Below are 69,402 nucleotides of genomic sequence, written 5' to 3'. Positions count from 1 at the left end.
TGGTTTAGTAGGGCCATCGATAGAGTCCGAGGCGGCCAGACCGAGCTGTTGCACAACATTAGTGTCATTTGGCATGATATCAGTTCTGAAATCGCTTTCTGGCATTACAGAAGCGCTGTTCGTCGGGCTATGTTAATATCAATAGAATTTCGTAGATATTGGAGTTTGAACTGGGGCACGCTGCTTCAACGTTGCAGGTAAAATTGGTGACGGTTGATAGCTGCTCTGTGTATAGACAACGGTACTACAACAGACTGCGAACGGAGATCAGTGATAGACTGAATGGCGTTTAATGGGTGCTGAGACAACGAGGAACGCTAGAGCTCACCAAGTGAAGGTGTTCTGGGGATGTATGGGCCCGTATATGCTGTAGCTCCCTGTTCCTGTATCACCCTAAGCTATGTATGTCTTATCTGGCTTGTTTTGCCGCTGTGCTAATTTCTTCAGTTCGCCGTACCTGCTCTGATCCTCGTTCACGCACGTTCGGGCCAAAGTCCCCGCTGTCGGCCGAGATAGAGAAGGCCCCGCCTGAACGTTCGAAGCTGGCAATATCGATGGCGAAGTGTATGTCGGGCAATACAGGAAATGAAAAGATAAAGGCCTGGTCGCGATTCCCCGCAGTCCAGCAAGCCCCAAAGCAACTCTTCTTGCACTGAGCTGGCATCGGCTCGTCCGGGCTGTCATTTCCGATACTTTCCTTATTCAGCCATATCTACCCGGTTCCACAGTCATGTGCTCACTCCCGTGCCGGAAAACATCCCGACCCGCATGGAGTTGGTGACAACCTCACTATAACCAAGGTTTGAACATTTCAGTCAGTCTACTTGTAAACGGAGTCGGTAAGCTCGTCCCCAGTCGTTCTTGAGTGAAATTTTGAGTATTGTGTATTTCATGTGACCTGTTGCCGCAAAAAAATCACAAAACTTGAAGGTCCCTCAAAAGAAATGAGCATATCTTGCCGAGGATTTATTGTAGCAAGAAACCACTGTTATTTTTGTGATGCATGAGGCATTCTGCAGTATGTGTTATACATCCAATGCAAAGGATAACAGGGTTTGGCAATTGCATTTTGGTAGACCCTTTATTGCTGAGTAATTGTGCATGGGAATGGAAAGAATGATTAGTGGTGAGTTTGCTGAACATTGCACTTGAACATTAATCTCAACATCCTTTCCAGCAATGCCTGCAGGCTGTCAAGTGTCTATGGAGATCCAATGGATTGTCATCTGCTTCCTAACAATGTCACAGCTGAGTGAGGATGAAGTGGCAGATTGTATAGGAGTCTCAGTTTGCACAGTAGAACACATTATGAAATATTTCACACAATATGGCATACTAGAGTCTCCAGAATCACAGAACCTGTACTAACCAATAGTTTTTACCACACCTAGGACTGTATTCTCTGATCTTGACATTCAGGTAAGGTCACTGTTGTCAGGCAACTGATATGAAGCTATATAACAAAACCAATATCAGGTCAGGTTCTTGTTGATTAGATAATGAAGCTGAGTATGGCTTTGAGGAGTATCAATATGAGCTTGAATCCAAATTAATATTGAACTAAGGAATAATATATGAAGTATCTACTCCTTATAACTCCTTATATAGTGAACAACAAGGGTCAGACCAATCAGGGGAAAGAATAAGAAAGTGGTCTGACTAAGTGCCTAACCAATAAGAAAAAGAAAAAAGTGGTGTAATCTATCATAATTACTAATTGTGTGGAAAGGTCCTTAGCAAGGGATGTACAATTGGCTAGATCAGTAACCCCATGCCTTCATCAACTGTATAGTACACATGTACAAATAGTCTGTAGTAGTATAAATACCCCAATAGATCAAGGAGACTCCTCAGCGAGTCCTCCTGTTATTTACCCATCACAAACTTGGTCCTACCATAAGGAAGATTATCCTCTCCTCCACTCACCACTCTCTGCCTATCTTATTGTGTGCCAGAGTATACAAACTTTGGTTGTTACAGTGAGAGCCTAACTTTTATGTTGAGTTAACAGAAAGTCAAGTAGTTTAATTGCAAGCAGTGACTTGCGCTGACTGAGCAACATACGTAAAGCATGAAGCAATTGGTAAGTGTCTAATGTATGTCATTTGTCACGTGATTTGTAATGTGAATAATGATAAGATAAGGTTGGGAGAGATTATAGATATAGTAGATTTATTATTATTATTGGTTTTAGATAGGGTAGAAGTAAGAGATTGTGACAAACAACTAGCCAGAGTATGGAGCTGATTGTCTGGTTGTTCATTTTCTAATTGGCACACCTGGTGCCCCATTTTGATGGTCTATGTGTCCCTCTTGACCACAACTATAGCAGTTCCCTCAAATCTGTGCATTTGTCCACCCTGGACTGCACCAATATCCATAGGGGCCCCCTGCCCTGGTTGCAGCTCAAATGGCCTAAACCCGTGAGAATAATTTTGATTTTGATTTTGATTTGATGACCCAGGACACCTCTGAGAAGTGTTGTTATTTTTGTAGGTGGGCACACTGCCAAATTGCATTTAGTGGAGCTCCTGAGCTTTGCCAATGTCTTGGACTGCTTCTGCTGCTTCTGACAGGTTGTCCTCCCTTCTGCCCTGTATGTAGAGCTGTTGGGCGATGGCTGGTGCCATATTTTGTTCCAACAACTCTACTGTGTGTTCATTTCCAAGGCTCCTTTGGATTAAGAGGGCCAGGAACCGAGTAACAAAGTTGTCTGTCCTTATGTGTCCTTGTCTGAAGGAACAGATTTGCTGGTGTGCCCAGTCACGCTCAGTTTGTGGCTTGAAATATTTTTCAACCTTTGCCTTGAGGTTGTCCCAGCTTGGCCAGAAACCAGAAGTATAGCACCCCTGTAATTGTACTTGGGCATATCAACCTGCCACAGGTCCTTTGAGTCACAACAAGACAGCAGTTCACCCAAATCTGGAGCTTAATCCACCATTCAGCAAATTTAGCCTGGTCTTTGTCAAAAGTGCTGGGGTTAGCAACAATATCAACCTTTTTGTTGAATTTTTGCAAGGGGTTAGCCTGAAGCCTGCCGCTCTGAGTGGTTAACACCACAAATTTTTGTTCCATCCTGTGAAGGAGATGTAACAACCAAGAGTTAGTTACTCTGGCGCACAACTCAGACAAGCAAAAGGGAATACCAATCAACAGTATGTACCGTTGACTGGTCAGAGAGTAATAAAAGGGATCACCCCTTAGGTTTCAACAAGTTAGTTGTGAGGATACAACAAGAGGACTCACTGAGGAGTCTCCTTGATCCATTGGGGTTTATATACTGTTACAGGTTTGTTTGTATGTATGTACTATACAGTTGTTAGAGGCAGTGGCTGATGATGTCATAGAGCCTAGCCCGTATACACTCCACTGCGTGAGAGAGTTGTATCTAAGATAAGAAGAAAGGTAGTGCAGTGCAAGAAAGTGGAGTTTGAACAAAGGGAAAGTGCTGCATGGCACAGAGTGTGAAAACTATAGTAAAGGTTAAAGCGGAGAATGAAAATAAAAGGAAAGGTCCAAAAATGTGTTATCGTAACAGGAGAGCATTGACATCCACTTGTTGCTTTGGTTGCACCAATATAACAACTTGTTTAATGTGTAAAAGTAAAAAAATGCAATTGGGGGTCCCCACTTGCTGTTACAACTGACATACCAGCGCCTGTGTACTTATGCTTCACTTTTGCACTTTTACTTTTCATTTTCCAAGTCACATGACTGATTATGTGACCATTGACTTTACTTTACATTTTGGACTTTTCATAGTCACATGCTAGACATTAGACTTTGAACTTTATTCCCAACTGTACAGTACCACATATATTTTAGTATATATACATATATACTGGAGCAATACATGGGGAGGGACTCAGTGAGTCCTCTTCTAGTGTCTACCAACATTAGTAGTATTGCCGCAGTTTGTAGCTCAAACCAGTTAAAACCGGTGGGAAATTATGTGACCAACTAAACCAAGGTTTGGCTTACTAATGGTTATTTATAGTTTGATTTTTAAAAAATTGTGATTTAAAATAGTTTGTAACTGGTGGAAACCATTTATGCCCATTACGCTCCTCTGTCCACTTATCAACATTCTTATATGTGCTAAACGCAAATGATACTCTCTTCCCTGCAGTTTATACTACCTCCTAAATAAACAACAGCTATATCTCCAAGGCTCCAACATGCAGTGGGCTCCTGTGTGTATGCTAACATTGCAACAGTAGGAGATGCTAAATCCTAACCCTACCCTCTGTGCACATCTGCGCACAGAAACCCTAACCCCAATAAAATGCAGCGAGAGCATGGAGACCACAGCCAGTAGACTCCTTGACTTTAGCAGAGAACAGATTGTAGACACTGATAGTGGATGAGTTTATTGGTAATCAAAATATCAGAATGAGATACTTGCTAATTCCATGAGAGTGACCAATGGCATTGTCAACCTGACTGATGAGATAAGTGGGATGACTAAAGAAAGTGCCATCTCAGTTTGGAGTCAGTTATAAATTGAAACTAAACTGAAACTATGGTTTGTAATTAAATTGATTTCTATAAACCAAATTAGGCATTAACTAATAATAACTGAATCAAAACCAATCATAACCAAACTGCAGCAACACTAAATATTAGTATAGCAAGTTCCCTCCTTTGATAGGTTGTATGCTTCCTTTCCTCCATTGAGTTGTTGTTGTTGTTGTGCTCCAGTGCCCCAAGACTGTGTCTTGTTGGCGTTGTCACAGATGAAGCAGTGCAGCGCAAGAAAGTAAAGTTGGGAAGGAAAGTGCCATATAGCACAAAAGTCTAAAAGAAAGTTGAAACAGAGGCTAAAGGTTTGAAATTCTGAGAATTGTGTATTGTAACACCAGAGACATTGTGTTATCCTTTAATTTAGCCTGCTGTCAACAATGGCAATATCAGCAATGTGTCCAATAATGACTCCATTGAAAACATAGTCTTCAAGGATAGTAGCTCAGGCCTCCCTACAAGGATCACATGGGCCTCATCATATCATCATATACTGATTGATTGCTGGACCAAAATGCTAAAGAATAACACTTCATTTTCTCGGACAACCCCAGCCAAGACCCTACAGAATATGTATACAATCTACTATTTCTGAGGAAGAGGAAGTCATGCCAAAGCCATGCTGAGCAGCAGTCTGGCATTCAAGGACACCACCCTACTGGCAGTGCTCATGAGTCCATGGTGCCTGATTGCTCACAAATTTTCAATCTTAATGTGAGTATTTTCTACAATTTCTATGTGGCTGTACTAATACTATTACAAAAGTATGCTGAAGGGCGGCCCTGGATAAAGGATCCCCCCATAGCTGTGAGATAAAACTGGTCTCAGACACTGTCAAACTGGGCTCTGTTGTTGTCAAACAAGCTTCCATGGGGCTAACAAGGATTGAATCTGCTGCAACAGACTACACATGGGAACTCCTTCTATATTGGATCACTGCTCTCACCTGTATTTGGTGCATCTGGCGATCAAGACACTCTCCCTCATCCTTTCTCCCCACCTAATGTTGCTTCATTGGCTCCATCTCTTAAAATGGAGCAAGCAGCCAATATAGCAGTAAACTCCCTTTTCAGTGACACTTATAATGGCCTGTTACGATAACACAATTTTCGGACCTTTCCTTCATTTTCATTCTCCGCTTTAACCTTGTATACTTTAGCTTTCACACATGGTGCCACGCGGCACTTCCCCTTTTGTTCAAACTCCTCTTTCTCGCGCTTCATTGCCTTCTTCTTATTTTAGATACAACTCTCTCACACAGTGGAGCTGGTCATGTGGGCTAGGCCCCATGACATCATCAGCCACTGACTTTATCAACTGTACAGTACATAAGTACAAACACTCTGTATTAGTATATATACCCCAATAGATCCAGGAGACTCCTTGTTAACCAACAAACTCTCTGCAGCCTAAGGGGTAACCACTCCCCATTCACTACCTTTATAGTGTGTTCCTGTGTGCGCCAGAGTAGCTAACTCTTGGTTGTTACATGGCCTGCTTTTGTCTTTTTTTTCAGGGAAATCACTCATTCTCCTCTCTCAACTCTGCATTTTCCAACTTTCAAATCGACATATCGGCCAAGCAGCAGAAACAACCTCAGCCCACTCAGTCTCCTATCAGTGTCTCACCTACCACAAGTATCTGTGGGGGTTCTCAGCACCTAGCATCCATGGTGGTTATTGTGCTGCAAGTATCTTTGTTGGGGATACATTACACACATAGTTAGCAGCATCAGGGAAAAAGCTGGTGGAAAAACAGAAGATAACCAATGATAGAAGCACTCTTTAGGCCAACAACAATGAAGGTGGCAAGGGAAAGGATAAAGATGATGAGAAGTTTTATGAAAAACCTTGTAAACACTAATGTTCTCACCTTGAAGGTAGCATACTGATTGTGCAGAAGATGATGGAACCTGTTGTACAGGCATCAGAAGAAAAGAACAAAACTGCAAAGGACAAAATAGCAGCCAAATTAGCATCCAAGTCTGATGATATTGTGCTCAGAAATGCCTAATATCAAGCTGTGATTGAAAAGGTCTAATATAAGAAAGTGGAAAAGGAGCAGGCAACAATTGTTCTGAAGTATAAGCACTATAAGGAGAATTTTGATTTGCATACCAAGGCCAAAACAGTTCACCGGCATGAAGATCAGCAGCACCAGAATGATATGCTCCAGATGACACTTGATTTTATTCAGGTTGTTAAGGACATTCCTAGTATCAATAATGGAGCTGTCTCCACTCTCCTTGCTAATATGTTGGCTGCTGGCCTTGTCAATCACTTATCTTTATCTATGTCATCCATAATAATGAGGATCTGTCCTTCAATTACAATAATGTGTAGCTTTGAGTCATTTTGAATAGCTGTAGTCAGACATATTTTTTATTCAAGAACATATGCTTTCATGCTGTGTTGCTTTACTATCTGAGTTGGTGTGCTATAGTATTTTGAGCATTGTAACACATTTCAGAGTCGCAAACTGTGAATAAATTGCATCATAAGAAACAGCCTATTTATTTAACTACATGTACAAGTGGCTACTGATTAAATCAAGCATTAAATGATGGCAGAAAATTTGGCCATGGGTGGGTAGTTTTTGAGCTGGAGAAGGTTCATCCCCTTGCGTTGCCTATGTACATTGCTGTCCCATTCACTTGGGTACACTTATCTTTTGTCCATCTACAGCTACACCTACCACACACTGCCTGGGACTCACTTGTTCCAAATTGGAACTACTCCCCTCCCTCCCTCGTTTGACTAGGTGGTCCAATACAACCAGTCCATTGGTAAGGCCATGAAACCATCAGATTTGGACTAGGTGGTGGACCAGTGGCTCCAGTTTCTTTTTTTTTTTAGCAGAACATTCATTTACAGTGCAATTAATTTTGATTTTTGAATCATTTTTATGGACACATATTTTTTTAGAATTCCTGACTGACAATAAAGGAACTGTGTTGATACTGATAGTGTTTTGCCTTGCCCTTTTTTTACTGCATCTTCCCATGACACCATGATTTTCCTGCTCTCTTTTTGCTATTGGACTTTACTTTATGGCTGTACAAACCTGTGATATTACTCACAGCATTTATTGTTCTATCCCTTTTTTTCCCTTTTTTTTGACGATCTTATCCTGTACTACCTACACAGGATTTGTCGGCGTACATTCCTTCCTTCATGTTCTTTCTCATTCTTTTTGCACAGCTATACTGTGCATAGCCTACTTTTCTTTTACTATATAAACCCCTGTATTTTACCTTGTAAAAAAACAACAAGAACTCCAATCCAGACTTTTTCTCTAATCTCAAGTTCGCTACTCTGCTACTTGTGATCTGGTGTGGTCACAACACTTCACACTGCACTGTTAACTGCTGTCATCATCACTTGTCACTTTTGAAAGTCATTGCCATCCCTTTCAATTAGAGTCCCTCCGAGCACTACAGTTTGTGTGTCAGGAGCCTGCTATCACTGGGAACCTCGTCATCTTGTCGTTCTCAAACCTACCTTGTGCTACGATTAGCAAGGTAGTGCTCGTCTATACTCGCCACAAAGCCCCTATCTTTCTATAAATTCAACTATCCCTCCTCCTCAAAACCCACACTCATACACCTCTGGGTTTTACTTTGAAGGATCTTTATACGTACCACCCCACGAACAACCAGACCACTCCACTGTTCTAGGAGGCAAAGCCCATAAACAAGTTCCGTGGAATCTGGGAGGATTGTGTGTTAGTTTGTTTTGTGTGTGGTTTTCTAACAACAGTTCTCATCATCGACAATTGGAGCCCACCGCGAGGGGTGGTTTCCTTCAAGCTGAATACCAACCATTTCATCGCCATCACTGTCTAATTTATCATCTACACCTTCTATCTCACCCACCGCTTTATCTGTCCCATCCCTCTCTTCCAGTAACTCAATTTCTGTACCAGCTTCTACTCAGCAAGCTTCGCGTTTACCCCCTATACTTTTCACTATGAATCAACCTACTACTCTCTCAGTCATCACTATGCCAATTCCTGGCACTCGTTATGCTCCTAAGAAGTTCAAGGGAGACTATACTCGTGTCAGGGATTTTGTTCTCCACTATGAGCGCATCTGTCATGCAAACAATGTCACTGCTGACGATGAAAAATGCTCAAGCATTCTCCAATACTGCTCCACATATGTTCGCGAAATTATTGAAGGAATGAAGCACTTCATTACGCCCTCATGGAACAGTCTCAAAGACAAAATTCTCCAGTACTTTGATGCTGCAAAAGCAGAGGCCAAATTTAAAGAGCATCATCTTAAACAGCTGGTCGATGCTTCGCACAAGAAGAAAATGGGCTCTCTGGACGATTTCAAGAGCTACATGAGGAAGTATGTTCGTGTTGGAGGATGGCTTCTTGCCAAATCCAAAATCACTCAGGACGTATTCAATCGCTTCTTCTGGAAAGGACTACCCAAAACCCTTCGTCATCGCGTTGAAAATAGACTTCTACAGAGAGATCCTACCCTTGATCTCTCCCAGCCTTTTGTCTTTGATGATGTTGTCAAGGCTGTAGAGCATGTCCTTCGCAGAGATCGCTTTGATGATGAAGATTTTGACTCTGATGATTCGGATTCAGACTCGGATTCAGAGAACTCTTCCAGTTCTCCGGACGATTCTTCTGACTCTGACAAAGAGGAAGAACCACCTCGTTATATCAGGAAAACCACCAAGCAGAAGAAAGAGAAAAAGCGCACCTCTGAGACAGAGAAAGAGAGAAAGTTGTTGAGTCCTTCCAAGTCGAAGAAAACCCTTCACTCTTTAGACGAAGAAGAGCACACTGCTGTCAAACAGGATGAAGTAGAAACCCTTATCAAGAAGTTGGGTTCTATGACAATTGAAGATCCTAACTATCCTCTGCTCTACTATCGTGCTATCAAGCTTGACACTGATGCTCGACTTATACTTCGCCCTCCCACTTTCATGAACCAGTCAGCCAGACCATCTCGATCCTCTCAAGGAAGCAGCAACTTACCCACTCAGCCTACTGCTCCACCCACTGCCACTCTGCCTACAGCACCTCATGTTCCCTTCCTTTGCTATGGATGCGGAAAAACTGGTCATGGAGTCAATGAATGTGCAGATATGCTTGACTTACTGTCAAAGGGAATTGTCAAGAAGGATGACACTGGTCGCTTTGTCATGTCTGATGGGTCTAGAATCATGCGATCAAGAGAAGAACCTATAGCAACTGCTGTACATCGCACTATCCCCAAGTCTAACCTCCTCACTACGACTTCTTTTATGTCCATTGCTGAAGTAGCTGACTCTGATTCTGATTCAGATGAAGAGCCTGTCTATGCAGTGGATCGTCCAGACAGAGTGTCTAAGGAGAAGCGCAAGCAAGTCTTTGATGGTGTCTACATTCCTCCTAAACCAGATTGGGCCAAAGCTGTAAAAGGAAAGAAGAAAGAAGAAGAGAAGCCTGCCGTTCCAACCATAGCACCTGCCCCATCAAAGCCACACATCTTTGATATTGCACAGCCTATCTTTGATCCCACCAATGACGATGTAATCATGGAAGATGCTTCCCAAAACACCAAAAAGAATCCCCCTGCCGATAAACAGAAAAAACAGCTCAAGACTTCATCTACTCTTTCACAGAATCTTGACTCCAAAGCCATCATTGATCAAATTCTCAGCACCCCTATCCCACTATCTATTGGTAATGTCATTGGTCTATCAAAAGAAGTTTCCCAGAATCTCCAAGAAATGATGAAACCCAAGCGCGTTAATTTTGGACTAGACAACAAGCCCCAAAGCTTGACAGCTGAATCACTTCTTGCCATCACTCATGCCGACCTCATTCGTGTCCCTGTTACCTCTAATGGCGAAACTATTTCAGCAATTGTTGATTCAGGGTCTGCTCTCAATATAGTCAGTCGCACTATTTGGGAAAATCTCATTCGCCTTCCCATGGATACTAGTATTCGACCTGTAGTCAAAGATGCCAATGGAGGATTTGGTAGACTTGATGGTCTAGTCAACAATGTGGCTTTATACTGCGGAGAAGTCAAAACTTATGCCAATATCTTTGTTGGGAAAGACACTGGATATGATCTACTTCTTGGACGACCATGGACACATGGGAACTATGTCAGCATTGAAGAGAGACTTAATGGCACTTATCTCGTCTTCAGGAAGGATGGCAAAATCGAAAACCCTGCTCTGGAAGTCAAGGTATCATCAGATCATCGTCCTATTCACTATGTCAAACCAGTATCTGGAGTATCCGATACAGTATCCAGCTTCTTAGTCACGGACTATGACTTCAATGGAGAAGATCTAGATGGAAATACCGGTGAATCGGAAACTGCTGCTGAAAGTGTCACCCCAGAAGAAGAAACTGTGCCTGTTCCAGATCATTCCCCAATTGGTTCAATCGAAAATTCTAGTACTCTCAGAGCACTGGAAGACCTGGAGACTCGTCTAGAAGAAACTATTGAAGCCTCCATCCCTATCCCCAATGCCAGTACCTTCGAAACATTCTTTGACCATATTCGCTCAATCAGGGAAGATGAAAGGTCTGCTATTTTTGGTCTACTGAACAACCTTCAATATCGTCACAACATGAGCTCACTCTCAATAACTTCAGACTATGTCATGAGAGGACACCATGGCTTCGATGAAAACCACAACCTTTATGCGGATTATGTCCTGCTCCATGCTCATTTGCGATTTGACCAGAATCATGGACCTGGAAGAGCACAATCTATTATCAGTCGCTCAGGAACTGCACATATTCACTTCTTTCCTCAAACAGAGTCATTTCCAATTCCCACTGATGAAGATATAAATGGACCTCCATCACGTGATATGAATGGTCAAGTCAATGTGACGGTGGAGGTAATACAAGAATCCGATTCGGAGCTGATACACAATCATATAAATGGATTAATTAATGATGACTCATCCACTGATTCTGAATCACCACCCCCATATTCGCGTCAACAGTTACCATCAAATATCAGTGACTCACCCCCATCACCATCCTCTACCAATGCTACTATTGCTTCGTCAATTTCTCCTGATAATCGCACACTCATGCACCATAATCGCACACTCATGCATACTATTTGCAATGATAGTCAAGAGGATGAAAGGGAGATTGAATCCTCACCGCCCCTTCACTTATCCTTCTCCACAACAATAGGAGTGGAGCATCAACCTTCCATCAATATATCATCCGATATTACTCCTTATCTTCGAACTTCCATGCATCACTATCATCATTTTCCCACGTCACCATCAGCTCAGCCATTATCAATTATTCACACCAGTGCCAGAAATTCTACTCCGATTCTAACACATCTTCACTCCATCCTAAACGCTTACATCGAGCATTACAAGCACCTAACATGTCCTGGCTCGAAGGGTTTCATATTACTAAAGAAGCTCTCATCATCGAGATTGTGGTGGGAGTGTTACTTGTCCTCGCCCTTTTCTACGGTTTTGTCTTCCCTCGTATTCGCGCTTATTGTTGATGAGAACGTGTTGAGGTTATTCACCTCCACAACAGGACAACTCATCCATCCAGTGCATCCACATTCACCACCAGCACTGAGGTACTTGCTAGTGCCACAGTTGAAGTTTGAGGTAGATGCTGGTGATACATTTCTATATTCCTTTCTTACTTAACACTCCATTCAGCGCTCTTGGACCATATGCCACCTTTTCCCTTTTTCTTCTTTCTTGTTATATATCTATTACTTGTACAAAACGGCCTCTTAGATTTCTATGTTATCCGGTTTTTCCTTCCTTTACTCTTGTACCAACTTCTTTTTCTATTGTCTATGTTCCCCTTTCGTTCTTATCTGATCTTTTTCCTTCCCCCCTTGTAAAACTTCCGACCTCATCCCTATCCTATTCGGTCCGAGATGACGCAAAACTACCACGGCACTTTCCTTCTTTGAACACTTTTTGTTTTAGCCCTAGTTACATGATAGACATTGTGGACCCTATACCTGTACCAGCACCCGATTGGTCGAGTTTTGGAGCTTACAAACGTGTTGATCGCAAAGTCAAACCTGTTCCTGGAGTATTCCCAGAAGACGCACGTGTCACTCGGTCATTTCCAGAAGACCCACTCCTTTCGCTCCCACCCCTTCCTGTCCTTCCCCCAGAATTCATTCCCACGCCGAAGCTCACCAAGGAGCGCCTTTATGACGAAATGAAGCTAAACTCTGATGGATTCTTATGGCCAGAAGAGGAAAAGCTTTTCGCTCACATCATGATACTCAATCAGCGCAGTCTTGCCTTCGAGGAAACTGACAGAGGAACGTTCAGAGAAGACTACTTCTCTCCCTACGTCATACCTGTTCTCCCACATGTCCCTTGGGAATACAAGAACATTCCTATTCCTCCTGGAATCAAGAATGAAGTCATAGAATTGCTCAGAGACAAAATCAAAGCTGGAGTCTATGAGCCTAGCCAGTCGTCTTATCGCTCTAAGTGGTTTTGCGTTCAAAAGAAGAATGGCAAGATTCGCATTGTCCATGATCTTCAGCCACTAAATGCAGTCACTATCAAAGACTCAGGAGTACCACCTATCCTTGACGACTTTGTGGAGCCATTTGCTGGTTCTCAATGTTATACTGTGTTTGATCTTTTTTGGGGATTTGATGCTCGGAAAGTGCACCCTGACAGTCGTGACCTTACCTCTTTTCTATCGCCACTAGGACTTCTGAGGATTACTTCTATGCCTATGGGATTCACCAATTCCGTTCCAGAATTCCAGAATTGCATGACTTTCATCTTGCAAGACGAAATTCCGCATATTGCCAATATCTTTGTTGATGACCTCCCAATCAAAGGACCTACTTCTCGTTATGAAGATGCAGATGGCAACCCAGAGACCATTCCTGGAAACCCTGGCATTCGTAGATTTATATGGGAACATGCCATTGACGTTCATCGCATTATGCATAGAGTTGGTCATGCTGGCGGAACTTTCTCTGGAAAGAAGACTCAGTTATGTCGTCCTCAAGTTGTGATTGTCGGACAAGTATGCTGCCCAGAAGGTCGTCTCCCTGACAGTACCAAGGTGGACAAGATTCTTAAATGGCCAATTCTCCAGACTCCCAAAGACGTTCGCAGTTTTCTTGGTCTATGTGGCACAGTTCGCATTTGGATCCGCAATTACTCTGCTCTTGCACGCCCCTTGACAGAATTGTATCGCAAAGGAGCTGAATTTCAATGGGATGAACGCAGACAAGAAGCATTTGATGCTCTGAAGCATGCAGTATCTTCTGCACCAGCACTTCACCCTATAAATTATTCGTCACACAACCCAGTCGTTCTTTCAGTTGATACCAGCAAGATTGCTGTTGGTTTTATCCTCTCCCAGCTTGATGAAAATGGAAGGAAGCGTCCAGCTCGCTATGGCTCTATTCCCATGAATGATAGAGAGGCAAATTACAGTCAACCCAAGCTAGAATTATATGGTTTGTTCAGAGCACTTCGTCATTTTCGCCTTTACATTGCAGGAGTAAAACACTTGCATGTGGAGGTGGATGCCAAGTATATCAAAGGCATGCTCAACGATCCAGATCTTCAGCCTAATGCCACTATCAATCGTTGGATTCATCCTTCTCTTTGATTTCAAGCTCATTCACATACCTGCTGATCGTCATCGTGGTCCTGATGCATTATCTCGTCGTCAACCAACAGAGGAAGACTTTGAAGATGCTCAAGAATCAGATGATTGGCTTGATGATATCACTCTTCTTGTTGATCTTGCCAGACCTCTCCCATATCACCCTATGTCACTCCCTTCGTTCCTTACCAATGATTCTTCTCAGTATGATACCCTTCGTCGAATCTTCCACTTTCTTCAAACTATGGAGCTGCCTATATTTTCCTCTCTTCAAGCTCAAAAGTGTTTTGTCAAGCGATCACTTCAATTCTTCTTGAAAGGAGACAGCATGTTCAAGCGTCGTCACTCTGCTCCTCCTCTCAAAGTTATCTTCAATCCTGACCTTCGACTTCACATCCTTACTGAAGCACATGAAAGGCTTGGTCACAGAGGAGTCAATGGTGTATTCTCTACAGTCAGAGAGCGCTTTTACTGGCCCCATATGTTACAGGATGTCAAGCATCATATTCGCACCTGCCATGAATGCCAGATCCGAAGTGTACGCAAAAGTGAAGTCCCACTTACCATCTCATCACCTCCTACAATCTTCACCAAAGTCTATGTCGACATTATGCTCATGCCCAAGGCCAGAGGATATCGATATCTTGTTGCTGCAAGAGATGATCTGTCACTTGCTGCAGAAGGAAGAGCATTGAAGAAAGCATCTGCACATAATCTTGCTCGCTTTTTCTGGGAAGAAATCATCTGTCGCTATGGAGCTATAGGAGAAGTTGTCACAGATAATGGAAGCGAAGTCAAAGGAGCATTTGAAGAGCTTGTGGAACGTTACCAGATCCCTCATATTCGCATTTCTCCCTACAATTCCAAGGCAAATGGTGTTGTTGAGCGTGGACACTTCGTCATAAGAGAAGCACTTGTCAAGTCCTGTGAAGGGAATGTCGATTTATGGCCAACCAAGGTCCATCATGCCTTCTTTGCAGACAAGGTCACTACTCGTCGTTCTACTGGATTCAGCCCTTTTTATCTGTTGCACGGAGTTGACCCAGTCCTACCATTTGATCTGACAGAAGCAACTTTCCTTGTTCATGGATTCCATACTACAATGTCAACAGAAGACCTCATTGCTCTGCGCATTCGTCAACTAGAAAAGAGACAGGATGATTTGCAACAAGCTGCACTCACTATACGCAAAACTCGTCTCAGATCTAAAGCGCAGTTTGAGAAACTCTATGCACGAAGGATGTTCAAGAACGAATACCAGCCTGGAGAGCTTGTTCTAGTGCGGAATACTCAGGTTGAGAAAGAGCTGGATCGTAAAGCAAAGCCTCGTTACAATGGCCCTTATGAAGTTGTGCGACGTACTAAAGGAGGATCGTATGTTCTAAAAGAAATGGATGGATCAGTATCATGAAGAGGAATTGCAGCATTTCGCCTACTTCCCTATTTCAACCGCCACTCTATGCCACCCTTGGACGAACTGGATGACCATGATAACGACCTAGATGAACCAGAAGATGAACCTGACTATGAGCATAACGGCTCAGATGATGAAGATAACAATTAATGACTTACCTGAACGAATTTTATGCTGACATGACCCTTCCATGTGTTGCCATGTTTCATTCCCTATGACCCTACCTTTATGGAAGCAACTGGGGACAGTTGCAATTTCAAGTTGTCCGTGGATGTCATGCACCAAAGTTGATTGGTAGCATGGACAGGTGTCAATAACGAAGCGAATATTCAAAAAGACTCGCCTTTGCGCCACACAGGCACAGTGCCACGTGGAATAGTAATTAATATTGCCCTTTTTGAACTTGTGGCTGATCAGCACCACCTCTATTAGGCAATCCAGTCACGCTCACCTTTGCTTTTCCATCCGGTACTTTCCGCATTTCGGCATTTTGGCAAATTTTCGCGTCGCCACTGGCTACACATTGCATTGCGCCCTCGCTTTTGTCGTTTCCCTTACTCCCCTTCCTTTGCCTAGCCCCACCATGGGCCCCTTCCTCTCCTTTTTATTCTCACCCGACGGTCGTTTCTGGGTCCCCATTTTAGTTCACCTCCTCGTCACCTCCACCCTCCTCCTCCTCATCTTATTTGCACCCCCACCATTTCTGATGTCACCACTTCCTATCCGCTTCCGTCGCCGATCCGTTGACTACCACGTGCCACTGCTGATATCAGCAAAGCCCCGGCGGCCGGTCCAAATAGGGCAACAGGTCCATCTTCATGACGTCGATCTGCCATCATATACTATCAAAACATCGGTCGCTCGTCTTGCCTGGTTGGAGTGTGGGTGGGTAGTTTTTGAGCTGGAGAAGGTTCATCCCCTTGCGTCGCCCATGTTCATCGCTGTCCCATTCACTTGGGTACACTTATCATTTGTCCATCGTCTTCGCTACAGCTACACCTACCACACGCTGCCTGGGACTCACTTGTTCCAAATTGGAACTACTCCTCTCCCTCCCTCGTTTGATCAGGTGGTCCAACACAACCAGTCCATTGGTAAGGCCATGGAACTGTCAGATTTGGACTAGGTGGTGGACCGGTGGCTCCAGTTTCTTTTTTTTCAGCAGAACATTCATTTACAGTGCGATTATTTTTGATTTTTGAATCATTTTTATGGACACATATTTTTTTAGAATGCCTGACTGACAATAAAGGAACTGTGTTGATACTCATAGTGTTTTGCCTTGCTCTTTTTTTACTGCATCTTCCCATGACATCATGATTTTCCTGCTCTCTTTTTGCTATTGGACTTTACTTTATGGCTGTACAAACCTGTGATATTACTCACAGCATTTATTGTTCTATCCCTTTTTTTCCCTTTTTTTTGACAATCTTATCCTGTACTACCTACGCAGGATTCGTCAGCGTACATTCCTTCCTTCATATTCTTTCTCATTCTTTTTGCACAGCTATACTGTGCATAGCCTACTTTTCTTTTACTATATAAACCCCTGTATTTTACCTTGTAAAAAAACAACAAGAACTCGATTCCAGACTTCTTCTCTAATCTTAAGTCCACTTCTTACTGCTACTTGTGATCCAGTGTGGTCACAACACTTCCCACTTCTACCACTGTTAACTGCTGTCATCGTCACTCGTCACTTTTGAAAGTGATTGTCATCCCCTTCGATTAGAGTCCTTCTGAGCATTACAGTTTGTGCGTCAGGAGCCTGCTATCACTGGGAACCTCGTCACCTCGTCATCCTTGTTGTTCTCAAACCTACCTTGTGCTACGATTAGCAAGGTAGTGCTCGTCTATACTCGCCACAAAGCCCCTATCTTTCTATAAATTCAACTATCCCTCCTCCTCAAAACCCACACTCATACACCTCTGGGTTTTACTTTGAAGGATCTTTATACGTACCACCCCACGAACAACCAGACCACTCCACTGTTCTAGGAGGCAAAGCCCATAAACAAGTTCCGTGGAATCTGGGAGGATTGTGTGTTAGTTTGTTTTGTGTGTGGTTTTCTAACAACAGTTCTCATCATCGACAGCGGTAATAGTTTTATTGGTGTGAATAAATACTACTTCTTTGGAGAAGCGATCTACTACCACCATTACTGAATCATACCCATTTGACTCAGGTAGATCCATCATGAAGTCAAGCAATATATCCTGCCAGGGACCAGCTGGTATCAGATTCGGCATAAGTTTACCGGCCGGCGGTTGATGGGAGTTCTTTGCCATGGCACATCTCAGACAGGATTTTATATATTCCTGTACATCTTTGACCATGCCAGGCCACATGTAGTTTCTGGACATCAACCCCATTGTTCATTGCCACCCAGGGTGCCCAGCCACTGGAGTGTCATGATGTCTATCTATTGCCTTGATCCTTGCAGACTCAGGCACATAGATTTTGCCTTTAAAATGGAAGAGCCAGTCTTCCCATAAATAGTTTTCATTGCCATCAAGGTGCGCCTTCTTTTCTGAGGAAATGTCTTTCTTGAAGACTTCTAAAAGATCAGAATCCTGCCCGATTCAAACATTGGCAACCCTTGATTGGTCTATCAGGGTGACACCCTTGTTGTCATCTTCAATGCCATTGGCATGATCCTCTCTTCTGGATAAAGTGTCTGCTTTCCCCATAGAACTTCCAGGCTTATGAATTAATTTGTAATTAAACCTAGACAAGTACACCACATAGCGGGCCTGTCTCCGGTTCAAGTCTCGAGCCGTCATAAAATACTCCAGATTCTTATGATCAGTCCAAATTTCAAATTGGTGCCTAGCACCTTCTAAGTTGTGCCGCCAGTGCTCTAAAGCTCTAATGATGGCCAGCATCTCCTTATCGTAAACTTGATAGTTGCGCTCTGTAGGCGACAAACTATGTGATAAATAGGCACATGGCCTCCAAAGATTGTCAGGGCATTTAATTGATAAAACAGCCCCAGTAGCAAAATCAGAAGAGTCGGTTTCTAACCAGAACTCTTTGTCTAATTCTGGGAATGCTAATATAGGCGCTGTTGTAAATGCCTGTTTAAGCTTATAAAAAGCTTCTTGTTCTTTGGCACCCCAGTGCCAAACAATGTTTTTTCTAGTGAGATTGTTCAATGGTCTCATTATCTTTGCAAAGTTTTTGACAAATCTTTGGTAGAAGTTGCCTAAGCCAAGGAAGGCCCTGACTCCTTTGATGCGAGTAGGTTCTGGCCAATTATCATACCGAGGAAGTCTACTTCCTTCACTTTAAAGTTACATTTTTCGGGTTTGACAAATAGGTCCCATTCCTGTAAGTGTCGAAGGACTTCTTGCACGATCCTGTCATGCTCAGCCTCTTCGTCTGACTTCGTAAATATCAACAAATTGTCAATGTAAATGACGACACAGTTTTCCATATCCGCAAAAATCTTGTTCATCATGCTCTGGAAGGTTTCCGGTGAGTTGGTCAACCCAAAGAACATAAAAAGGGGCTCAAAGGATCCTCGGTGGCACGTGAACGCGGCCTTCCAAGCATCTTTTTCCTTGATGTGTACATTACTGTACCCCCATCTGAGATCCATCTTTGTTAAGATCTTGGCACCAGCCAACTTGTCTACTAGCTGACTGATCAGAGGCAGCGGATACGCGTTTTTAACCATGTGCTCATTCACGTAACGATAGTCTATAATCATACACTTCTTACAATTCTTTTTAGGAATGAAGAACACCAGGGACGTCATAGGGCTTTTGGAAGGTCTGATGTAACCCTTCCTAAGCTGTTCGTCTATGAAACTTGACACCTCATCTCTTTCTGGAGCAGAGAGTGGTATCATGTGTCCTTTTCTCGGTTTGAAGGTGTCCTTCAAATCTATAGCATGGTCCCGAGGCTTAGCCTCTGGGAAGTGCTCTGATTTATGTTTTAAAAAGACTTTCCAGAAGTCATGGTACTCGGGAGGTACCAGCCTCTTAATCTCTTCTTCGGGTTTTACCTCATCATTGTCATCGTTGATCTTTTCTAGAGATCTGAGCTCATAAAGGTGATCAGCGTTTATCTTCTCAAGATGCTCATTGTGACAGACATGATTTGGTTTACCCAAGTTCACACACTCCTGAGGACAACGTGACAATGTGACAACCCCTGTCTGCCAGTCAATCTCAGGATTGTGTTTGAATAGCCAGGTCCAGCCCAAGATTAAATTAATCTTCCCTAGTTGGGTAGCTTTGGCAGTGACTTGTTCCCTGTGTCCTTGGTACTTAACAACAAAGGAACATTTGTGTGTGATACAGCCACCTGCGTTAAGCGTACCGTCAACATTATAGACGGGAATAGATACATCTAATTTTACAAGGGGGAGTCCTATCTGTTCTGCTCAGACCTGGTCTATGAAGATGCCGTTGGTGCCTGAATCAAGCAGTGCACTGGTTGGGTGTACTATGCACCGGGCAAGGTTTTCCACACCAACGTCTAAACGGATGGAATAAATACATGCGCATCAACACACGCCTTGGGATTTCGTTGAGAAGTGGCTCCGAAGAAGAAGTATCGAAAGAAACATATTTTTGTATTTTATTTTTACCAGAATCAAGCACCCTAGTGTTTGTCTCGCCGGGGCCACACTCCAAAGGAGACGCTGGTACAGCGGTGGTATTGTAAGTATTGTCAGTGTTAAATTTTTCATCGTCTTGACCTACAGCATCAGTGCTCAAAGCAGCTATATTAGCCAGAGGGCCCAAGGCGAATCCACAGTCACAGCTGCGCATACAAGTACATACTTCAGATAGTAAAGTAAGAAATCTATTTATAAATTGGGGAGCCACCCCCTTCTTTCCATTATTGCTTGTGCAACACCCCGAAGCAGGGGCCACTTTGTTGTGGTTTACTTCATTGTTTCGGGGAGCGAAGGCACCCAAGTGACCTACACTCCGAATTCTTTTCCCTGAGCCTTCATTTCATTGACCTGTTGGTCGTAAAAGAAAGCCTGGATCTCGTCATAAGAACAACCAGCCAAAGAATGGAGCTGATCGTCCAGTTTTTGTGTTTCTAACTGGTGTGCCTGGCACCCATGTTTATTTTTTTGTTGAGCGGTGTCATGCACCAAAGTTGATTGGTAGCATGGACAGGTGTCAATAACAAAGCAAATATTCAAAAAGACTCGCCTTTGCGCCACACAGGCACAGTGCCATGTGGAATAGCAATCCAGTTGCGCTCACCTTTGCTTTCCACTCGGTACTTTCCGCGTTTTGGCATTTTGGAAAATTTTTGCATCACCACTGGCTACACATTGCATTGCGCCCTTGCTTTTGTTGTTTCCCTTACTCCCCTTCCTTTGCCTAGCCCCACCATGGGCCCCTTCCTCTCTTTTTTATTCTCACCTGATGGTCATTTCTGGATCCCCATTCTAATCCACCTTTTCATTACCTCCACCCTCCTCCTCCTCATCTTATTTGCACCCCCACCATTTCTGATGTCACCACTTCCTATCCGCTTCCGTCGCCGATCCGTTGACTACCACGTGCCACTGCTGATATCAGCAAAGCCCCGGCGGCTGGTTCAAATAGGGCAACAGGTCCATCTTTATGACATTGATCTACCATCATATACTATCAAAACCTCGGTCGCTCGTCTTGCCTGGTTGGAGTGTGGGTGGGTAGTTTTTGAGCTGAAGAAGGTTCATCCCCTTGCGTCACCCATGTTCATCGCTGTCCCATTCACTTGGGTATACTTATCTTTTGTCCATCGTCTTTGCTACAGCTACACCTACCACACGCTGCCTGGGACTCACTTGTTCCAAATTGGAACTACTCCTCTCCCTCCCTCGTTTGACCAGGTGGTCCAACACAACCAGTCCATTGGTAAGGCCATGGAACTGTCGGATTTTGACTAGGTGGTGGACCGGTGGCTCCAGTTTCTTTTTCTTCAGCAGAACATTCATTTACAGTGCGATTATTTTTGATTTTTGAATCATTTTTATGGACACATGTTTTTTTAGAATGCCTGACTGACAATAAAGGAACTGTGTTGATACTGATAGTGTTTTGCCTTGCCCTTTTTTTACTGCATCTTCCCATGACACCATGATTTTCCTGCTCTCTTTTTGCTATTGGACTTTACTTTATGGCTGTACAAACCTGTGACATTACTCACAGCATTTATTGTTCTATCCCTTTTTTTCCCTTTTTTTTGACAATCTTATCCTGTACTACCTACGCAGGATTCGTCAGCGTACATTCCTTCCTTCATATTCTTTCTCATTCTTTTTGCACAGCTATACTGTGCATAGCCTACTTTTCTTTTACTATATAAACCCCTGTATTTTACCTTGTAAAAAAAAAAACAAGAAATCCAATCCAGACTTCTTCTCTACTCTCAAGTTCACTACTCTGCTACTTGTGATCCAGTGTGGTCACAACACTTCCCACTTCTACCACTGTTAACTGCTGTCATCGTCACTCGTCACTTTTGAAAGTGATTGTCATCCCCTTCGATTAGAGTCCTTCTGAGCACTACAGTTTGTGTGTCAGGAGCCTGCTATCACTGGGAACCTCGTCATCTTGTCGTTCTCAAACCTACCTTGTGCTACAATTAGCAAGGTAGTGCTCGTCTATACTCGCCACAAAGCCCCTATCTTTCTATAAATTCAACTATCCCTCCTCCTCAAAACCCACACTCATACACCTCTGGGTTTTACTTTGAAGGATCTTTATACGTACCACCCCATGAACAACCAGACCACTCCACTGTTCTAGGAGGCAAAGCCCATAAACAAGTTCCGTGGAATCTGGGAGGATTGTGTGTTAGTTTGTTTTTTTGTGTGGTTTTCTAACAACAGTTCTCATCATTGACATCGCCTTGGTCATCCACAATGCAATCCTCCTCATTGGAGTTGAGCTCCATCTCACTCAAGTCAATATTGAGCTCGTGCTCAACCTTAAGACGAATGTCCAAAGGGAGTGCGGGAATGAGAAAGGGAGAGAAGATATCTTCAGGGCGAATGGCCAAATAGTCACTTGAACCAAGTAAAAATATTCTAAGGCAGCGGCGCTAGGAAAAAACATGAGTACACAATACACAAGAGAAAATAAAGGAACATTACCAGGAAAGAAAACCGAGTCCAATGCAACGCATCAACTTCAATACTGTTGCTTGCCAGTGGTTTGAGTACATTGATAATGCTTGTTTTTTGGATGAGAGATTTGATTAACTGTTGATAGTCTCAGCTCCTCAATTTTAACTTGTAAGACGTGACTTACTGCGCTTTTGAATGAACCACGGATAGTTGATAGCATTCTAGTGACCATCTGACTCAGCTTTTTCCGTAATGCTATATCCTGAAAGAGTTCAGGCGGCATTTTGAAGATATGACACTGTTCTTCCATGAGCATCTGAAACCACTAATCAGACATATACATAAGAGAAAGGAACAGCAGTACCATGACATGCACTTGTGTTTCAAACAAGTATGCTTTGATGTCGGGGGAGAGCATGCATCCAGTAAGACATATCTTCATGATAACCTTCACACCAAAGTCAGACATTTCCTACGAGTAATCGGACTTGATATTACCTCGCAGTCCTTTGATCCAAGCTGTTTGTCCATCTCATCAATCTTTGCATCTGCCAACTGTTCATCCTTTTGGAGATGGCTTGCCTTGAGATCAAGAAGCATAACAAATAAATCACCGGACTACAATTTATCAGTATAGATCCATTACATTAAATTATTGAAAGTTACCTCAATAAACTCGCAAAGTTTCTTCTCTGCAACACCATACTGTGTTGCAAGTTTCTTGGCAACCACCTTGAGTCGCTTTGCATGGTGTGGAGTGAGCTGCAAGGACTTGCACTCATCATCATAGTCCCGCTCTTTGCGAATGCCGCTGTTTGAAGAACAATTGGAAGAACGTGTCTGCCGCTGGGACAGACTATGATTGTCAAGCCTAGCGGAAGTTGATCGACTGGTAACACTTGTTTGCTGCTGTGAGTTGTAATCATCAGTAGCTGCAGATATCAATGATAATCTAGATGGGGTTGCTGCTGTGTTCCCATTGGATGGTGTCCTCTTATGACTGGATGAGGACGAGTTAGTAGTAATAACTTGGTCCAGTCTATCATGGAGTCTGCTAGCAACAGGTGATGCTCAACCTTTGCCTTTGGAATTGGAGCTCCCTGACTTTGAGTTCCCTGGGTGCTGTTTCAACATCATCCTGGTGAATATGTTGAGTGAATAAGCAAAGCAAAATGAAGAAAGGGAGCAAAAACAAACGAAGGAAGTTCTATATAAACCATTTTTTTTACGATAATATTGTGTTTGGCTGTAATAGTCTAATATTCCGGAACTCCGGTACACTCCTTATTTCGGCACATGAAAGATAAATAAGACAAAGAAGACCAAGGTGTGTTTTTCAGATAGTCATAGTATGTCAGTATTTATTGTAGAGGCCAGTATATGTGACAGTATTTTACCTTTTTCTAGCGAAAACTACAGAAACTTGAGTCTTGAGTCTTTGTGGGCGAATATTGAGGTACAAAAGCCCCGCTGGACTGCACTGGTGTATATATATCATGATACAAAGAGGCTGCAGGGATTGGTTGGTAGTCCTGATGTTGAATGGGAGGAAAAGACTGGTGAGGACAAGGAGAAAAAGAGGAGGGATGATATGAGGCTTGGGAAAGTACAGGTGGGGGGGATGTGTGCATAAACGAACAATGGGGGAGAGGATTATAAGGATGAGTGTTATATGAGGCCTATGAGTCTGTAGGAGGACCTGTGCATGTGAGGCTTCGGGAAGAGCAGATGAGGATATGTGCATAAATGAATGATGGGGGAGAGGATTATAATAACGAGTATTATATGAGGCCTGTGAGTCTGTGAAAGGGACCTGTGTATGCGGGGCTTGTGTATGTGATGGGCGTCCTTGTGAAAATGGATAATATGGATGAGGGGAAGGATTATATGAGGCCTGTGCGTGCATGAACGGATGTGGTACCTGTTGTGATAAGGGGTCCACAAGTATTGCTGAATGAGACAGCCCCGCAGCTGGGCCACTGCAGGCAGATACTTGTTTCTGCTTTGCGTTAGTTTTTTTGGGCTTGCTGGCCTTTGTGCGGTCAAAGATAGGCTTAGGACTATTGGTTACATCCTTGCCTTCTTTGTGTGACTTGGCGAGTTTTGTGGCTCTTAGCTGTTGAACAGCTAACCTCCTGACTTCCTCGACAGAAGATACACGTATTGGTGTTTCAAGCAAATGGGCTGGGAGAACAGTGCAAATACAAGAATAGTTGTGGATAGAGTAAGTATTTAAAAAATACAATGAGGTTGGTTTGTGCTGAAAGATGCTTTTGACTCTTTTAGTGACGCAGTGTTCCTGTGTAATTGGTTTCTGTGATAGGTCATTACACTTTGAATCAATACAATTATATTGAACATTCACAGCGCACACAACATCCTGTAGTGGAGATTAAATATTAGAGTGAATATTATGATTGATAAAGCAGTACTCACCGAGGCTGAGACAACTATCTCTTGAGTGCCAAGTTCAAGACATGGTAGATGGAGAGAAGGGTGGAGAGTAGGCAAGAAAGAAAAGGCCTGGATCGTTACATACTGAACACAACAATCTTTGCGTGTAGTAGATTTTGTGATTAGGATCTCACGAATGCGACCTACTTGAAGCTGTTTATCAACGGGGTGACAGAAAATGATGTGGCTGTTCAGAGTAGATTTGTCACCTTCACTTGTGATAATAGAAGAACCTTCCAAGAAGGGGTGATTGTCCTGCTTGTTTGTGAGAATAGCTGCACACCGGCTGTCCTTCCACAAGATAGTTTTATTAACTTTCTTCCCCTTTCTAGCTACTTTGAGGACGTGACCGGTACCTGAAGCCAATAAGTCAGTACAATACAAATGTGATGTTCCAACAAGGTAGTAGCTCACCGGGTGTGGAAGTGGCAGAGCCAGAAAGACCTAACAATTGAGCTTGTGCAGGATGCTCATCTATGAAACCCAGAACTTCTGTGCCTCCTCAAACCCATTTTTTAACGTCAGAGTCATACCAATAGCCGCTTGTCGCAATATGTTTGATAATGTCCTGGCAAGCAAAGGTCTTGCATGTGTCTCTGCTAGGAGCCTGGTGATTGCTGAAAATGCATGTGAGACAAAAGACGTGATTGAATGCCTCATATCTTTCAGTTGAAAATACTATAGCAGGCCCAAACCATCGGATATAAGCTGGAAGGTAAACTAAAAAATGGAATTTAGGTTTGCTAATGAGAATGCTTCAAGCGCATTGAGCAGTGACATTAAGAAAGTCATTGATCGTTCATGTTAATTTGGCTAAGTATACCTCAGTATCTTTGATTTCTGTGTGCCAGAGGAGGACCACAAGCTCTCCAATCAATGTCCAGGCATTGAGAACGCTCCGTGGAACCAGATCATGAATAACAAAAGGCATCAGCTGTGTGAGGCTCTTGAAGTGTTTACCAATTAATCCACCTTTATAATGACAAATGTAGTCAGCGTTCATAGATGGCGCGTTCAGACCTTCTTTGTCAAATGAGTCAAGACGGCAGTGGAATATATCAAGTGTTTTTCCTTTTTCAAGTAGGAAAACAGTTTGGGCCCAGAAGTATTTGACGACTCCCAGGAGGATTGTATGGAGGATCTCCATGGGAGTATCCAGGTGAATGTTCATATCTACAAAGAATAAGCTTTCATACATTAGGATTAATATAAATGTACTATCCATTCCTAAAAGTGGGTTGATTGCAGTGTCAAAATCAGTGCCTTGTAGCATTTCTTCAAGCTGTTTCTTCTGTGCGGCCTGTATGTCAACTTCAGAGGTTGCAGGACTATTTAGGGGATGTTTGCAGAGTTTTTTCCCCAGTTCAACCAGCGTATTGATAATCTTCGCTGTGGTCTTGTCACTTATGCCAGTAGATGCTGTTGCCGCCTTGATATTACTTGTAGCACCTGGTTTGAAAGTGAACTCAAACTGCTTGCGTATTTCTGCAGCTGTACTCTCAGGCTCATGTGCTTCTCCTGCCTATGGTGCTGATTAGTGGTGTTTCAGATTTGTTGTGAAACCACCTACTACGAAGATGCTGTTATATCCTACTTCAGATTCTTTGTACTCCTTTGACCCGCCAACTTTACATGTCCTGCATAAATAATTACAACAGAGTCCTGCATGGCTGCATTCCTCTGCCTGCATGGGGTTGTCACCCGCAACGAAGTGTCCATGGGGAATGAGTAGTACTTCTTCCTCATTTTTACAATCCCAAGCAACAATACCATCTTCTGCTGCTTGACTGTTTGATTTTGATTTGAGAGTAGGAAAGTGAGAGAGAAAAATTGACAGGACTCACGCAATTGATTGCTTCATAGCACGCATCAGTTCCATGTGTGCTGCATGTGGAGAAGACGTCACAAAACAAACACAAAACTCTTTCTCCATAACTTGACGAGGGAGGTTCGCATTCAACATATAAATAATATGGTGCTTATTCCACTGCTTTGAGACATTCCCAGATATGTCGTCCATGAATATAATGAGAGGAACCAAATAAACCATTCGGCCATCTGCCTTCTTGCGGAGTGGATGTGGAGCGAGTGTTGCAAAAATTTTTAGAGGACTCTGTTGTAATATCTGTTTAGAGTATTGTATATACCTTCATCACACACACCTGTAAGCCCGCAGCTAAGTCCATTGGGGTATGAAGAGATGTCTTCGAATGAGCGGTAGAATATTGATACAGGTATAACTTCTCGTTCATCATTCACAATAAAACCATCCTGTGATAATTTGTTATATGTCAGGGGAGAGCAATTAAATGTGCATACCTCTGTTTGTTCAACTGCACGTCTGAGTGCATGAAGTTCTTTAGTCCCAGTTAGATCATATTTTAGCCCATTCTCTGCTACAGAATAGGATGCCATAAAGAAGTGCTCTGGAATGAAATAATGGCCTGAAGACAACTGTAAGATCTCATTAGTAAAGTATATATCATCTCCTATACGAGCTGCCGGAGGTGAGGTGCCCACTATCAGAGATTTCTCACCATGCCATGTCTCTGACATTCCCTCACCACCATCTTCAGGATAATCCTGCATCCAATGATGTATCAGGGGATTGGAGTAATCCTATAACAAAAATCAGCAAGATAGATTAGAATTGTATGTGATCAGACTGACCTTAGCGATAGCGCTACCTATATTGTTTATATAGAAGATGTCACCTGAAATTGATGTTGCTTTCTCTGTTGGATTTCCAACTAAGTTGTATACATGCTGCCGAGCAGTCTTGACTGCACTCAAAGCAGGTACGTCTTTAGCGCCTAGCTCATTGGCCCATGAAAGAACTGCTGTTTTCTGCTGTTCAGAAAATGGTACACGAGCAGATCCGAATAGAAGGGCCATTAAGAAATGCTTGAGAGAGAGAGATTTAAGAGGTTGTGACAAAAGTAATATATTGTTTTTGACTTACAGCCTTCGACGACCACGGGTAGTATGGCGAGTTTGCAAGTACTTTTGCACTCAACCGCAAGGGATATTCACTGTCATCAGAGGACTCGGCTGGAATAAAACAGTGAGTAAGAACACTTTTAACAAAATATACTTACTCACTCAGCATTTCAATTCCAAAATCACTTTCAAAAGGTTCTTAAAGGCCGATTTCATCATTTGAGGATGAAAGGTGTGGGGTGAATAATGTATCACCTGCATGTATGGATTCCTTTAGCTGCTCAAATAGGTCTGTAAAGTGACCTCCACTGATTTGATATGTACGGTCATTTACATTGATATCCCATAGGTCGGAAAGAGGAAGTTGTTTCTCAATTGAGTCAACCGGTGGGGATGTTTTTCGTAAGGGAGGTTCCTGTGTGCAGGTGGGATCAACTTCCTTGGGTGATGATGAGCGTGTGTTGTGTTGTAAAAGATCGTCAATGGTTGGCAGGGGACTTGAACTCATAGCTCTTTGATATTTCTTCTGGATAGTGGCATAACCCATCCTCGACATCGATTTGGTGTGCTTTGCGCTGGATATGTGAGACTTAATGTGTCTGCGGTCCATCGACAGATAAACCCCTCTGACTGGACAGCAAACCATGCACTCCACACGTTTACCATAGCTGCCACCACACGAACGAAAAACTGCAGAAAAAAAGTCATGAGAATAACTTCATCGAGTAGTGTCCGATCATCTAGTAAACTAACCTTTGTTATCTATTATTACTGGACGCATTGTGTTGTTCGAGTCCAAGTCTGAGTCAATCACTGGCACGTTCAAAGTTAGATATGATCACGTGTTCTCTTTCTCATTACACTGTTGCCATCATTTTCAGACCTTCCCACCACAACGAGCACATTGACAATACAAGTCCAACTGAACGCCAGAAGCTTGACTGAGGCCAATGTTAACCCACCACATAAAAACACCAACATATCTACAATCTATCCTAAGACTCGGTTTACAAATACCGACGACACATTCCTGCAGCCAGTGGTTGTTACCATATGTTTTCCGGGTGCTCTACCAAGGCATCTTGTTGATAATGGCATTGCAAGTCTTTCAACTTCCCTGCATTGTCTTTCATCGACTTATATTGTGTAATATTTCTTAACCAGTTGAGTTTTCTGTAACTCTAGCAGAAGAATATGAGCCATTCACAGCGCCAGTTGTTCAAGCTGTTTCTTGGAATTATTCTGGGTCATCAGAACAGTCACTTCACTCTGGTGATGTGAGTGTTTTGTTCTTTTTATTTAAATCATATTTGTTCTGATTTTTCTTTGACAGACATGCTTTATGGACAATGGCAATGATTCCAAATCCTCGAGCACCTTTGACGACATTCTGGTCGATTTTCTCCCGCTTTCATGTTTATTCAACCACTTAAGGACACGGCATTGGTTTTTGCTGTCCAAACAGATTCAGGAGTGGCTTGTCACCGTGCCCAAGGAATTGCAGCATTGGTCATGGGGCCGAGATGCATTTTGGTTTGCGTTCATTGGTGCCAATCCGAACTTTCCAAATGGCTCGTGGTCCAAATGGGACCCAAGAATTCCGCTGCAAGGTCAGTTTATTGAGCGCTGGTTGGAAGACTGTTCAGATGATAACATGGAACCTAATGCAAGCGAAGAGGAAGTTCTTGAGCGGATCTGGTTTGATTTTTGTAAACATGCAGGTCTATTTTATCCTTACACTCTTGTTTCTTCAACTTAAACTGAAATATGTACTCGAGCTCTGTGTAATATATGTAAGACTCACATGCACATGAGATTGTTGTTTATCACTATGCATTTTTATTGTGCTTTTGTAGACAAAATATACTGTTGAGTATCACTCGCTCTTACATTCCGAAGCAAAAGGTTGAGATAGTAAGAATAGATGCAGACACATGTCTGACAGATTTATTGGTCAGATATCCAGACAATATAGTACATATATAAGGCGGATGTGCAGTCTCATACATCCATTATACATCTAGCTACAAGCATGTCCGAACATCCAGTGGCACACATCTGCCGAACCTCTTTACTACGTCCGTACGATACCTGAGCACTGTAACTCGAATAACTACGTAAAAGCTCGTCCCGATATCTCTAGGCCGACCTCCATCATACAAATTTGGTTTTGTGTCATACATATATCCTACTTAAGTCAGGCGAAGGTCAGCAACTTGTCCCTGGTATCCTTTCCGCACTATATCTTTTTGGTATATTCCATTTTTGGCCGTGTAGGCAAAGTTGACTTGTCATCAATGTCATCATTGTCTAGCTCTGCATTCTCTGATGATGACGTAGTTCTATTGTCGTACAAGGCGTGATAACCACATTGCATACTTCCACGCTGAAAAGGTGGTTTTACTACATACTCATAAAAAGTTTTAGATACTTCTCCTTATACTATGAAAGTTTCTGGTCCTGTGATACCAATATAAAATTCTACTACTATTAAGCACATGGTATATCTGCATAGGGCCGGGTGCAGGACTGCCCGGAGGGCGATTTCTTGTCTGAACCATATGAATTGATTCCAGCGGGCTGTGAACAATATCTGGCTTTAGTCTGTATACCATTTACAGTGTGGGAACGTGAGCGTTTGAACGGCATGTAGGCTATCCGAAGTTTCGGAATAAGCTCGGAAATTCTCGATTATGTAATACAAAAATATGTGACTACAACACTAGGGGGTAGCTTGGACACCCACCGCTGACAGGATTTGCAGTCTGCTCTGAAAGAATTGTTACTCAAATGTGGTTAGTGAGCTTTTGTCAGCTTTGCCTTTCGCTTTCATGCCGAGACCTGTTCCCCACCATGTCCCGACCATAGCAAACACGTCCTAAATGCCCAAGTTTCGATCCGCGCGCCCTGTTGCAAACAATGGTTTGACTGCGCCGAATGCCATGCCGAATCGCAGGACCATAGACTGGCGAAGACGACTGAGATGGCATTCATATGTAAGAAGTGCAAGAAGGCATTTCGGAAAGATATGACTGCGTATGAGGAAAGCGATGAGTATTGTCCACATTGTGACAATCATTACGTGAGTTCTCCTTCCGTCCCAGCACCTTTTTTAGCTTTGCGCCTGTGTGACTTACAATGAGATCTGATGGTGTGGATCGGCAGGTTCTTGAGGCGAAAACCCCTCAGGCAGCTATCGGCGTTGAAGGTGAGGATGCGAGGGTCGATGCGCGGTGAGTTAAAATTAAACTATTTGAGGCTCTGTTACTAATTAAAAGTTCGACATTTCTCCCTTGTAGCATGCTGAAAGACGACCGCGAGAGGCACGACCCAAAAAGGTCTCTATTTACACGAGACGTATCTGATCGAATGGGATAGATTGAGACAGAATACTGTGGCAGGCTGCCCGTTGATAACATTTGCTGTGACTGCATTGAGTTTTCTGTCTTCCCCGTTTCGCTTCTATTTTTATTTTGTTATACCTCTGTTAGGTGACCTGGTGACTGAATCGATCTATACCCCTCTTCTCGTGGTGACCCCGATCGTGACCGCTAATGATGACACCATAGCCTCTTCCCTGGTCGCAACAATTCCCGCCGGGGCCTTGCCCATACTCTGATTCGGCCGATTATTGGGTTCTTGGTTCTAGATGAGGCTGAGGCTCGGCGATGATCAATGCGAAGTCTCCTAACTCTCATTTTGTGGTGACAATGCGCAACTCAATCATATCATTACCTTGTGAAGATGACGTGTTTTCCGGAGGAGCGGTTGAACTCGTCCTAGTCGTTATAAGCCCACGCAACGATTACAATTTGTGCCCCTGAAGTGCTGAACTCTTTTCCCCTAGGCTGACGCGCAATTCAGTCACACGTGACGTCACCCGGAATTTATGCCGCGGCGTTGGAAACTTTGACCCCTTTCTTGAGTCTGCGACTTGGTCTGCGAGTGGGTACTGCGCTGACGAGCCATTCAAATGACCTGCCTATGCCGTTCTGCGATCGTCTGATTTGATATGGGGGGTCTAGCTTATTCTTTCAGTTCGGAGCCAGTGGTGTGGCAAGCTCCAAGGATCCGGTCACACATACAATTTGCACGGGCAAGGTCGGTCTGAGAGTATAGATGCGGGGCGGAAAGCTGAGGGATACTTCGGAGGCCTGTCTCAGTAACATCTTGGCTCCATACGTACGTGATGACTCATGCAAGAAATATTTTTGCCAGGCTATATAAGAAGGGCAGATTGCAAATCCTCAAAACTCACCGCTTCCTCCGCTCCTACATCCTCTTCATTTCCATACCACACATTTCCCCTCCACTCATAGAGCATCATGTCAAACGACGCACTCCAGAACAACCCTGTTTCGGGAGACCGTCACATTACTACACATGCATCTGATTGGCTTTGGGCGGTATTTGCTGTTATGTTGCTCTCCATGTTGATCGCTATATTTTGGCACGGAGCGGTGAGTACTTTATTTTGTCATGGTTTTACTTTGGTTAATTTCAACGTCGATGCAGAGTGTGAAGAGACACCGCTACTTCCATCAGATTCCCATCATTGTCCTTACGGTGTCGACTATCGCATACTTTTCGATGGCATCCGACTTAGGCTATACCACCATTCCTGCTGAATTTGGTCGCAATTACGGAGGACATCCAACCCGTCAGATTTGGGTATGTGATCTGTTCTTGTCATGTCAAGGTCTGTAAATGTTGACACTTTCTTCTTTAAGTATGTTCGCTACATCCAATGGTTTATCAACGCTCCTCTGCTGTTGTTGGGCTTGTTGCTCCTGACAGGCTTGTCTTACTCCGATATCCTTACAACGATCTTCTTTGCGCTTGTTCTTGTGGTTACGGGACTCGTCGGCGCCCTCACCACTAGCTCCTACAAGTGGGGATACTTCGCATTCGGTCTCTTTTCGCTGTTCTATTTATGGTAAGGTTGTGCAACGTTTTTTATATGGATCGAGCTCATTCTATTGTAGCTACCGATTGCTTGGTCACTCAGCGCGATTCCCGTTCCGAGCCGGTGCAGGCTCACGTACAGGATTCCTTGTCGCCTCATCCTACCTCACCTTCATCTGGATGCTCTATCCAATCTGTTGGGGTCTGTCCGAGGGTGGAAATGTGATAACCCCAACGAGCGAGATGGTATTTTATGGTATCCTCGATCTGTTTGCGGGACCCATCTTTTTGGCACTTTTCTTGAACATGTTACGGAAGGTGGAATATAACAAGCTAGGTATGGATACTGGGAGGGCAGTTACCAATGAGAAAGGTGGGGCTGGGGTAGGACCTGGAACGTCTGGGACCGCAGCTAGTGCAGCACCTGGCGCAACGGCAGCCGGAACAAATGCTGCTGTTTAACGGGTATATGCTCAAAGTTATCGTTTCATTTTCCCCAACTAACTGGTAAATGCCTTGTTTCGAAAAACAAAAGATGAACTAGTTTATCTATTTTTCCTATATTTGTATTATATCACCCGTCAATGAATTTAATCCGAGACACATGGCCTATGATATAGATAAGTCATATCTTACTCATCAACTTGCAGTGTTGTTTTGATGGCCATATGCAAGTAACAACTCAAAAACTTTTGGACAAGCAGTGCGTCCTCCCACGTAACACGGTAGGAAATATTAGCTTGGTATGATAGACGCTCAAAACGGCTTTCATGTAACCCCGATTTGTGCGCGTCACGAAAAGTTTGAAAATTAAAGCAAAGATTGCAGTTCTCGATAAGCCAAATGGTCGACAAGATGATGGTTATCCTTCTGTTACATTCAAAAAGTGTTTGCAGCGAATGGAATATCAGAAAGAAGCTGTGTCATGGCACATCCAGCGCACAGAAGGCTACTAAATACTGATGCGGTAAACATATACCGGATAATACCGAACCCACGCGAACCCAGTCCAGTGCAAGGAAACCTTTTGACTTTACAACTGACAGCGCTGAAACCCTTTACTCAAGCCATTGACGCTAACGAGCTTCCGTCTATAATGTCTGCACGACGACAGTCGTCGACAACATCGCTGGCCAAATACGCTAGAGCCAACTCACCTGATTTGTCGCATCGCTCACTCGACTTCTGTAACGCTTTCTGGGGTATTGGTGATGGAGGTGTCGATGTCCTCTTTGCACGCATGCGTGGGGCTTCGAGGACTATGGATGAACTGAGGGCATTTTGGAAGGAGAGGTGAGCTTCCCGTTTGGTGGCATTCTCCAGTGATTGTCTCAAGCGCTATCGTCGTCTCAGGTCCGCCATTGAAGAGGAATACGCTAAAAAGCTTGCGAAATTGGCCAAAGTGGCCATGGGCAAGGACGAGATTGGGTGTGTATCACACTTTACTTTCCACTTTTCTTCTTCTTCAGCCTGTTTCGAGTTCCGCATCCGTCACCGGATGACGCTCGAGTATTCGTGCAGGAAGGCATCAGTTCATATCGCAATAGTGGTGTGAACCGCCTCTGCCGAACTTTCGTGGGTGCGATCAGGAAGTCCGCACCATACATGCTGGATCTTTGCATTCCTGAGCCCTTTCTCCTACACATGCTTTAGTGTCTTGCTCATGCGTGTACTGCTGCGGATGCCGCATGCACTTTGCAAACCATGTTTAGCATGTAGATGATCTTTCCCAGCGCCCAGGGACGGATAATCTTAATTTAGCTTAAATATTAACATCGCTAGTCCAATTGGGTTATCTAACCACGACGATCACAGAGAGCTACGGAATTCACTGGACACTCTCCGGCTAGAGACCGATAAGCAAGCAGCCTGCCATCTGCAGCTTGGCCAACAGATACGCACGGACCTGGAGGGTCAGGCTTCTGCTTTCTTCGCGAAACAAACGCATCACAAAAAGAACTTCCAGGCGACTATTGAGAAAGAGTTCAAGGTGAAGCAAACTCGAGAACAACATGCAAACAAGGCACGCGAGAAATACGAGTCTGATTGTCTGCGTATCAACTCATACACTGCCCAGTCCACGCTAGTTCAAGGGAAGGATCTTGAGAAGATTCATCTTAAACTTGAACGGGCGCAGCAGACTGTACAGGTTAACGGGAATGATTATAGCCAGTTCACACGCGTGTATCAGGAGACGGCGCAGAAGTGGGAGCAGGATTGGAAGGCATTTTGTGACAGTTGCCAGGACCTAGAAGAAGAGCGTATGGAGTTTATGAAGGATAATATGTGGGCGTATGCAAACGCTGTTTCTACGGTTTGTGTCTCTGATGATGAGGTGAGTTTTGATATTCCGGCATGTTGTGGTGGCTGCTGTAGCTAATATATTATCAGTCTTGCGAGAAAATGCGGCTCGCGCTAGAACAGATGGAGCCAGACAAAGACATGGAGAACTTTGTTCGAGACTATGGAACTGGAAATGCCGTGCCAGAACCCCCTGCATTCGTGAACTATGCCAATACCGACGCCCCTCCACCCTCAGCCAATCGGATAAGCACAAGGCCCGCTAGTTATACACGATCTTCTCAGCGGGCTGCGAACCCACGAAACGCACCTCCTCCCCCAGAAGAGGAACCTCAAGATAATAGAGCAGGAGTAGGCGCAGGTGGTGGTGGTGGCGGTGGTGGTGCGAGAGATGTACCTCCGGAAGCCACACTCGCGAGAAGTCAGACTCAAGTATACCAGAATGGTCGATCCCCTACCAATGCTACTGAATCCGCTAATGTGAATGGATCATCCCGATCGCCGCAGCCAGATGTAATGAGGCGAGCAAGTACGCGGGGAAGACCCAAGAGTACACATGATCCTCGAGGTGTGGATCCTATCGATCCAACGGTGAATAGTACTATGCTAGTTGTTGGAAATGCAGCATATTCAGTTGACCCCAACAATGATCCACAGCAGCAGAAGGGGACACAAGTTCGTACGTCACCGCCCATTGGCGAGCAGGGTGACCCTCTAGTTCAAAAGATGGCGGAGCTCACTAGTGCTGCGAGCGGAACCACGCGTAGGCAAAGTATGCGAAACCCGCCGCCGGGTGCGGGGCAGGGACCTATGCGGAAGGGGACTTTTGAGGGGTCTTCACTTAATACACCATCCCCCAGCAATGGTGGAAGAGTAGACCCCCAGCAAGGATATCGCAACTCGGCTGAGATTGTCGTGGGCTCGTACCCCATGGCCTCGTCACGGCCAACATCGCCCAACCCCCCGACAGCAGTTATGTCTGCACCACCCCAGCAAATACTTCCGCCTACTGCTACAAACCTCCCTGTAGAATCTGTCGTCAACAACTACCAGCGGCCATTCCCCGGGGAAGCTCGAAGCAGATCGAATAGTTATCGGGCAAGTATAACAGGTCCTCCACCCACTGCGGCTCCGACCCAAGAACAGAATGGGGTGCGTCCCACTAGTCGCCAGGGCTATGCTGGGATTGGTGCACAGCCTGTTTCGAGGAGTGTTAGCCCTGCAAACCAGCCTGCTCCATATGTATACCATCCGCCACCTCCCAACCAGCCAGTCCGTGCTCCCTCAATTTCACAAAGGCCAGTCACGCCTAACCCTGTTGGCATCATTCTTGGCCCCGACGGCAGTGTTCATCACGATAGTATGTATACCAACAACGTCCCTCAACAATATGGTGCTCCAGGGCAGGGCCAGCAGAACCGTGATCCTCGATACCATCCTATGAACCAACCGCAGAGACCAAGTTACGATAACGGGCCAACGACTCAGCCTCCAGCAAACTATGCCTCTCGCACGGTATATGTCCCACCGCCTCCTCACGTTGGGTACGATCCCCCGCCGCCATCATCGGGCGGGCATTATGCTCCACCTCAACCAGCACCGAACCAATACAATGCTCCTCCTCAGGCGGCATATGGGCATCAGCCTGTCCGGTCTTATAACACTGCTGTGACGCAGCCGCCGCCCAACAATATGTATCACTACGGAAACAATGCATACCGCGCTCCGAGTCCGGCACGATCTCCGTCTCCTCAGCCGCCCCGTCAAGCGGCCCCTCCAACTGGGACATATACAGATGACGGCAGGCCTATCCTCTTTTACGGTGAGTTGATATTATAAAGCACATCAATATTGATAAGCCAGGAATTCCGGTGTTAACGCTGATACATTGATCCCATTATTCATAGTGAAAGCGCTTTATGATTATTCGGCGACCATAGAAGAAGAGTTTGATTTCCAGGCAGGCGACATTATTGCAGTGACTGATACGCCAGAAGACGGGTGGTGGAGCGGTGAACTGCTTGATGAAGCAAGAAGACAAACCGGAAGACACGTTTTCCCTAGTAACTTTGTGTGTCTGTTCTAAGGTATTTTTTCTATTTTAACTCAAATTGCCTTCGCGTAGTGCTGACTTGCCTTTTGTGCCCATAGAGATTCTTTATATGATTCCTTTCATGCACGTGCTTCTGAGTGTTCCTTCGTATCTGTTATGTATGACCAGCGTATGCTATGTACTAACCTTCAATGATGCAATTTGAATCATATGATGCATTTATCATCATTTCCCCGATCAAGTTACCTTCTAAGCAATCGCAATAAGAACATGTTGAGAATGGTACTGTAGGGAATGCAATGTTGATGGCTCAGCCGGCGCCTGACCCTGGCTTGTACGATCACCATGTTTTCAATATTCCCCAGTTGCAGTTTAGTTTCGTCGGTAGGCTCTAATATCCGTTCTAGCTTGTTCCTCGTCCAACCCATTCCAGTGTCTCGTTATCGGTAATCAGCTGGACCCGGACCTTGCAGCGTCTTGCCTCCGCATCAGTTTCGCATAGGTCAGAGGTCCTTTGCCATCATCTTTACTATAACTGTACAAGGCTTCTGAATATACTCTAACTGAGTGAATGAAGAATGCGCGCTTTCGGCAAACTTGAAAAGGAAACTAATATTATACTAGTAGTAGCTGTAGGAACGACACGTAAGATGATAATTGAACCCCCGGCTGGGCTGTGTCTTGCTGTGCAAGGAAACGCTTAGATGCGAACCGGTGCCTACTTCAAGGATACCTGTCACATTTTTTGGACAGACCTATCTTTACAGCGTTTCGAGACAGTCAGTATGGTGCGGCCGCTATTTAAGACGGGCTCGTGTTTTCGGTTTACCATCATTCTCCCATCCTCATCGGGGCTTGCTCTTGCATATATTACACCTCACAGTGCTTCATTTTGAATCATCTCTGGACTGTTCTCTTCTGTATCACTACTGCATTGTTCTCTGAAACTTTCGTTGTCTTAAGCTCTCGTCTTCGCGGCTAGCACCATCATCTGCACTTGGTTGTTTCACTCCAGAGCCATTGTCTTCTATCGTATAACATCGTCATCCACATATCCTCCATCTCTTATCATGCGCCCCTACGCCATCTACGAGCACCCTGACTTCATCGTCCCATCGAAGGAAGACACGTCGACGCTACAGAAAGTAGCATACGCATTGACTATCGTCGCCGCTTCTGGCGCTGCAATGTATGAAATAGCCGTTCACAGTGGGGTTGCATGAGCAAGGTTCGTAGCATTACTTTCTCTTCGTGATGGACGCGCAGCTCAGTATGGTATAGCTCGTCTGCAGAACATTTTACATCGGACTTGACCGTGGCTCAATCACGATTTCTCCCACCACCTCAAATGAGAATGTATATCAAGGTTTCATTCCAAATCGATCGCAACTATCATTATCATCATCAACGGCCGCTGTAGGTTGGAATTAGAGTGCAGAATACTCATCTTCCCGCGGAGGTGCTTCAGAGGGCTGGTCCTAATCTATTCTAATTTATCTCATCTTATTAGCATGTAACTTTCTTGCTGTAGTTGTATGACTTGTCGGTGTAAAACTCGGTGTAAATTATTACGAGCTTGATGTCTTATTTTTTTGGGAATTATTAATAATGTTCTTGGGAATTGGAAGAGGCCGTCGAGGTTGTGATTTAAATCTAAGTGGTCAAGATTTGCTTTAAGTAACGCACCTGGGATATCTAATGCTGACAGTTTCTTATCAAATGGTCTGTAAGGGTATAGTGTATGATGGCTCGATCGTGTCATACCGAGTCAACTGAAGGAGTAAAGATATGATGTAAAGGAAGATAAATCTATAGCTGGTTTATCCTTTGTTGCATCTTCTCCTTCACTGTTTGATAAGCACTCATGATTGTCTGCTCGTTTATCACGATTTCGGTGGTGTCTGCTTTTGGACGACTGACCCTCGAGGCGATGGTCGTCGAGTCTGTCTCTACTATAATGCTACAGTAGGAGTCAGCCAAGGCCAAAAAAATCCAGTAGCATGCAGCGTACCCATCATCTATGGTTTCGTCTAGACAGAGTAAAACAAGATCAAGGTTCTCTAGTACCCCGCGTTTCTCGACTTGATTTCGAAGAAGCATGTGGACTGCATCGGAAAAGGCGACCAAAGCAGAGTAGAGCATAAGCTCATTTTCTGTAGATCCACCAATTATGTAGAAAATGAGGTCGAGGGAGTGTCTGTAGACTGCGAGGTGAGAGTCGTACAGTATGATGTCGCCTATACGCATATATGTCAGTAAAGTAACATAGATATCAAGTTTACAGGCGCACCTCCTGGTTTCTTGGTCTTTTGCCATAGACCTTTCTCAAATGCACGTTGTTCTTTCAGCGTAAGAAGATCCTTGGACTCGCCCTGTGGATGGCTCTTGGGTCGGTAATATTTGGCCAAGACACGGTGTCCTTCCGAGTCTAAAATGAGAAATGCATTGACGCTGTACAATGAGAGATTCATATCGCTGCGATATGGTGAACGTTAGACTTCAAGAGAACTCAAAGCTGAGATTCCCGCTCACAAAGAGACCTTAGGTATCCGTCTATTCTGAGTGCGACACTTTACGAAGCGAGAGCTACGTGTATCGGAGTCCGAAATAGACCTGGGCGCTTCTGCCTGTTACAATGACCACAAAGTGAAACATATCTTCTCTAAGTTAAGAGTTATTGCGTATTCCACCACCAACATCATCTCATTCAGAGGCTCGTTAAAAATATTGTGCTAGAATGCCCCGTTTTAAGCTCGTTTTCTTTACCCCAAGGACCTCTACGCAAACTATTCTTCAGCATCTTTTCGAAAAACACCCTCAAGAGGTAGGCAAGATTGGGCACTACGAGCATTGTGCATTTATAATTCCAGGGACCGGTTAGTTATAACATCCTGTCAACTTCATAAGTTTTTTTTTGTCACAACAATGCGCCGAGGATGTAGGACAGTTCAAGCCTGGTCCAGAAGCAAACCCTACCATAGGTTCGCGGGGTACGTTAGAGTTTGTGGAGGAGGATAGAGTAGAGGTTTTAGTCAATGATAAGGGTGAAAGGGCAGAGCTATCTGCTGCGATTAAGGAACTAAAAGCTGTGAGTAGTTTCGTTTGTAGTCACTATCGTACCTTTTACTCAATATATCTGTATCCTGTTGCGTTTATTGTAGGTCCATCCGTATGAAGAGGTTGCATATGACGTTTATCAATTAGAAGATATATGAACATAAAGAAACGTGGAGGCTTGGCTTCGTCATTCTTGTCTTGCTTTGAGTGAGGAACTTTAACCCCTATCAACTGGCTTATCTACCCTGGATCGGATTATCTGGACACTACGTCTCCTCGTTGCATGTTATGCTTGGATACCAAGCGCTAGTGTCCCCATCGACGGTTCCTCTTACCAACTGATCTGGTTGGAATCGTAAATTGCAGTGTGACATCTCGTGACGTCGAAAGAGCTTCTTCGTGTCACAGAATGTTGTAAAATCGGGTGTGAATTGCAATGTCCATTGGTCAATAACTTAACCTGTGATCGATTGTGAGTATTTAGTTGACTATGATGTGTCATAGCATTGAACGTACTTCAGCAATTTATTTCCTACGGCGCAAGGATGGCTGAAGACAACTGTTCCTTGGCATCTGATCCAGAGTCTCGTTTCAAGCTCATTTTCCTCACACCTAAAAGTTCGACGCAAGATATTCTGCAATATCTTCTGAAGAAATTTCCTCGAGAGCTAGGCAGCATCAGTCCACAAAAACACAGCGCCTTCATTACCTCGGGAATGGGTGAGCATTAAACTTGTGAGTCTTGTCATATCGATTAACTATTTGTTTCACAGATCAATATACGCCCGGTCCAGAAGCAAATCCAACTATCGGGGCGCCTGGTGTTGAGGAGCGCGTAGACGAGAATAAAGTGGAGATGGTTGTCAATGGGGGTGTAGAAGTGCTCAGGCGTGCAGTCAATGAGCTGAAATTGGTGAGCTTCTTTTAATTAGGAGCGCGGTGCATCGTTTATAGAACAAATGATACTTTCCCAAGGTACATCCGTATGAGGAAGTGGGTTATGAAGTATATCGCTTGGAATGTACCTCGTAGCCGTAATACAAGATTTATCTAGCCTAAAGTTAGGTCCAAGTTAATTCCCCCTTGGCGCAGATCATGAGATGATGGTATACAAAGCTTCGTTCGGACACATGGGCTCACTACTGATTGCAGCTACTAAATTCCTGAAATATAATAGATGTGAGCTACAACACCCTGACAGACTGCACATACTAACATCTTATGTAAGTCGCTTTCTAAGCACATGTCGTTTTTACGAAGTTGATGCATCAGTTTATGGTTGATATGAAGTTGAATTTGTCGTGAATGGCATCCAGGGAGCCGATGGATGTCGATGATAAGCCGTGGCTGGTATGCATTTTTGCGTCTTTTTGGAAGAGTGTTATGTTGTGGTGCTGATGGCCATCAGAGGTGTATCTGTACAACGAGTTCGATCGCGAGGAGTACTGTTTAGATGACTTACCTAAATAAAAGTGACCTCATTTCAACGATTTATCTCCCCGATATTACAGAACAACGATTTGCCAAGGAGGTAATGACTCGGGGGTACTCAATGATTATCTGGTTTGCAGGAGCGTTGCCAGGGTGTCCCTTTTATCCGTGAAGAGGAGGTGAATAAGTGAGTGGTCGTGGATGCTACCAAGTTGATTAACTTGTGGCCTCGTGTAGTTGTTCATAGGCTGCGACATCGGAGAGAAATTGCGATATAATGGTGCTGGTGTCCATAAGCACATTGTGCATCTCCCTGCTGGGATACCTTCACCGTCAAAGCTGCGAGTATCGACTTCAGCCTGCGTTCTTGGAAAGACACGGAAGTACACGAAACACTCTCCCGTCGTACAAAGTATTTCGTAAAGCCCAAATTATCGATTGTGGCTTGAAAATAGGCACGGTCAAAGCTTCACAATGGTGACAGGACCTGTCAACCTCCCGGCACGTTCTTTCCGACTTGCCTTCTTTAGATGGGCAGGGACGGTTAACTTAGTGGGAGGAAGAAAAATATGTCGTGTGCGGTGCGTCTTTTGTCCCCGACGAAATTGTCCAAGGTACTAATATCCGCTTGTCAGAATGAGGGGATACGTGCTAAAGCCAACGTGAAAGTGTGAAAGCACAATAGCTTTAAGCTTTGCCCCTGTGTGTATGACTGGTCTTAATCAAGCGTTTGTGGACGAAGAAATGTGATCTGTACTCAGAAGTTACTACTCCGCTCCTTTATGGTGGCCTTCACGGAAATACATCTGACGACGCGAAGCGGAAGCGTTGCTTTGCTGTAGACATTCATTGACCGGTACCCGATAAAACCCCTCACTCCCTCCTTCTCATCTTCCCATCCAAACTCATCCCCCCAGTTGATATTTCTTACTCCCTACTATTTCCTTACTCCATTATCACAATCATGTCCTTCTCTATGGATTTCGACATCGACGAATTCATGAACTTCAATAACCCTGACTTATTTGACGAGAATATGTTGGTTAGGTATGTATCCTGTCTTTTTCTGCACCTTATAACTGACCGTCATTTGCTCTTCTCTTATAGCCATAGTCTTGGAACAGACATGGATTCAAACACGGTTCCCCAACACTTTCCCATAGACGATCAGGTGGACTTGCTCCCTCACTACGTTGGCGACGCAGGCGTCAAACCCAACGAGTATCCAGCAAATTACACCGCGCCCACCTCCGACGTTGTCGGGTGGCCTGTTAGTCGTACTGTTCATTCAATTGGTCCAGCGGATCAATCAGCGTAAGTATCTAGATATCTTTATTCACTCGTATAGTTACTGATACTCGTTTACAGATTACCGCTTCCGATGTTCACAGATCCCTGGGCCCCCCGTCCTTCCGAAACTCTTGATGAGGCACACCATTCTATTTCAATCCGCATGTGTCAGATGTTAAACGACAATGTTCCTCCTCATCGAACTGCCGCGGAGCACTCTAAAATAATCTTCAACGCGTATGTATACCATATTTTATCTATCTTTTATTTTACTGAACGTCTTATTATAGCTTACAGGAGAGTATTGAAGCTGAATCAGACACCGACCTAGTTCAAGCATTGTGTGGCCCTGTGGATCTTCTCGACTACTCTGATACTGTATTGGGAGAGGCCCAGAGCGAAGGTGTACCTCCAATGGATATTGGGACTGCATTTTCCGAAGGGTCTGTCACATCTCTAGCCAGCGAAGCGCAAGCATACGCTGCTGCTTATGCCGCTGATATGTATAACGAGTGAGTATTCCTTATTTTTCTCTCTTCTATCACTCACTAATTTATGCCATCCCATCCTATAGGAACCGCGTATTAAAGCTCTCATGTACCGACAATGCCGCTGAAGTTATCGCCGAAAACGACAGTCACGCTTTCCAGAATTCGTACAGCGTGTTCAACCAGGACGGCTTCACCTCTGCGGCTATGCTCGAGCAAGACATCCCCTTTGATTTTCCCGCCGATCAGCCTGAGCCTACACAGGGAGTTCAGTTTAATGTTTTGCAGGCCCCACTCCCCTTAATGGGCGCTGGCATCAATAATACCCTTGGAGTGCAGCTCATTGGCTCTGGTTCTTCTAGCTTGCCTGGTACTTCCAAACTTGCTGATATCAAGTTTGTCTGCCGTTGGGGCCTCGAACCCTGTGGCAAGCCGATTAGCAAAAATAACGTCAAAAAGCATCTCACGAGGCATCACGGTTTGAAGCTGGGATTGAAGGATGCGGTGCGCTGTGAGTGGGAGGGTTGCAATAGGCAGTTGCTTCTCGCCAACATTAGCCGACATATTGCTACGTTACACCTCCCCATCTGTTTGGTATGCTCAGCATGTGGTCAGGAATTCCCTGGACGAGATGCTGTGTGGAGGCATATCGTGGGCAACCACCCAGGTTACCAGCATGCGGCACCGACCCGGGTTAAACGACACGACTGAGATACCTGTTCTATCATATCAACCGTCGCTTTCTTTTGCATTAATGAGCCTAGCACTTCGTCTTATATCGGCGAGTACTGATTATTTGGCCCCAGTCAGTATACGACTCGAAAGTTACATGTTCTCGACTGTTTGTTTCTTTTCTTACGTTACCCATATCTGCAAAATACTAATTACACACGCTCCTTTACGTCGACACTCTCTAATTGCCTTACCTTTCACTCTTTTGGTTTTTTGCTTACATTTTGATATCTGTCTTTAACATCAGCATCTTCTACGACCCTGACATGTAGCCACATCACCACACTCTTTTATCCCTTACACGTAGCACTCACATCATACTTACTCTTTACTCTAGCTTCTTTTCTGATATAGGCATTTGCCACAACTTGCAGCAATATAATTGGTTATTGATTAAACTATACCTGCTCCCCCTCATCCATAGTAGTTAAGACATGAAAGAGTGGGACATTGAATATTCAGTTTTGTCGCCTCTTTCGAAAGTGCGACAGAGATGATATTATAACATTGACGATCGTTACTACACACACGTTCAGTTCCACATCGCCTGTGCATACAGCCCAAGCGCCTCGTTAGAAAGAATGGGACTATACAGATCAACATCAGCACTAGTGTAGTTCTTCCCGCTCTGTAGCCCGTTCAAAATACCCAGCAGCTGCGTTTCGATGAAGTCGACAAAAACAAGGTCGATAGGAGTGTCGTCCGTGACATTAGGATTATTGCTGCCAATGAAGTCCGGGACAGAATAGTACGGGAGTGGGGTATGTAATGTATCGTCACCAGCGCCGGGACATCCCTAGGCACCAGCGTAATGTCGTAAGTTTCCTTAAATTTGTGATAAGAAACATGATGCCACTCACATCCTGTGTCACGTAACCCAACGTTAGGTTCTGCGACTCACGACGCGAAATACCAGCTCTCCGATCCATCTCCTCCCGCCATGCACGGAAGCGCATATCCACGTATCCTTTGGCCCACAGCTCGGTATCCCACTCGCTTCGCTTACGGCGTTCGTCAGCGCCAGCCTGATTCAGCGCAGGGAGAACCTGGCTTGCGACACCGAAGGTGATGTTCGGGATGTAGAGGAATGAGTCGGTGAATGGCGATGCGGTGAGTTGATCGTTCTTGGTGAAAGGCCCAGCGAAGATATTGAAGCGCTGAGAACCGGAATTGGTGATCATGATGTTGGGGATCGAGGCACGTGTGTTGTTGATGGCAAGGGCAACTGGGACGGCCTACAACGAACAGTGAGGATGCTCGGTAAGCTGAATACAGAAGATTGATGCCTACATCTTCGATGAATAAAGACAGCAGCGAGCCATTAGATGGGTAAGGATTTCTAGTGTTAAACCCTCGTTAGAAAAATTCGGTAAGCCACTGTTGGTGCTCACTCGTTGATGGTGTAATCCTGTGGAGATGTTCCATACATATATGCTAGATCGAATGCAACGGCGAGTTCCTGCAAGCCATAGGTGATGTTTCGACCCTCAGAAGTGTCAAAAGTAAAATTGCTCTGGCCAGTGTGATACTGTGATGATTTATGAATTGCATGAATCAGGACGTGAACGAGTACTGAAAATGATGTTTCGACATACCTCGTAAGTAACACGATTCTGGTCCATATATCTCCTTGTGAAAGAAATGTTGTTCGCGTTACCCTTGGCAGCATCAAGGTCCGCACCTATCCACCATAATTAATCGCCCACGTACTGGTCAAGTATGAAAAGTACTCACTCATCCAACCTTTATCCCAAATGTAAACTCGATTAAGGAGCTACACAAATATGACAGTCGCAAAATGGCCTCACCAATCGTCTCCATGTAGCGTCCACTCTCAAGCGCCATAGAACGTCCGTCATACTGCTGGCAGTCTCGTATATGCGTGTGTCCTTTGAGTTTACCAAGTCAGCACTATTAAAACTCTAGTTATGCGTTACATGAGCATTTAAGTACGTGCCTCCGAAGATCAGAATAGGTGCCAAAGGATGCACGGCACGGACTGCGTCAAATACAGTGGGCCCTGTTCAGTACGTTCAGATCATTGATGTTGAGGATTTTTCCAAAGAGTATACGAGACGTACAATGGTCGTACGATACTGGCATGTGTCTGTAACATAGTAACATAGTTGAAGTTGATACGTATCTCACAGCTGGTGCATGCGGCTCTGACTCACCCTACAAGAACAAATAGATCAGGCTCTTCAGCAATGGCTTCTGCAAACTATTAATTGACGTATGACGGAAAAGTTCCAGCAAAGCAAATAGAGGCGAGGACACGAATAGTTAATTGACACAGGTTATAGAGTACATTATAAAGAAACTCACCCATTGTTCCTTGACCATATCTTCTACAAACTGCACAGTAGTATTTACGTCATTTCCCGTAAAATCGTAGAGAACACCTAAGGAAGTGACGCGTCGACCCCTGCACACACGAGAGCGATACTAAGTATATCAACTAGCAAGGAAAAACTAACTTACTTTCTCGTGGTAAATTTGGTAAAGCGGTCTAGGAAGTCATGATCAGCAAAAGTCCAGTGGTTTTGCCAAGGCTAGCATGAAGCTATATATGAACCATACTCACTGCCAATAGGTACACTGACAGGTTCACCCTCCTCATTGAAGACAGTGATATTGGCGTTAGAGGAGAGGTACCGGCCGTGCAGATTCGGAATGAAGTTGTTGTACCTGATTGTAGGACATCGCACGGACAGACGAGGGTTTTGAACCAAGTAAACTTACATGTCAAGCGTGTCTGCATAGATATACAACTCGTGGCTTGTAGATGATCAGTCAAAACTCCAAATCACGACGAGAAAACATACTCACTTTCCGATAGACATAACATCGTACGGAAGCATTTCCATAAATTTATTGGACTAGGTCAGTGTGCTTAGTGTGCTCGAGCGATCGACCACATGACTAGGAAACATACATCATGAGCATCTACGCCGCCTGGAGGGAAGCCATCTGAGAGACCAGTGCCTAATACAGAGATTGAGCTATGTAAAACACGAGCTTCGGACGGAGGAAGTCAAATACCATCGTGCAAGTCACCAGAGTCAACAAGCAGGAGATCAACATCTTTTTCCTGTATGTAATCAACAGTCTGTCATTTTCGATGATTACGAGTGCTCACAATGGCAATCTGTTTCATATGCGCGACAAAGCTAGAAAAATCACCAAGGTCTCCGCTGCCATGCAATCACAACCATTAGTATTCGATCGCCACGTAACACCTTGAACTCGTGTAGTCTTTGACGCGACCTATCATGCTTACCTATAATCGGGCTCTGGAAAAGAAAGCTTCTGGTGTCCGAGGAGCCATCCGTGTGTATCCGTAGTGTGGATCACGTTGAAATCACTCCAGACGAGCGGACGATACGGAGGTGTGAGCGGAACTTGAGGATATTCTCTCCTGTGAAGGGTATGATCGTGGCTGTCGTGATCTGCGCACCCGAGGATGACAGAGGCAACAGCGAGTAAAGTAAGCGGTGCCAAGAGCATCTCTGCAAGCCTGCCTATAGGAAAATAGAGAATTAGCTCTAAACAAGGCTCAGGTGTTGCGATTGGCAAGTATATAGACACTTTCGTGAGTGTGATAGTAAATAGAAAACTGTCACGGTGTTATCATTAGGCTGTTCTTTCCATGTGCCCATCCATGTCCTGTCCATACGGTCAACCCAACCCTTACTGAGGCGCTAGAGGACCTTATCGAAGGTATTATTAACCGTGGAATCGCGGAATTGAGCATTGTCAGGTTCTCCAAGCCACATCGTGTCTTTTCTCATGACATTTTCCCAACCAACACACATGTCCGTGTCCGAGAAGCACAGTTTCTTATGACGGGCCCACCTGTGAAGCTTCAGGTGTTCAAATGTTCCAGTCAAGACTAAGATAAAAGCGGCTGTTGAAAATAATAATATCCGTGCTCGGCGGCGTCCAAATTTTCATCCAAGACCAAACGGCTACTATAAATCTGCTGAGAACCATTCTTCGACTCTGACAAAGTGTAGCGTGTAAGTTATCTAATTAGTAACATCCAGTGACATGGCCTGACAGGAATTCTTGGAATCGATGATGGAAGAAGGACTCCAGGATGTCACTGACAATTCCTACCGCATCAGGAGACGGAGGAATTTCCATAATGTCATACAATGACCTTATAAGGCTTAGAATGAGTAACATGCCAATAATAATTGTACCTTGGACTGTAAGGCTTCATGATACAATAGCTTTGTTCAGAGTGTCCTCGCGTAGCTACAGACTGTTTTCGCATAGCTGCTGTACAGGCCATGTCATTGCTACCCGAATGGCCTTACCTCAAACCCTAGGGTATTTTTGTGGATAGAAATCCAAAAAATATTCATGGCAAACCTGAATTTGTGGAGGCGGATATTCTTGGGAAAGCTAGTATATTGAAGCACCAATTCAATCCCTTCATCAATGGGGACGCCCCTCCATCTGATGACCCGCTAGCAGCCCTGCTTCCAACCTTGAGGTTCCTCATGTTGTCCCACAGCATCGATGACATCTCTGACAACAACAATCAGAGCCAGCAACTGTCTGGTGAAGGCCACAGCATCACTAAGACTCTTACAAGTTGCAAGACAGGATCAGTGTTACAATTGACATACCAGCACCTACTTACGCTTCATTTTTTGTATTACTTTTACTTTTTCCAAGTCACATGACCAGTCATGTGACCATTTACTTTACTTTACATTTTCGGACTTTTCATAGTCACATGACCAATCATGTGACACATCACCTGACCAGTGTCTAGGCTCACCATGTGACTGGTCACATGCTAAACATCAGACTTTAAACTTTATTTACAACTGTACAGTATCTCATGTATTTTAGTATATATACAGGAGCAATACATGGGGAAGGACTCAGTGAGTCCTCCTGTTGTCTACCAACAACTAACTAATAAAACATATAAAACTCAGCCGCTGCCCGAGAGGCTATAGAAACGACTGAGGTATTCCTATACTAAACCCCCTACTACTTATAGTCGGAGGTGCTACTTGCTACAGTATAATGACTCCTAGGAGTACAATTGTGCTCCTAGGAGAACAATGGTTACTCCATGGAGTGGTGGCTATGCTCCATGGAGAACAATGGCTGCTTCGGCAGAGACCGGGTTTATCCGGTTTTGTCACTAACTTGGTCCTACCAAATGGGTAACCACTCCCACCTCTTCCTCTTCTTTTAAGTGTTGTCTTTGCTCCAGTGCCCCAAGACTGTGTCTTGTTGGTGTTGTCACAATCAGTGCAGACTCTTGCGTCCCAAGGCAATCCCCTGGCTCCATCTCACATTACTTGGTCAAATAAATGTTAGTTTTGGTGATTCTGCACCTAGTTGTGCTATCTATTTTCCCTTCTTTCTAAATCACTTTCCTCTTTATTCTTTTTGCTCTATTGTTCAGTATTCACTAAGCATTCTATAATTTTGCCTTTGTGGCTGATTTGTTTACCTTTGTTTATAAAACTTCGGACTAGTATTGCAGAGCCCAGTATTCCTATTCTTTAGTTACTCATACTGGACTCTGGGTACTGTACACATTCTGTACTCTCTGATAATATAGTTACTTATACTGGACTCTAGTTCTGTCCCTGTTAGCTCTCAGCAAGTGGCTAGACACTTCCCAGAAGTTTCAATTGAACAGGTTATGAGCCCTGTGCTCTAGTCATCTTCCTGACTTCATACCTCATCATCCAAGCACCCTACTGCTTATCCCTCTTGCAAATTGTCTTCTGGGTCTCTGATAACCCTCTCTATCATCTCTGTTTGTTTTGATTCCATCTAGATCACTCCCTATAAGCCTTTGTTGCTTGGAACCTCATTTTGAACACTTTTTTGGCCTTATCAGTGCCATATCTCACCCAATCCTTATCTGATTGTCCCCAAACTCCTACCATTGTCTTCTACAACCTTGAAAACCCTAGGAGATTCCTCAGAGTGGTGGATTTTGAGTTTGATCTCCCTGTGAGCCCCTATCATTGTCTGATTACCACTTCCACCCCTATTATACTCCTCCACTCTCTGTGCTTCATTTCTGGCCATACTTGGCCTATCTATTGCACCATATAATCGCTCTACACACCTATATTTTGGGGGCAATTCATCCACTCCATCTGTCCCTGTGACAATTTCGATTTTTTGGCCTATATTTTCGCTTTTTGGTATATCTCGTGCTTGCATAAAGCTCCAATCTCTTCTGCTCTGTCTATTATCAGATAGAACAAGCCTATAGCCTGTGAAGCTCACCTGCATTGCCTCAGTTTGCTGTTGCCTAGAGCCTCTCTCAGCCTGCAGTGTTTGGGGAGCTTAAGTCACTTTGTTGACTCATATACAAGCCCTTTTAACCAACGCTGTCTCGAGGCGGTTTCTCTGTTAATATCAGTGTAGTATTGAAAGGGGAACACAGGTGTAACCCTGTAGCATCACTAGGAAGCCTTAGCACCTTCCTGAACTGCTTTTGGACCGTTTTTTTGGACTCTTTTGGACCCTTTGGACCTTTCTGTGCACTTTTTGGACCTTCTCCATTATCCACCTCCACTGCTTTGCCAGCTCATTTCCACACCATGGATAAAACAAAATGTACTCCTCATTTATCTTCTGCTCCTACTCATTGTTCTTGCTCATCTCCTAACTGCCATCATTGTAACCAATCTGCCATACCTGGTGCAAAATATCATTTTTCTACTATGGTTGCAGAGTGAGCTAGAAATGCAAGCCTCCACTCTATTCATCCCTCTGACCCACACTGCCCTCTCCAACTTGATGCCAACATTGATTGGAATGCAGACACAGGTGCTACATCTCATATGACACCTCATTGTCACTGGATTCGCAATTATGCGCCATATCGTGTTCCCATAAAGCTAGCAGATCATACTGTTGTTTATTCAGCTGGTATTGGTACTGTGGTGTTTAACCCTGTCATCAATGGCAAAGAATCAAGGGCTGTAGAATTCTCCAGAGTGCTGCATGTACCAGATCTTCGAAATAATCTCCTCTCAGTCTTGTACTTGACTCGCCAAAGTGGCTTTAAAGTCACCATTTCATCTCAATCTATATCCTTCATACGCGACAACACTCCCTTATTCACTGCAACCATTAACAACAATAATGCTGCATTCCTTGATGGATCCACTGTTTTTTGTGTTGAATTGGGACACTTTTCTGCAACAATTCCACTTGATTTAAACCTTTGGCATCGAAGATTGGCTCACCACCACTATGCTGATGTCAAGAAATTGACACAAGGAGACCTTGTTACTGGAATGACACTTGAGTCTAAATCTACTCCTGATCCTATCTGTGAACCATGTCTGTCTGGAAAAATGTCTGCCAACCCATTCCCTTCATCTTCTCATCGCTCTGCTCACCCTCTAGACCTCGTCCACTCTGATGTACACCAAGTCTCCTCCCCTTCATTCTCTGGGTATCGATATTGGGTCACCTTCATCAATGATTACACTCAATTTTGTGTTGTTGTCCCTTTGAAGGCCAAGTCAGATGTCTTTAATGCTTTCAAGAGTTTCAAGGCTTATGCTGAGACTCAATTAGAGCGAGAAGTCAAGGCTTTGCGTGATGACAAAGGGGGAGAGTACATCTCCAAGGAGTTTGAGCAATTCACAGATGATCATGGCATTGTCAGACAGCATACCACCCGGAATAGGCCTCAGCAGAAAGAGCAAACAGGCTTCTCTCTGAAAGAATCACTACCATGCTTTCGGAGTCTGGATTGCCTAATATCTTCTGGGGTGAATGCCTAGGTGCCTTGGTGCATGTCTGGAATAGGTGTCCCACTGATGCAGTGGTCAATGCTACTCCTTATCAATTGTGGCATGGACATAAACCAGACATGTCACACCTTCGTGTTTGGGGGTGCACTGCTTATGTGCATGTGCAAAAGGATAAGAGAGGTGTCTTTGGCTCTCACATGGAGAAATGTGTGTTCATTGGTTACCCTGCTGGGTACAAGGGTTGGAAATTCTACAATCCTACCACCAAACACACCATTATCTCTGAGAGAGCTGATTTTGATGAGCGCTACTTCCCTGGCTTGAAAAAGACTTCTACCACTGCCATTCCTACTCCACCTTTGCCACCTTCACTTCCCATGCCTTTAGGCCTGGATGAGGATGTCCCTGAACCAGGTCCAGGGGGAGATATTGACCCACCAGCTGTACTTCAGCAACCTCAGCAACCTCAGCACTTGCCTGATGATGGGCCTGATTTGGACCTTGATGCAAAACCATCTGTGAATCAACCTCTTGAGCTTCCAGATCACCCTCCTCATCACTCACCTTTGACAAAACCAGATAAACCCGGTCTCTGCCGAAGCAGCCATTGTTCTCCATGGAGCATAGCCACCACTCCATGGAGTAACCATTGTTCTCCTAGGAGTCATTATACTGTAGCGAGTAGCACCTCCGACTATAAGTAGTAGGGGGTTTAGTATAGGAATACCTCAGCCGTTTCTATAGCCTCTCGGGCAGCGGCTGAGGTATGTTACATTATATTCATTAGAGATCACCTTAAACTAACATCTATTGTAGTTTCACTTAGTTTTATTAGGTTATGAGCCCTGGTGCGCAAAAGCTACGCAGGAAATAATTATTATTTGAAACGGCAACCTTGGAACCATGACCACAGCATGCGATACATCCGCATGTCCAGTTTTCACTGGACCCAACAATTTTCAGATATGGAAACTCCGGATTATCTCAAAGCTACGTCGGGAAAAAGTTCTCCGGGTTGTTACTGGAGAGGAGCTTAAGCCCTCACCAGGAAAACCTACCTCCTCGGAGGATCCTGAGATCACCTGGATACTTAAGGATGAGAAGGCACATGGAATCATCCAGGACCACATCTCTGATGCCCTCCTAATGAGGACTGGAGACCTCACCAGCTCCAAGGAGTTATTTGATAAACTTGTCTCACTCCATCAAACGTCTAACATTGCCTCGGCCTTCTATTCATTCCAGCAACTCACCAAATTGTCCTGGGATGGGACATCACCTATCCAGGACCACATTGTGAAAATCCGGACAATTGATTCACACATCTCTGGAATGAAACTAGGAGTTGATACCAAACTCATGGCTTTTGCTCTTCTCCAATCTCTCTCATGTACTCCTGAATGGCAAATATTTCAGTCATCAGTAATCAACACGATTGAAGAAAATAAACTTACCTTTGATACAGTTGAGATCCGGATCACTGCAGAAGTTGCATGACAGTCAGGGAAGGCCCCTGGAGGTTCCGAATCAGCACTCAAATCCGAGGAGAAATTGTGTAACTTCCACAAAGCCAAATCACACAACACCTCGGAGTGTCGAACACTTCAGTCAGCTGAAAAAGGTCAAAGGAAGAAGGGAAAGGAAAGACACAAGGATAAAGGAAAAGAGAAGGAAAAGGCAAATACAGCGGAGCAATCATCCGGATCTGACTCCGAGGAGGAACAGAGTCATATTGCATTGGATCATGTACATATTTCCAAGCCCCTTGCTAAACACATTCAAGCTTACCTTGTGTCGGAACCCGATAAGACCAAAACAACAATTATTATTGACTCTGGAGCAACATCCCACATGGTCCCTCACCGCTCCTGGTTTGAGCCAGGAACATACCATGTTCTGCATCCTCCGAGGACAATCAGTTTTGGGGATGAATCCTCTGTAAATGCCATTGGCATTGGAACAGTAATCCTACAAGCAACTGTTGGCAAAAAGGACTACAATGCTGCACTGTCAAATGTCTTACTTGTTCCAAACTTCACGTTAGCACTCGTCTTTGTCCACAAATTGTCCAAAACGGGGTTATCAACACTTTTTCCAGCAGGGTCAAATGCTTGTGAAGTTCGGAAAAAGGAGGAACTTATCCTCACTGCGTTACACAAGCGAGGACTTTATCACATCCAAGCAAAACCTGAAATCAACCCGGAGTCAGCTTTTGCAGCAGTAGATGTAAATTTATTGCCCAGGAGAATGGGACACATTGGAATAGACCGTTTGCAATGAATGGTTACAAAAAGACAGCTCCAGGACATAGACACCCTTACCGGAACCCCGGAGTTTTGTGAACCTTGTGCTTTAGGAAAGATGAAGAAATTACCTTTCAAGTCCACTGGAGGAAACCGAGCCAAGCGCCCCATACAAATTGTGCACACAGATGTTGGAGGACCAATCAAACCAACTTCCAGGGAGGGTTTTCGGTACTGGATTATCATTGTAGATGATTTCTCCAAATTTCCATGGATATATTTTCTAAAACATAAAAGTGAAGCACTGGAACAATACAAGCAATGGAAAGAAGATGTCCAAACATTCTTGTGGACTCATTTGGGAGAAGAAAGCTTCACTCCACTATACACAGAATTCCTCCGGAGCGATAAGGGAGGAGAATATACTGGCAATGCATTCAAAAATCAACTCCGAGGAGATGGTGTCATCCAAGAAACTACAGCTGCAGATACTCCGGAACAAAATGGTATTGCAGAACACATGAATCAGACATTGGCTACATTAGCAACCACTATTCTCCATGATTCCAAGCTCCCAAAGTCATTTTGGGTAGATGCCATGCAAACAGCTGCATATATCACAGCACGCAGCCCAGTATCAGGACTCCATGGAAAGACCCCATATGAAATACTGTTTAAAAGGCGAGTTGATCCAACTTTGTTTCGCCCTTTCGGATGCCAAGCATATGCCTTGATTCCGAAAGACAAAAGGCAAGGGAAGTTTTACTCCAAGGGGCGCAAAGCCATAATGATTGGCTACACACATGGAAAGCAAGCCTACAAACTCCTAGATACTGAAAAACGGACTGTGTTTTCCAGTCGGCATGTCATATTCAATGAATCCGGAAAGGTACAAAAGGCTGACACTGCTCCCTGGAACACAGACACTAGCACAGATCAGTGGGAGGGACTCATTCCAGAGAATGCTTACTATCCAGACCAAAAAACATTGGAGGAGGATGATCCTGACCCTCGGATCCAAGATCCAAATGAATTGCAAATGGAACCACATCTCCAAGGAGATGTTCCACAAGCAATGGAACCATATCAGCATGAAGATGTTCCGAGAGCAGTGGGGCAATACCTCCGTGGAGACGTTCCGAGAGCAGTGGGAGCACCTGATCAGCTAAGACACCCTCCACAACAGTCTCTACAACCAAGACCTAAACACTGGCCATCTTCAGAACGGAAAGCCAAAGTAGAGTTACAGTCAGTGGGAGGACAGCCCCTCAACATACAGCCAGCTGATGTGAAAAAAGTCCGAATACAGCTAGACAGCCTGTCCATTGGATCAGCTTCTGGAAGGCATACAATACCTCCAAGGAGTCATCCAATGCCTCCGAGGAGTGATTCAACACCTTCAGGAGTGAGGGGGGCAACAAATACACAAATGTGTCTACTCCCTGGAGTACCTGCACAAGTTCCTAAAAGAGCAGTCATGCCTGCTGAAGTCCTAGGAGTACGCAGAAGCAGTCGCCAGACCCGTCCTGCAGACAAAAACCGAGATTATCAAAGGACTCTAGATGAGGAACAGTCTCGAAAAGAGCAGCATAACAACTCCATGGAGAAACCTAACACTCCTGAGGTTCATGAAGAAACATCTGATATAGAGGAGACATTCTTTGCTGGAATAGCAAGTACCGGTCCATCTAACACAGACCTTCCAATAACACTAAAGGAAGCCTTATCATGTCCGGATGGAGAATTATGGAAGTCTGCCTTGGAGGAGGAATTCCTAAGTCTCAATACTAATGCAGTATATGACACTGTTCCACTTCCGAAGGGAGTAAAACCCATCACATCGAAACCTGTGTTCCGGATCAAGTTTGATCAAAACAGAAACATTGAGAGATACAAACTCCGGATTGTTGCACGAGGTTTTACTCAAAGGGAGGGGATTGATTACCAGGAGGTTTTTGCTCCGGTCGCAAACTTAGAGTCAATCCAAATTATTCTAGCCCTGGCAGCGAAGTATGACCTAGAACTTGATCAAATGGACGTATCCACAGCTTATCTCAATGGAGAACTTGGAGAAGAACTGTACATGCTTCCTCCAGGGGGTGTTCCTATCCAACCTGGATACTGCTGGAGATTGATGACCCTGAGACATTTTTCAAAGAACTTGAGGCAGAAGAAAGATTAATACAGATAAATCTTCATAATTTTGAAGACACCACTATTGATGATCAATACTATCACATCAGAGCTCAAGGCACAATGGCACAGAGACTAGCCGAAGCCGCGGGCAAAGATCAGAAAGAAGGCGGATTTGAAAAAATTGTGCCGAAACACCTTCATTAATACAAAGACATATTTGATAAGAAGGAGTTTGATGCACTGCGTGGCACTTTGCCCTTGTTTAAACTCCTCTTTCTTGCGCTGTGCTGCCTTTCTTCTTATTTTAGCTATCATAGAAATTGCCTCCCCAAAAAAGTACATCAGGGGTACCCAAGGCAATCAAATGAATGTGACATGTAAGCTTACTACATTAGACACTCTAAAAATGAAAATGGTCGAAGCACTATTAGATAGTGGATGCATGGGGAGTTGCATCAACTCTCAATTTGTAAAAGACCAAAATTATGAAACAAAGAAGATACCTAGACCGATTCCAGTCTACAATGCAGATGGTACTCTAAATAAAAATGAAGCCATCAACAAATTTGTAGAACTACTCATGGAAATTGATAACCATATCGAAAAAATCCATTTTGCAGTAACCAATCTTGGTAGCGGAAAGATGTTCTTAGGACATGAGTGGTTAAACAAACACAACCCAACAATAAACTGGAAAGAGTCAAAATTATCCTTCGAAAGATGTCCCAAAGAATGTAAACCCAAGATCCGAATCTCTGACCATCTACGGGTTAAAACAAGCTGGATGTACATGGAACAAAACTTTTGATTGCAAGCTCCAGGAGCTCGGTTTCACAAGACTAAATGCAGAAACATGTCTCTATGTATTCCGGGACAACAAACAAATATGATTTGTTGTTGTCTATGTAGATGACCTCCTCCTAGGAGCTTCATCCCAAAAATTCATGGATATCACAAAAGCCAAACTTGAATCCATATTCAAAATGCGGGACCTTGGAGAAGCAAAATACATCCTCGGAATAGAAATCCAACGTGATCATTCAAACAAAACAATATCCCTATTGCAACGCCAATACATTAACACAGTCCTGGAGCGTACTGGAATGAAGAACTGCAAACCAGTATGGACACCAATGGCCCATGGATCAAAACTCCTTGCAAATGCTCCAGGGGAAGATATTGTGCAACACGAGATGCATATTGAAGGGCGTCAAGTGTCATACCTCTCAATTGTAGGCTCCCTCATGTATGCCATGCTCGGAACTCGCCCAGACATTGCCTACGTTGTTGGAATACTAAGCAGGCATAGCTCAGCTCCAAGGAACCATCACTGGGAAGCTGCAAAATGTGTCCTCCGACATCTGAAAGCAACCAGGGACATGGAACTACAATATGATGGCACAGATGTCTCCATGGACATGGATTTCTATGGATATTCAGATGCAGATTGGTCTGGAGACCCAGACACGTCTCGATCAACATCAGGGTTTGTCTTTATCACCATCCGAGGAGCAATCTCCTGGACAAGCAAAAGACAAAGCATGGTAGCTTTATCCTCCACGGAGTCAGAGTACATTAGATTAAGCAATGCTGGACAACACCTTGCATGGCTTCGGACATTTTTTGAAGAAATTGGACATGCTCAAAATGGACCTACAACATTGCACTGTGACAATCAAGCAGCTATCATTCTTACACGAGATCCACAGTTCCGTGCTTGCACAGAACACATTCAACGGAAATATCATTTTATCTGAGATGATTTAGTATCAAAGGGAGAGGCAGTAATCAGATACATTCCTACAGGAGATATGGTTGCAGACATTCTCACTAAACCCCTCACTCATGAAAAACACTGGAAATTCTCTAAAGCTATGGGACTACGGTTGCACTCAAGTGGGAGTGACAAAACCGGATAAACCCGGTCTCTGCCGAAGCAGCCATTGTTCTCCATGGAGCATAGCCACTACTCCATGGAGTAACCATTGTTCTCCTAGGAGCACAATTGTACTCCTAGGAGTCATTATACTATAGCGAGTAGCACCTCCGACTATAAGTAGTAGGGGGTTTAGTATAGGAATACCTCAGCCGTTTCTATAGCCTCTCGGGCAGCGGCTGAGGTATGTTACATTATATTTATTAGAGATCACCTTAAACTAACATCTATTGTAGTTTCACTTAGGTTAATAATAAAGTCATTTCTATAGCCTCTTGGGCAGCGGCTGAGTTTCACTTAGTTTTATTAACCTTCTCCTGACTTGCCTATTGCACCGAGACGCCCTGCAAGGGCTAGGAGACCACCTAGACCATGGTGGCTTCAACACAGACAACCTACTCCTGTCATTGAGAGTGATAACAGTGATAGTAGTGATTCTGAGGCAGTTGATGATGAAGTGGCACACTTTGGAGACTCTGCTGAGCCTAGGTCAATTGCAGATGCAATGAAGCATCCTGATGCAGATAAATGGAGAGAAGCAGCCATGGAAGAGCTCCAAGCTCATGAGCACAATAGAACTTGGTCACTTGTGGAACTACCTCCTGGAGAAAAGGCAATTGATGGCAAGTGGGTCTTTAAGATCAAGCACAACTCTGATGGCTCCATTGAGCGCTACAAGGCCAGATATGTGGCTAAAGGTTACAACAAACGCCCTGGCTTTGACTTCCTTGAAATATTTGCACCCACTGTTCACATCTCATCTATCAGAGTTATCCTTGCAATTGCTGCCATCCACAACCTCCATTTGCGCTCCATTGACATCTCTCATGCATTTCTCAATGGTGTCATGGATGTAAAGGTCTACATGCAGCAACCAGAGGGATTCCATCAAGGTGGTTGTAATCTGGTCTGCCAACTCAACAAGGCCATTTATGGGACCAAGCAAGGAGGCAGGATGTGGAACCAGAAGATGCACATTGTGCTTGAAAAACTTGGATTTAATTGCACTTACTCTGACTCTGCCATCTATGTGTTTAATAGAGGTGAAGTTCGCATTATTCTACCTGTCTTTGTTGATGACATGACACTGGCATCCACATCCAATTCTGCACTTGACCAAGCTGTCAAGGACCTCTCTCAGCACTTCAAACTTCGTGATCTTGGCCCTACTTCCTACCTACTTGGCATTTCCATCACCAGAGACCTCAGCAATTGCACCATCTCCCTCTCCCAACATCAGTACACTCTGAACATTCTGGAGCATTTTGGCATGAAAGACTGCAAGCCTGTGTCCACTCCCATGGACCCTGGTTCATGCCTCACCAAGGATATGTCTCCCAAGGCACCAGAAGAAGTGCAACTGATGAAGGACATTCCCTATCTTGCTGCTGTTGGTGCTCTGATGTATTTGGCCACCACCACTCGTCCTGACATTACCTATACTGTTGGAGTTCTTGCCAGATTCAATTCCAATCCTGGGCCCACTCTCTGGAGTGCTGTCAAACACTTATTCTGCTACTTGCAAGGCACCCTCAATCACTCACTTATCCTTGGCCCTGATCCTAATTCCACTGAACTCTTCACCACTTTCTCTGATGCTGATCATGGTGGTGACAAAGACTCTGGACGTTCTACTGGTGCTTACCTTGTCAAGATTGGATCTGGTGCTGTCTCTTGGAGTTCCAAACTTCAAAGCATTGTTGCTCTTTCCACCACTGAAGCAGAATATATTGCTGCTGTTGAAGCTGGCAAGGAGATCTGCTGGATGCAAAATCTGCTGAAGGAAATGGGCTATCTTATCACTTCTCCTTCCACCCTTCACATTGACAACCAGTCTGCCATCTCTGTGTCCAAGAATCCTGAACACCATGGTTGAATGAAGCACCTTGATTTACGCTGGCATTGGTTGAGAGATATTGTTGACTCTGGCCAAATGCTCCCACCTTTTTTCCCACTGCTGAAATGCCTGCTGATTTGTTGACCAAGGCTCTGGCTAAGCCTAAAGTTGAAATGTTCAGACAGATGATGGGACTTGTTAGATTAGGGGGGAGCTGATGCTTGGGAGGTGCAGCATCAGGGGGGAGTGTTAGTTTTGGTGATTCTGCACCTAGTTGTGCTATCTATTTTCCCTTCTTTCTAAAACACTTTCCTCTTTATTCTTTTTGCTCTATTGTTCAGTATTCACTGAGCATTCTATAATTTCGCCTTTGTGGCTGATTTGTTTACCTTTGTTTACAAAACTTCGGACTAGTATTGCAGAGTCCAGTATTCCTATTATTTAGTTACTCATACTGGACTCTAGTTCTGTCCCTGTTAGCTCCCAGAAAGTGGCTAGACACTTCCCAGAAGTTCTCAATTGAACAATAAACACACTGACTGCATAATGGATTGGCTCGTGAAACATCCTGTGCAACGTCAAATGCTTTTTTCTGATCCCTTATCTGTAGCTAGGGGAGAAAATCAGCCAGTTGTGAGGAACACCAAGAGCGTCAGGGTCCCAATTGTCAGAAGAATTGCTTGACATGTCTTCAAGAACGACTCAAAGGAAGAATTCCGTATTGTAGTTGACCATCACTGCAAGCAATTTGGAGAATCAGTGCAATCAAGACTTGACCAGTACATATTTATATATTCTTTTTAACAGACATAATGATATCAACATGATGAATACTTTTGAAGCCTTAGGAAAAAGTATAAGGAGTGTGCGCACCTTGTCAGGTACAGGTGCTGGATTGTCTGCTGAAGAGTTGGCTTTGTTGGGTTTTAGCAACCCTATTAGTGAGCTTTGAATCAGTTGGGATTTCAGAATGGAAGCATATAAATATCTATGTTTAGAGAAAGTGTGTGGGCAATTCAGATGGTGGGATCATCTGCATACAATGTGGAAGTCATCGCCAAAGTATACATCATAACCTGAGTTGTCCCTGCCTAGCCAAAATCTTGAAAGTAGTGCTATGTCACTGCTGTTCAGTGCAAATTCTGGTCAAGATCCCATGGACAATAGTGACTTCCAGAGCAATGGTGACTGGAGCCTCATGAAATATGAGGATGGTAGTTTAGTTCAGACGTCACAACGCAGCATACATCACCCTACACCTCAGCAGCAGTTTGCTAGTCAGCAGCAGCAGTATTTGGCCCTCCCTCTGTTACGATAACACAATTTTTGGACCTTTCCTTCTTTTTCATTCTCCGATTTAACCTTGTACACTTTAGCTTTCACACAGGGTGCCACGCTGCACTTCCCCTTTTGTTCAAACTCCTCTTTCTTGCGCCGCATTGCCTTCTTCTTATTTTAGATACAACTCTCTCACACAGTAGAGCTGGTCATGCGAGCTAGGCCCCATGACATCATCAGCCACTGACTTTATCAACTGTACAGTACATAAGTACAAACACTCTGTATTAGTATATATACCCCAATAAATCCAGGAGACTCCTCAGCGAGTCCTCCTGTTGTATACCAACAAACTCTCTGCAGCTTAAGGGGTAACCACTCCCTCAACATCTTCTTTATAGTGTGTTCTTGTGTGTGCCAGAGTAACTAACTCTTGGTTGTTACACCCTCAGCAACAGTTTGCTGGCCAGCAAAAATATGCTGGTCAACTGCAGCAGCAGTTTACCGGCTAGCAGCAATATGCTGGTCAGCCACAGTTTACTGGCCAGCAACAATATGCTGGTGTTAGTACTCAGTCTTCTGGCGGGAGCCATGTATATAGGAATCCACTACCCTTTTCCACCTATCCCTCATTTTCTAGTGCATCATTTGACAGTTTCAACTCCTCGACTCCTTCCATACACTCAGTTTCCTTGCTCAATTGGCCTTGCACTCTTGCACCAACCCCAAGTACACCAGCCACAATGGCTTTGCAATCTGATTATCCGCTTGTGACGGAGCCATCCACTACTTCAGTTTGTATGTCACCATCCGCCACATCTCTTCCTAGCACAAGGTCTGTTACCGCTATTTGTTGGCAGAGTCTCCAAGCAGGCACCAATGCAATCTGGGGCTCTCAAGATGCTTCCTCGAGTCAAACGCCTGCGTGAGGTGAAGATGAATCCCTGAGTTAGATACCTTCATGAGCATCCAAAAAAGGCAAAGGGAAATGGGCGTGTGTTGATGATGCACCAAAAAACCCAGCAGATGACGTATCACACACTTGCCCCTCCAAAGCTGATCAGATGGAAGATTTCATGTAGCCAATCATTCAGTCTGCAAAAGAGCAAGAGGCTGCAGCATTGGAGGTCAAGTGGCTAAAACTAGTTCATGGAAGCGATGTCATACGGTACAAGAGTCTCAAAGTGCAATCTAAGATAGACGATGTCATGCACCAAAATTAATTGGTAGCATGGACAGGTGTCAAAAATGAAGCAAATATTCAAAAAGACTTGCCTTTGCGCCACACAGGCACAGTGCCACGTGGAATAGTAATTAATATTGCCTTTTTTGAACTTGTGGCTGATCAGCACCACCTCTATTAGACAATCCAGTCGCGCTCACCTTTGGTTTTCCATTTGGTACTTGCCACATTTCGGCATTTCGGCAAATTTTCATGTCGCCACTGGCTACACATTGCGCCCTCGCTTTTGTCGTTCTCCCTTACTTTTTTTCTTTACTCAGCCCCACCATGGGACCCTTGCTCTCTTTTTTATTCTCACCTGACGGTTGCTTCTGGATCCCCATTCTAGTTCACCTCCTTGTCACCTCCACCCTCCTCCTACTGATCTTCTTTGCTCCCCCACCATATCTGATGTCACCACTCTCTATCCGCTTCCGTTGCCAATCCGTTGACCACCATGTGCCACTGCTGATATCAGCAAAGCCCCGGCAGCCGGTCCAAGTTGGGCAACAGGTCATGACATCAATCCTCCATTGTATACCATCAAAACATTGGTTGCTTGTCTCGCCTGGTTGGAGCATGGGTGGGTAGTTTGAGAAGGTTTATCCCCTTGCACTGCCTATGTACATTGCTGTCCCATTCACTTGGGTACATTTACATTTATCCTTTGTCCATCATCTTCGCTACAGCTACAGCTACCACACGCTGCCTGGGACTCACTTGTTCCAAATTGGAACTACTCCCCTCCCTCCCTCCTTTAACCAGGTGGTGAAATACAACCAGTCCATTGGTAAGGCCATGGATCCGTCAGATTTGGACTAGGTGGTGGACTGGTGGCTCCAGTTTCTTTTTTTTTCCAGCAGAACATTCACTTACAGTGCAATTAATTTTGATTTTTGAATCATTTTTATGAACACATATTTTTTTAAAATGCCTGACTTGTAACAACCAAGAGTTAGTTACTCTGGCGCACACAGAACCACACTATAAAGAAAATGAAGAGGGAGTGGTTACCCCTTAGGCTGCAGAGAGTTTGTTGGTATACAACAGGAGGACTCGCTAAGGAGTCTCCTGGATCTATTGGGGTATATATACTAATACAGAGTGTTTGTACTTATGTACTATACAGTTGATAAAGTTAGTGGCTTGATGATGTCATGGGGCCTAGCCCGCATGACCAGCTCCACTGTGTGAGAGAGTTGTATCTTAAATAAGAAGAAGGCAACGCGGCGCGAGAAAGAGGAGTTTGAACAAAAGGGGAAGTGCCGTGTGGCACCATGTGTGAAAGCTAAAGTGTACAAGGTTAAAGCGGAGAATGAAAATGAAGGAAAGGTCTGAAAATTGTGTTATTGTAACATGACTGACAATAAAGGAACTGTGTTGATACTGATATTTTTTTTTTTGCTTTGCCCTTCCTATGACATCATGATTTTCTTGTTCTCTTTCTGTTATTGGACTTTATTTTATGGCTGTACAAACCTGTGACATTACTTACACAGCATTTATTGTTCTATCCCTTCCTTTTCCTTATTTTGACAATCTTATCCTGTACTACCTACGCAGGATTTGTCAGGGCACATTCCTTTTTTCATGTTCTTTCTCATTCTTTTTGCACAGCTATACTATGTATAGCCTACCTTTTTTTTACTATATAAATGTCAAGACCTTGCTTTATGCTGGGAAAACCCAAAAGCAAGACAAGTCAATTCTTATCAAACAACAGTGTCAATAGCGATGTAAAAAGGTAATCAACAACTGAGGAAATGTATATACATGGATGTTGGTATATATACATTTCTGAAGGTCAGCCATGAGGCACTGACTGATGTACTACGTCAAAGTCTAGGCTTTAGTTAGGTGACAAATATGGTTAACTACTTTGCTTGCATAATGGGTCATGTGATAGTATGATCACATGACAATAATGATAAGATGTTTCAAGATTAGATAAGGTTTGGTTTGAATTGTGACATTACCCTCTCTTTAAGACTTTCGTCTTGAAAGTGAGGGTCGAGTTTTCCAGTTTCCCAGTTGAACAATTGTTTTTGTACTCTTGTCATGGTAAAGTTCTCAAAGGGTTGGAAATGTAATTGAAACCGTATCCGTCGCGGTGCACTAGGGTTTTTCTTGTGGAGTAATTCCACCATTTTTGGTGAATTTGATATGTGTTGTTCGGGTTCCCACGTGCATTCCTCTTTTGGATAGTTTTTCCAATGAACTAGATATTCTAATTTTCCCTTTTTTAGACATGAGTCTAGAACTTCCTCAACTTTGTACTCTTCTTGTCCATCCACTATCACCGGTGGTATCGGTTTTGGTTTTTCCTGAGAAGGGAATTGTGGTTTGCGGTAGGGTGTGAGTTTGGTCTCGTTAAAGACCGGATGAATAGATTGCCATGTCAGTGGTAATAATAGTTTGTAGGCTGATTCGCCTATCTTTTCAATGATCTCAAATGGTCCATATTGTTTATCATCCAATTTCTTGGCTGGTCAATCCGTTGAGATGTTCATTGCCTCCACATATACTTTGTCTCCTATTGTATATTTTACTGCCTCTCTCTTCTTTTTATCATATTGTTTCTTCATCTGCTCTGCCGCCTTTCGTAATGACTCTTCTGCCTTTTTCCTTGTGTCTGTCATTCTCTTTATGAACTCTTTCGCACTTTCACTTTTTACCTCCACTTTCACTACTTCCTGTGTGCTTGGATGATGTCCTTGATTTAGGTAACATGGGCTGTAACCTGTTGCAGAGTGTTGTTTATTGTTATATGAGAATTCTGCTAAGGTAAGCCATTCTGCCCAATCATTTTGTTTATGATTTACGAAGATTCTGAGATATTGTTCTATCTCTTGATTGATTCTCTCTGTTTGTCCATCCATTTGTGGGTGCCATGCTGTTGATGGGTTTCCCTTTATCTGAAGAAGTGTGTGTAGATCTTTCATGAATTTTGAAACAAATTGCGGTCCCCGATCTGAGATGATCTTTTTGGGTATGCTGTGGTTTCTAAATATGTGATCTCTAAATAATCTGCTTCTACTTTATATTGGCCATGTGGTATAGGGAGGGCTAACACAGGGGCTGAAGCTACGCATCTTTTTAAGGTTTCAAATGCTCCGCGTTGTTCATTTCCCCAAATGAATTCCTCTGTTCCTGTTGACTTGGTCAATGGTTTCGCTACTTCTCCAAATCCTTTTATAAACCTTCTGTAGAAATTCACAAAGCCTAGAAATGCTTGGATGTCCTTTTTGTTTCTGCATTCTGGCCATTTACTAATTCCTTCCACTTTTACTGGATCCATGCGAATTTCGTTCTCCGAGATGATCAATCCCAGATACTCTACTTCTGTTTGTTCAAAATCGCACTTTTCTGGTTTAAGATACAGGTGGTTCTTTCTTAGGATTTCTAATACACATTATGTCATTGCTCTGTGTATTTTTATGTCTTTGGTGAATATCATAATATCGTCCAGATATATGATCACAAGCCCTTCATCTATCAGCTCTTTAAAAAGTGCGTTCATCATTGTTTGGAATGTGGTGGGGGATTTTATTAGTCCGAAGAACATGACTAATGGTTTAAATAGCCCTCAATTTGTTCTGAACACTGCTTTTGGCTCATCTCCCTCTCTCATTCTGATGTTATTATATCCCCATCTAACATCCAACTTCGTGGAGTACTTTGCTCCGCTCAACTTGTCTACAAGTTCTCCAATCAGGGGAAGTGGATATCTATTTTTAATAGTGATATCATTTAACTTCCTGTAGTCCTGAACTGGTCTCAACTTTCCGTCTTTTTTCTTTATGAAGAAGAAAGGTGATGCAAATGGGGACTTGGATGGTCTTATCCGTCCCGTTTCTAGGTTCTCTTTCAAGAATGCATCCAATTTCTCTTGTTCTCCTCGTGCTAATGGGTAGATTTTACAATCTAGGGAATGATCTCCCGGTATCAGTTCAATTGCATGGTCCCATTGCCTACGGAAAATGTGTTATTGTAACACTACCCCCCCTCTAAGGCTTGACTTCCAGGCGGGACCAAGTACCGGAGGTAGTAGTTAGATTTTCGGGCATAGGTTGAAAAAGGGAATTAAAAAGTTTAGAATCCATGCCTCTAAGCTTCCTAGGAGCCGAGGGATTCTTAGAATAAAATATGTGAACAGTGTTGCGGGAGTTATCCAGATGGGCTTCTGGTTCCCACATTCTGTCCTTGTCTCCATAGCCCCTCCATAGGACTAGGAACTCTAATTTTCCACGCTTCAAGCGTGCATCCACTACTCGTTCAACTTTGAACTCTTCTTCACCTTCCTGGGTGACTACAACTGGTCCGGGTCGGTCTACGCATTGTCCCGGCAGTGGCCCTTTGTAGGATTTCACACGGCTAACATTGACTGTGGGTACTACCCTCATTCGTTTTGGGAGTTCCAGCTCCACTGCGTTGGGTTTGACTTCCTTAATCCGGTAAGGCCCAATCCACTTTTTGGTCAGTTTTCTAGACTGCCAATCTTTTAACTTTAAGTGGTCGGTGTCTAACCAGACCAGGTCACCGACCTTGTAGTCAGGGGCCTTAGAGTGTCTATGCTCTGCCCTGTCTTTCATCTGCTCTGCAGTTTTAAATAGTGCCTTGCGCGTGTGACAACACCAACAAGACACAGTCTTGGGGCACTGGAGCACAAAGAAACAACACTCAAAAGAAGAAGAAGAAGAGGTGGGAGTGGTTACCCATTTGGTAGCACCATGGTCAGACCGAGAAAGGGAAGAACTAAAAAAGTGGTCTGACCAGCTAGCTAACCAATAAGAAAAAAAGGAGAAGGTGGTCCAATCTATCGTATTTACTAATCGTATGAGAAAATGTATTGGTAAGGGATGTGCGATTGTATCAGTAAGCCCATGAGAAGGCGCTGACTCACAACCTTCTTCGCTTATCAATATTCCTCCGAAGTATTCCCAGACATAGCATTGGATCGTTGCTATGTCATTTGGATATCTTCTCGAGGGTCTACAACAAGTCTCCTTCGTTGTAGGTACAATAGGACGTGAGTGTGAATAGAGAAAAAGAAGAAAAAGGATAAAAGTAATAAAACACCTGCTGTAATCTCTAGTCCAAGGGCAAGAGGAGTGACAGGGATCGAGTCTGCTAACCACAACATGATGGGAATGCGATAAGAAAAATCGATTCCTCACAGTGTGAGTAGGTACTGGTACGTCAATTGTAACAGCGCATTTTGTCCAAGACAGACTTCATGTCCTTGACCATGTTCCTAGCAGCCTTTTGCCAGGTCCTACACCCATTCTCGGGAGGCATGATCTCGTCACCTCAAATGGTGCCTTTCCTGTAGCTGACAACTGTTTAATATTATAAGAGAACTGGGCTATCTTTAGCCACTTGGCCCAATCCGTCTGTCTGTCGTTAATAAATATCCAGAGGTATTGCTTCAATTCCTGATTGAGCCTCTCTGTTTGTCCATCAGTCTGCGGATGGAACACCGTTGATAATTTGGGTTTGATGCCTAGCATCCGGCATAATTCTTTTGTAAATTTGCTAGCGAATTGTGGTCCCCTATTGGAGATAACCATTTCTGGTAACCCATGGATAGACCATACAAAATCCTTAAATAAGTCTGCCGTACCAGCGGCGGTAATAGTTTTATTGATGGGAATAAATACTACTTCTTTGGAGAAGCAATCTACTACCACCATTACTGAATCATACCTATTTGATTTGGGCAGATCTGTCGTAAAATCAACCGGTATATCTTGCCAGGAACCAGCTGATATCGGATTTGGCATAAGTTTACCAGCCAGCGGTTGATATGAGTTCTTTGCTATGGCATATCTCAGACAGGAATTTACGTATTCCTGTACATCTTTGACCATGCCAGGCCACATGTAGTTTCTGGAGATCAACTCCATTGTTCGTTGCCATCCAGGGTGCCCAGCCACTGGAGTGTTGTGATGTCTATCTATTACCTTGATCCTTGCAGACTCAGGCACATGGATTTTGTCTTTAAAATGGAAGAGCCCGTCTTCCCATAAATAGTTTTCATTGCCGTCAAGGCACGCCTTTTCTTCAGATGAGATGCCTTTCTTGAAGACTTCCAGAAGATGAGAATCCTGCCCAATTCTAACATTGGCAACCCTTGATTGGTCTATCAGGGTGGCACCTTTGTTTCCATCTTCGATGCCATTGGCATGATTCTCTCTTCTGGACAAAGTGTCCGCTTTCCCCATAGAAGCTCCAGGCTTATGAATTAATTTATAATTAAACCTAGACAAGTACACCTCATAGCGGGCCTGTCTCCGGTTCAAGTCTTGAGCCGTCATAAAATACTCCAGGTTCTTATGATTGGTCCAAATTTCAAATTGGTGCCTAGCAACTTCTAAGTAGTGCCGCCAGTGCTCTAGAGCTCTAATGATGGCCAGCATCTCCTTGTTGTAAATTTAATAGTTGCGCTCCGTAGGCGACAAACTATGCAATAGATAGACACAAGGCCTCCAAAGATCGTCAGGGCATTTAATTGATAGAACAGCCCCAGTAGCAAAATCAGAAGAGTCGGTTTCTAGCCGGAACTCTTTGTCTAATTCTGGAAATGCTAATATGGGAGCTGTCATAAATGCCTGCTTAAGCTTATCAAAAGCTTCTTGTTCTTTGGTGCCCCAGTGCCAAACAATGTCTTTTTTAGTGAGATTGTTCAATGGTCTCAT

General features: G+C 44.1%; 17 protein-coding genes across 17 annotated transcripts; 10 read left to right on the top strand and 7 right to left on the bottom strand.

Annotated features, from left to right (window-relative positions):
- Window positions 1–2,519: 2,519 nt before the first annotated feature.
- Window positions 2,520–3,075, bottom strand: SERLADRAFT_435983 (uncharacterized protein; the record flags this gene model as incomplete). Its single annotated transcript, XM_007316251.1, has 2 exons — window positions 2,520–2,849; window positions 2,917–3,075. 2 exons carry the CDS (start codon window positions 3,073–3,075, stop codon window positions 2,520–2,522), a joined length of 489 nt encoding a protein of 162 aa, XP_007316313.1.
- Window positions 3,076–8,522: 5,447 nt separating this feature from the next.
- Window positions 8,523–9,263, top strand: SERLADRAFT_347996 (uncharacterized protein; the record flags this gene model as incomplete). Its single annotated transcript, XM_007316250.1, has 1 exon — window positions 8,523–9,263. A coding segment is annotated over one exon (741 nt), but the record flags the coding sequence as incomplete, so codon positions are not given.
- A 731-nt stretch (window positions 9,264–9,994) lies between these two features.
- SERLADRAFT_384406 (uncharacterized protein) lies at window positions 9,995–10,375 on the top strand (the record flags this gene model as incomplete). Its single annotated transcript, XM_007316249.1, has 1 exon — window positions 9,995–10,375. A coding segment is annotated over one exon (199 nt), but the record flags the coding sequence as incomplete, so codon positions are not given.
- Window positions 10,376–11,590: 1,215 nt separating this feature from the next.
- Window positions 11,591–12,256, bottom strand: SERLADRAFT_384405 (uncharacterized protein; the record flags this gene model as incomplete). Its single annotated transcript, XM_007316248.1, has 2 exons — window positions 11,591–12,140; window positions 12,195–12,256. The coding sequence occupies 2 exons, from the start codon at window positions 12,206–12,208 to the stop codon at window positions 11,969–11,971; spliced, it is 186 nt and encodes a 61-aa protein (XP_007316310.1).
- A 167-nt stretch (window positions 12,257–12,423) lies between these two features.
- On the top strand, window positions 12,424–12,582 carry SERLADRAFT_384404 (uncharacterized protein; the record flags this gene model as incomplete). Its single annotated transcript, XM_007316247.1, has 1 exon — window positions 12,424–12,582. A coding segment is annotated over one exon (159 nt), but the record flags the coding sequence as incomplete, so codon positions are not given.
- Window positions 12,583–14,938: 2,356 nt separating this feature from the next.
- Window positions 14,939–15,541, top strand: SERLADRAFT_336555 (uncharacterized protein; the record flags this gene model as incomplete). Its single annotated transcript, XM_007316246.1, has 1 exon — window positions 14,939–15,541. A coding segment is annotated over one exon (603 nt), but the record flags the coding sequence as incomplete, so codon positions are not given.
- Window positions 15,542–22,862: 7,321 nt separating this feature from the next.
- On the bottom strand, window positions 22,863–28,816 carry SERLADRAFT_407032 (uncharacterized protein; the record flags this gene model as incomplete). The annotated part of the gene is made up of 26 exons (XM_007316245.1): window positions 22,863–22,896; window positions 22,983–23,113; window positions 23,140–23,259; window positions 23,308–23,573; window positions 23,718–23,779; window positions 24,039–24,121; window positions 24,563–24,825; window positions 24,988–25,021; window positions 25,078–25,179; window positions 25,243–25,451; window positions 25,510–25,539; window positions 25,629–25,773; window positions 25,919–26,067; window positions 26,116–26,268; window positions 26,314–26,617; window positions 26,666–26,882; window positions 26,940–27,220; window positions 27,256–27,366; window positions 27,415–27,539; window positions 27,633–27,714; window positions 27,766–27,782; window positions 27,810–27,999; window positions 28,058–28,146; window positions 28,198–28,233; window positions 28,291–28,725; window positions 28,789–28,816. The coding sequence occupies 26 exons, from the start codon at window positions 28,814–28,816 to the stop codon at window positions 22,863–22,865; spliced, it is 3,696 nt and encodes a 1,231-aa protein (XP_007316307.1).
- A 1,955-nt stretch (window positions 28,817–30,771) lies between these two features.
- Window positions 30,772–31,579, top strand: SERLADRAFT_462850 (uncharacterized protein; the record flags this gene model as incomplete). The annotated part of the gene is made up of 4 exons (XM_007316244.1): window positions 30,772–30,830; window positions 30,904–31,117; window positions 31,201–31,268; window positions 31,335–31,579. 4 exons carry the CDS (start codon window positions 30,826–30,828, stop codon window positions 31,411–31,413), a joined length of 366 nt encoding a protein of 121 aa, XP_007316306.1.
- Window positions 31,580–32,148: 569 nt separating this feature from the next.
- Window positions 32,149–33,553, top strand: SERLADRAFT_462848 (uncharacterized protein; the record flags this gene model as incomplete). The annotated part of the gene is made up of 5 exons (XM_007316243.1): window positions 32,149–32,186; window positions 32,254–32,495; window positions 32,551–32,706; window positions 32,766–32,971; window positions 33,021–33,553. 4 exons carry the CDS (start codon window positions 32,361–32,363, stop codon window positions 33,400–33,402), a joined length of 879 nt encoding a protein of 292 aa, XP_007316305.1.
- Window positions 33,554–39,015: 5,462 nt separating this feature from the next.
- SERLADRAFT_462838 (uncharacterized protein) lies at window positions 39,016–39,898 on the bottom strand (the record flags this gene model as incomplete). The annotated part of the gene is made up of 4 exons (XM_007316242.1): window positions 39,016–39,254; window positions 39,306–39,531; window positions 39,585–39,769; window positions 39,827–39,898. 3 exons carry the CDS (start codon window positions 39,763–39,765, stop codon window positions 39,104–39,106), a joined length of 558 nt encoding a protein of 185 aa, XP_007316304.1.
- Window positions 39,899–39,928: 30 nt separating this feature from the next.
- On the top strand, window positions 39,929–40,544 carry SERLADRAFT_384388 (uncharacterized protein; the record flags this gene model as incomplete). Its single annotated transcript, XM_007316241.1, has 3 exons — window positions 39,929–40,170; window positions 40,237–40,382; window positions 40,456–40,544. 3 exons carry the CDS (start codon window positions 40,032–40,034, stop codon window positions 40,507–40,509), a joined length of 339 nt encoding a protein of 112 aa, XP_007316303.1.
- A 352-nt stretch (window positions 40,545–40,896) lies between these two features.
- Window positions 40,897–41,383, top strand: SERLADRAFT_367743 (uncharacterized protein; the record flags this gene model as incomplete). Its single annotated transcript, XM_007316240.1, has 3 exons — window positions 40,897–41,071; window positions 41,125–41,264; window positions 41,327–41,383. The coding sequence occupies 3 exons, from the start codon at window positions 40,897–40,899 to the stop codon at window positions 41,381–41,383; spliced, it is 372 nt and encodes a 123-aa protein (XP_007316302.1).
- Window positions 41,384–42,746: 1,363 nt separating this feature from the next.
- SERLADRAFT_435973 (uncharacterized protein) lies at window positions 42,747–44,271 on the top strand (the record flags this gene model as incomplete). The annotated part of the gene is made up of 5 exons (XM_007316239.1): window positions 42,747–42,829; window positions 42,890–43,096; window positions 43,151–43,309; window positions 43,363–43,584; window positions 43,647–44,271. 5 exons carry the CDS (start codon window positions 42,747–42,749, stop codon window positions 44,269–44,271), a joined length of 1,296 nt encoding a protein of 431 aa, XP_007316301.1.
- A 499-nt stretch (window positions 44,272–44,770) lies between these two features.
- On the bottom strand, window positions 44,771–47,799 carry SERLADRAFT_447390 (uncharacterized protein; the record flags this gene model as incomplete). Its single annotated transcript, XM_007316238.1, has 19 exons — window positions 44,771–45,088; window positions 45,153–45,527; window positions 45,583–45,631; window positions 45,684–45,820; window positions 45,888–45,980; window positions 46,099–46,181; window positions 46,250–46,312; window positions 46,374–46,399; window positions 46,467–46,513; window positions 46,618–46,717; window positions 46,774–46,801; window positions 46,877–46,980; window positions 47,035–47,070; window positions 47,122–47,171; window positions 47,228–47,277; window positions 47,335–47,383; window positions 47,432–47,486; window positions 47,573–47,710; window positions 47,750–47,799. The coding sequence occupies 19 exons, from the start codon at window positions 47,797–47,799 to the stop codon at window positions 44,825–44,827; spliced, it is 1,797 nt and encodes a 598-aa protein (XP_007316300.1).
- Window positions 47,800–50,312: 2,513 nt separating this feature from the next.
- Window positions 50,313–50,502, bottom strand: SERLADRAFT_384381 (uncharacterized protein; the record flags this gene model as incomplete). Its single annotated transcript, XM_007316237.1, has 1 exon — window positions 50,313–50,502. A coding segment is annotated over one exon (190 nt), but the record flags the coding sequence as incomplete, so codon positions are not given.
- Window positions 50,503–50,662: 160 nt separating this feature from the next.
- On the bottom strand, window positions 50,663–50,839 carry SERLADRAFT_384380 (uncharacterized protein; the record flags this gene model as incomplete). Its single annotated transcript, XM_007316236.1, has 1 exon — window positions 50,663–50,839. A coding segment is annotated over one exon (177 nt), but the record flags the coding sequence as incomplete, so codon positions are not given.
- Window positions 50,840–51,323: 484 nt separating this feature from the next.
- Window positions 51,324–51,785, top strand: SERLADRAFT_338960 (uncharacterized protein; the record flags this gene model as incomplete). Its single annotated transcript, XM_007316235.1, has 1 exon — window positions 51,324–51,785. A coding segment is annotated over one exon (462 nt), but the record flags the coding sequence as incomplete, so codon positions are not given.
- Window positions 51,786–69,402: the final 17,617 nt, after the last annotated feature.

This window comes from Serpula lacrymans (assembly GCF_000218685.1).
Source record: "Serpula lacrymans var. lacrymans S7.9 unplaced genomic scaffold SERLAscaffold_5, whole genome shotgun sequence".
Taxonomy (NCBI): Eukaryota; Fungi; Basidiomycota; class Agaricomycetes; order Boletales; family Serpulaceae; genus Serpula; species Serpula lacrymans.
This window is presented reverse-complemented; position numbering and strand designations above follow the sequence as displayed.